This window comes from Erithacus rubecula, assembly GCF_903797595.1.
Source record: "Erithacus rubecula genome assembly, chromosome: 29".
NCBI classification, from domain to species: Eukaryota; Metazoa; Chordata; class Aves; order Passeriformes; family Muscicapidae; genus Erithacus; species Erithacus rubecula.
Window position 1 is genome coordinate 2,836,745 of NC_136681.1, and position 71,185 is coordinate 2,907,929.

General features: G+C 44.8%; 1 protein-coding gene and 1 long non-coding RNA gene across 2 annotated transcripts; both read right to left on the bottom strand.

The window, feature by feature from the left end:
* Nucleotides 1-1,400: 1,400 nt before the first annotated feature.
* Nucleotides 1,401-1,893, bottom strand: LOC306813477. Its single transcript, XR_013776993.1, has 2 exons — nt 1,732-1,893; nt 1,401-1,552 (listed from the first exon to the last, which is right to left on the bottom strand). It is a non-coding gene; the product is annotated as an uncharacterized lncRNA (long non-coding RNA).
* A 22,803-nt stretch (nt 1,894-24,696) lies between these two features.
* LOC306813534 (zinc metalloproteinase-disintegrin-like NaMP) lies at nt 24,697-46,032 on the bottom strand. The gene is made up of 24 exons (XM_079329008.1): nt 45,701-46,032; nt 43,232-43,332; nt 42,577-42,653; nt 40,866-40,944; nt 38,434-38,510; nt 37,396-37,591; nt 36,884-36,946; nt 35,957-36,028; nt 35,215-35,384; nt 34,565-34,649; nt 33,883-34,013; nt 33,410-33,587; nt 32,015-32,104; nt 31,010-31,205; nt 30,125-30,227; nt 29,516-29,672; nt 28,860-28,940; nt 28,306-28,384; nt 27,191-27,281; nt 26,752-26,851; nt 25,839-25,901; nt 25,620-25,697; nt 24,832-24,894; nt 24,697-24,749 (listed from the first exon to the last, which is right to left on the bottom strand). Exons 1-24 carry the CDS (start codon nt 45,747-45,749, stop codon nt 24,717-24,719), a joined length of 2,412 nt encoding a protein of 803 aa, XP_079185134.1. The 5' UTR covers nt 45,750-46,032; the 3' UTR covers nt 24,697-24,716.
* Nucleotides 46,033-71,185: the final 25,153 nt, after the last annotated feature.

A 71,185-nucleotide genomic window follows, 5' to 3' on the forward strand; every position in this document is an offset into this window, starting at 1 on the left:
ATAATCTTGAAGTGTACAATAAATTATTGGATAAAGCCAAACCTTGGAGGAGCTCTGGCTGTTTTCTGGTGCCAGAGGGGGTTTTGTGCTCTGGGGTGATGCAGCAGCTCCAGAACATGGGCAGGACAATCCAGGCTGCAGCTCCTCCTCTGCTTTTTGTGCCCTCAGATCAGACATTAAAAAAAAAAAAAAAATTAATAAAAAAAGGTGATTATTGCAATATGCAACAAAAGGAGTCAGTCCCAGAGGCAGCGACTGGTTTTAGTGGCATTGGTTTTAATTTATTTATAAATTAAATCCCAAGCTCCCCCTGAGCCCCTCATCTCCAGGGAATTCTGCATCCCAAGCAGGGCTGGGGGTCCCAGAGGGATCCCCCAAATCCCAGGGCGGAGCAGTGACTGCAGCACCTGCAGCTGCCTCAGGGTGTGCAAGGACAAAACTCCTGCAGAGCTGCAGGAATTCCAGCCTGGGAGTGGCAAATCTGAGCAGTTTCTCGCTGATTCTGCAATTGTTGCTCCAGGGGTCGGGGTCTGGTGTGGCTGAGGGGGTGCTCAGGGTGAAACCCCAAAATAAAAACAGGTTTCTCTTGCAGGTTTGGGGGTCTTGGGACGTGCTGAGGAGATGGTGAAGGTGAAACCCCCAAATAAAGAGATGTTTCTCATTTGGGTTTGGTGTTCCTGGCTTGTTCTGAGGGGGTGCTCAGGGTGAAACCCCAAAATAAAAGCAGGTTTCTCTTTCAGGTTTGGTGTTCCTGGCTTGTTCTGAGGGGATGCTGAAGGTGAACCCCAAAATTAAAACAGGTTTCTCTTTTGGATTGGGTGTTGCTGGCACATTCTGAGAGGATACTGAAGGTGAACCCCCAAAATAAAAGCAGGTTTCTCTTTTGGTGTTCCTGGCTTGTTCTGGGGTAATATTGAAGGTGAACCCCCAAAATAAAAGCAGGTTTCTCTTTTGGTGTTCCTGGCTTGTTCTGGGGGAATATTGAAGGTGAACCCCCAAAATAAAAGCAGGTTTCTCTTTTGGTGTTCCTGGCTTGTTCTGAGGGGATATTGAAGGTGAACCCCCAAAATAAAAGCAGGTTTCTCTTTTGGTGTTCCTGGCTTGTTCTGAGGGGATCTTGAAGGTGAACCCCAGAATAAAAGCAGGTTTCTCTTGCAGCCCTGGCTCTGGCAGAGCCCCTGAGCAGCACAAATCCTCCCCATGTACATTCAAGTGAAATTTTACCCACGCAGAGCAGTTTTCTTGCTGATCCCTGCTGCTGTTCCTCGTGTTATTTTTAAATCTTGCCGGTGCCGTGGCAGTGAGGGAGAAGCTGCCTTAATTACTGCAGATAAAATAAATCAGGGGAATCTCATTGCAAATGCAGGGAGTTGAGACGAGCCCAGCTCCAGCTCCCTGAGTCATCCTGCCAATAAAATCTTATTAATCTCAGTCCCAGGGAACAGGATGCACATTCAGGCACTTTGGGGAGGCATTGCAGGCTTTGGGATGCTTGTGCATCCTGATGGCTGCAGGATCCAGACAGATGAGCTCATCCTCTGCTGGCTGAGAGCTGCCAATGGAAAAAAAAAAAAAAACCAAAAAACCAACAACTGAAGAGAAAAAAATGAAATAAAAACACTTAGTGACAATTTACACTTATAAACCAGCAGGGGAAAAAAATGTAAGAAATGTAAAATAAATAGGAGCAGGCAGGAAAGACTGCTGAGCAGGTTTTAAGCCTGGCTTTACTTTGTGGTAAGACAGGCTCCCTCCATCCATCACGTGTGTGCATCTTCAGAAATCCAATTTGTGAAATGCAGTTATTGCTGGGAGATCTGCCAGCCCTTGGTTTCAAAGGGGTTTTTTTTTGCTAATTTGGGTGGGCAAAAAAATGAGCCTGAGGTTGGGGAGCTCTGAGTGGAGCAGGGGCTCAGGGATAAGGGAATCTGTGCTCGTTCCAATCCTGGAGTTTGGGGAAGTCACCTTGTTTGTGATTGCCTCATTTTCTGCTCTTTGCCTGTCCCTGATGTCATAAAACCCCCCTGGAGAGCCAGCAGTGATCCTGAGCCTGTCCTTGAGTCCTGGCCCTTGTCCTGGAGACGTTTCTTGGTCATAATTGCAGAATTCAGGTTGTTCTGTGTTCTCAGAGCTTTGGGTGTTTCAGGGGATCACAAACAGCAGGGGTGGTAAATCTGCCACAAGAACCTTGAGTTTGTTTATCCAGCTGAAGTTTAGGACGAGGAAAAGCAAGAGAAGGTGGAAAGCACATCTATATCTATATCTATATCTATATCTATATCTATATCTATATCTATATCTATATCTATATCTATATCTATATCTATATCTATATCTATATCTATCTATATATTTTTAATTTTTTTTATATTTTTTATATTTTCCCCCCACTGTTCTGTAAGTGTAAGTTGTCACTAAGTGTTTTAAATTTTTTTTTTTCCCTCTCCAGTTGTCTTTTTTGGTTTCTTTTTTTTCTCATTTTCTCTCCTCTCTCCCATGGCTTACAGGAAGTTCCCTCCCATCTGTTCCCCTCCATATGTTTTGGATGGCAATTTGCACACTGGCTTAGAATGTGGGGATGGTTGGGAGAAAAAAAATTTCTTGGCCAAGTGGGATTTAGATGCAACAACAACAACAAAAAAACCAACAAAAAAACCAACAAAAAAGCAAGCTTGGTGTTTTTCATGTGTCTGCTCAGTTTTTTCACACACTCATCATGGAATGGTTTGGGCTGGAAGGGATCTGAAATTCCACCCAGTGCCATGGCAGGGACACCTCCCACTGTCCCAGTGCTCCAAACTGGCCTTGGGCACTGCCAGGGATCCAGGGGCAGCCACAGATTCTCTGGGAATCCCATCCCACTCTCAGAGGGGAGAATTCCCTCCCAAAATCCCACCAAAATCCCTCTTCCTTCAGCTCCACAAGGATCTGGGTATCCAGGCCCTGAAATCCCCCATTCCAGCTGCATTAATTGCAATAATCCCCCATTCCATTCCAGCTGCATTAATTGCACTAATGACACATTCCAGTTGCATTAATTGCACAAATCCCCATCCCAGCTGCATTAATTGCACTAATCCCCATTCCATCTGCATTAATTGCACAAATCCCCATTCCAGCTGCATTAATTGCACTAATCCCCCATTCCAGCTGCATTAATTGCACAAATCCCCCCTTGCAGTTGCATTAATTGCAACAATCCTCCATTCCAGCTGCATTAATTGCACTAATCCCCATCCCAGCTGCATTAATTGCACTAATCCCCATTCCAGCTGCATTAATTGCACAAATCCCCCCTTGCAGTTGCATTAATTGCAACAATCCTCCATTCCATCTGCATTAATTGCAATAATCCCCCCTTGCAGCTGCATTAATTGCACTAATCCCCCATTCCAGCTGCATTAATTGCACTAATCCCCCATTCCAGCTGCATTAATTGCCATAATGAGCACGCTGTGATTTTTCACAGCCCTGCTGAGGGCAGGATGGCTGCAGGAGGAGCTGCAGAGGAGGAGCTGCAGCCTGGCCCATCCTGTTCTGCATCACTCCAGCAGCACCAGCAGCGTGTTTTTTTTTCTGCAGTGGAACAAGAAAACCCTCAATCCCCTCCCTGCTCCTGCAGTTTGCAGCTTTTCCTGCCACTCTGAATGAATATTTGCACTCTCTGAGTCCCCTGATCCCAACCAGGGCCTGGTGCTGTGCTCACATTTTGTTTTCTGCAGCCAAACTCCAGCCTGAGCATTTCCATGGGGGTAGGATGGAACAGGAGCACAGGGGCAGTGTGGTGCAAGCTCATTAATTATCCTAATTAGCACTGCAGAGCCCTGCCACTAAATCCTGGTGGGTTGTCAGCAAGAAATTTGGGGGTTTTGGTGAAATAAAGCCCAGTTTGGGGCCAGGTGCTGCTGCTGCAGCAGGGTGGGGATTTCTGCTTTAAATCGGGGTAAATTTTCTCATTTTTGGGGTGTGGTGCCACTTGCAGCACAAAAAGAGACAAAATCCTTCTGGGCACCCCAAACCACAGAATGAGAAATGGGAATTTGCCACTGCCCACCAAGAAGCCTCATTTGTTCTAAGACCAACAAAAATCCTACTAAAAATGCAGGAAAATTGGAAGCAAATTGTGCTGAAAGTGGAAACAAGTTTTTCTTCTGTGGGAAGAACATTTGTGGTTGCTGAGCCCCGTCCTGCTGCTCTTGTTTGCTGAATGCCACCAGTTCATTTGGAGCTCTGTGAAACACAAGCAGAAAACTGGCTCCAGAATGACTTTTAAAATTCATCTGCATAACAGAAATACAAAAATAATCTGCATATTCTCTCACTTAAGCACATTTCCCCAAACCCACAGCCTCTCTCTGGGCTGGGCAGGGTGTGATTATATCTTTAAATCTCTTTCTTCTCCACCAGGAATTTTTTTTTTTTTTTTTCCCCCATCCAGAAACCCCACCCATCTCTCTGCAGTATCTGCAGCGTGAATTAGAGAGTCCATGGGGACATCTAGGTCAGCATGAGCAGATCTGACATCAGCCTGCAGATGATGCCCACGACCAGCAGTGCTGCAGTTGTTTTTCTTTCTTTCCTCCCCCTCTTTGTACCAGGAAAAGAAAAAAAAAAAAAAAAGAAAAAAAAGAAAAAAGAAGAAACCAAGCCCTGATTGTCAAATGGCAATTGAAAAAGTTTTGGAGAGAGCCCAAGGCTGTTCCTGCCTCCTGTAGGGATGGGGCAGAGCTGCAAAGGGGAATTTGGGGAATTCAGCATCCCCTGGGAATGGGGCTGGGGGGGGGAGGATGAGGATGGTGCAGAGAGGAAGGGCAAGGCTGATAAATCAGAGGTGGAAAAGGAAAGAAATGGGAGATGAGGATGATGATGGAGAAGATGCAGAGAGGAAGAACAAAAATGATAAATTAGGGGTGGAGGAGGAGATAAAAGCTGAGGATGAAGATGCAGAGAGGAAGAACAAAGGTGATAATTCAGGGATGGAAGAGAGGGGAGGTGGGAGCTGAGGATGAGGATGGTGCAGAGAGGAAGGACAAGGCTGATAAATCAGGGGTGGAAGAGGAGGGAGATGAGGATGAGGATGAGGATGAGGATGAGGATGAGGATGCAGAGAGGAAGAGCAAAGGTGATGACTCAAGGTGGAAGAAGAAAGAAATGGGAACGGAGGATGAGGATGAAGAGGATGCAGAGAGGAAGAACAAAGTTGGTAACTCAGGGATGGAGGAGGAGATGAGGATGATGATGAGGATGAGGATGATGAGGATGCAGAGAGGAAAAACAAGGATGATAACTCAGGGGTGAAAGAGAAGGGAGATGGAAGCTGAGGATGAGGATGATGCAGAGAGGAAGAACAAAGAGGAAAATCAGAATCTGAGCAGCAGAACAGGGTCAGGCTCAGAGTTTTGTGGCTTTGGCACCTCCTGAGATTCTCCCCCAGCTCCAGCCCTGCTCTGTCTCCTTCCAGCACAGAATTTACCCTGAACCCCAAAATCTGAATCCCTAAACCTGCCCCAGCCCTGCTCCTGCCTCCTCCCTGCCAAGCAGGCCCTGCTTACATTTGCATTTTCATCTCCCCCCAGGCCTGGATATTAAGATATATTCTGAATTCTCCAATTTCATGTGCTCTCCCCACCTCAGGGCTGTCTCCTGCCTCCCTGTGCTATTTTTGCAGCACTCCAATTACTCTGCTCCCAGTGGAATTCCTGCTCTATCCTGGGGTAGAGCTCCCCAATTCCAGCCCCAATTAGACATTGGTGTCATTCCCTGGGATTAACCTGAATTTCCCAGCGTTTATCCCTCAGAATGGTGTCAGAGCAGCAGGGGAAGGTTTTGCAGAGCTTTGGAGTGATGTGGGAACTTCCCAGATTTCTGTGCTGCCTGTGGATGGGAATTGGGCTGTGCCTTCAGGATGGGACTTACCCCAAAAGGGAGTGGGGGAGAAATTTTATTTCATTTCATTGTGGATTATTTTATTTTGCAGCATCCAATTTAGAACTGCAATCACAGCAAAGTGCCTGGATCTACATGAAGCTTTGAGCCATGCTGGGAACTATTTTCTTTTTCCTTTCCTTTCCTTTCCTTTCCTTTCCTTTCCTTTCCTTTCCTTTCCTTTCCTTTCCTTTCCTTTCCTTTCCTTTCCTTTCCTTTCCTTTCCTTTCCTTTCCTTTCCTTTCCTTTCCTTTCCTTTTCCTTTCCTTTCCTTTCCTTTCCTTTCCTTTCCTTTCCTTTCCTTTCCTTTCCTTTCCTTTCCTTTCCTTTCCTTTCCTTTCCTTTCTTTCCTCCTTTCCTTTCCTTTCCTTCCTTTCCTTTCCTTTCCTTTCCTTTCCTTTCCTTTCCTTTCCTTTCCTTTCCTTTCCCTTTCCCTTTCCCTAATCCTCATTAATTAAAACACTTTTATTTTTGCTGTGAATTCAAAGCAGTTTGTGCTATTAAAGGAGTGAACATGAACCAAAGCTGTGCTGAATCAAAGATTCTCTATTGAAAAAGCAAATTTGGGGTAAATTACTTCATTAGCTGGAGCTGAAAATTTGGAGGTTTTGAAGCTGTAATTTTGATATTCCAATTCCCTACCTTGTTCTTGCTCCTGATCCTATCTCACACCAAAAATTAAATATATTAAAATTGGCAAACCTAAGTTAAACCAAGACAAAGATTAACCCCAATATGCAAATGAACCAAATTTATAAAAGTGTAAAAATCCCATTTGAGCCATTGTCCATTTTTTGGGTGCAGCCCCTGGGGGGCTTCATCTGCCCTAAATCTACCTGAAGACCCTTCAATAAATATAAATAATATATAAATAATAAATACAATCATCTTTTTATTCTCTTAATTCTGTCTGTCTCTGTTTTTGGTGGATCCAAAAGGCACCAGCAGAGCCCAGGTGAGGTGCTGGGACAGTGGGGGAAGGACAGGGACAAATCCAACCCTCAGGAAAAAAATCAAACCCATGGAAATAAATCAAACTCACAGGAATAAATTAAATTCATGGGAAAAAAACCAAATTCACAGGAAAAAAATCAAACTCAGAGGAAAAATCAAACCCAGGGAAAAAATCACACCCACAGGAAAAAAATCAAACTCACAGGAAAAAGTTAAACTCACAGGAATAAATAAACCCCGGGGAAAAAAATCAAACTCACAGGAAAAATCAAACCCATGGGAATAAATCAAACCCTATGGGAATAAAATAAACCCACAGGAAAAAAATCAAACCCACAGGAAAAAATCAAATTCACAGGAAAAAAATCAAACTCAGAGGAAAAATCAAACCCAGGGAAAAAATCACACCCACAGGAAAAAAATCAAACTCAGAGGAACAATTCAACCCCAGAGGAAAAATCAAACCCATGGGAAAAAAATCAAATTTGCAGGAAAAAATCAACCCCAGGGGGAAAAAATCAACCCCCAGGGAAAAAATCAAATTCACAGGGAAAAAATCAACCCCACAGGAATAAATCAACCCCAGGAAAAAATCACACCCATAGAAAAAAAATCATACTCAGAGGAACAATTCAACCTCCAGGGAAAAAATCAAATTCACAGGAAAAAATCAACCCAGGGGAAAAAAAATCAAACTTACAGGAAAACAGGAAAAAATCAAACGTGGGAAAAAATCAGCCCCAGGGAAAAAGTCACACCCACAGGAATAAATCAACCCCAGGGAAAAAATCTAATTCACAGGAAAAAATCACACCCACAGGAAAAAAAAAAATCATACTCAGAGGAAAAATTCAACCCCAGGGAATAAATCAAATTCACAGGAATAAATCTGGGTGGCCCCAGAGGCACCTGCAGGGCCCCTTTTGCTCCAGGGCAGGACATTCTGCTCCTGGAGATGCCTCCAAGTGTTTCCTTTATTATTTCCCTTATTTGAACCCCTTCCAGTGCTCCAATGCAGTAAAAATGACATTTAGGAAGCAAATTGGGACATAACTCTGAGGTTCTGAAGTTGCCTGGAATAGAGAAGGAAGGGCAGAGTGAGAAATTATTAAATGTTCTTTTAAAAGCCATAAAATTTTGCTGGATGGGAGAGCACAAGTATTATAAAGTTTCTCTGTGTCTATAAATGCAATAAACTGATTTTTGGTTTTGTTTGGTTTTTATTGTTTTCCTCTTCTGGAAATTACAGCATTGAGAAAGAAGAAAAGTGAAGATCAGTTGGAAATTATTCCAAACCTTCCACCTCCTTTTTTTAATTATAGTTTAAGGGGGGGAAGTAAAAGCTTTGAATATCATTGCAAATGGGTTTGATTTTTTTTTTTATTTAAATAGGAATCCTGGGGCTCTCAGGCCTGGGGTGAGTTTGCCCCACAATAAAAACAGATTATTTAATTTTGCAGCATCAACTTTATGGTTGCAATTAGAATAAAGTGCCTGAGCTCACCTGGAGCTGTGCTAGGAACTCTTTGTGTTTGCTTTCCTCATTTATTTGATTTTATTTTTAATTCTTTTTCCATTCCCACATCCTGAATCCTTATTAAAGCAATTTTTTTGGTATGAATGCAAAGAAATTTGTGCCCTTAAGGGATTGAATCTGCTCAAAGGAGCAGCAATTCCACCCCAGGGGCATCAATTCCCCCCCAGGGTCATCAATTCCCCCCCAGGGGCATCAATTCAGCCCCAGGGGCATCAATTCCACCCCAGGGGCATCAATTGCACTCCAGGGGCATCAATTCAGCCCCAGGGGCATCAATTCCACCCCAGGGGCACCAATTCCACCCCAGGGGCATCAATTCAGCCCCAGGGGCATCAATTCCACCCCAGGGGCACCAATTCCATCCCAGGGGCATCAATTCCACCCCAGGGGCATCAATTCAGCCCCAGGGGCATCAATTCCACCCAGGGGCACCAATGCCACCCCAGGGGCATCAATTCCACCCAGGGGCATCAATTCCACCCCAGGGGCATCAATTCCACCCAGGGGCATCAATTCCACCCCAGGGTCATCAATTCCACCCCAGGGGCATCAATTCCATCCCAGGGGCATCAATTCAGCCCCAGGGGCATCAATTCCACCCCAGGGGCATCAATTCCACCCCAGGGGCATCAATTCAGCCCCAGGGGCACCAATTCCACCCCAGGGGCATCAATTCCACCCCAGGGTCATCAATTCCCCCCCAGGGGCATCAATTCAGCCCCAGGGGCATCAATTCCACCCCAGGGGTATCAATTCCACCCCAGGGGCATCAATTCCACCCCAGGGGCATCAATTCAGCCCCAGGGGCATCAATTCCACCCCAGGGGCATCAATTCCATCCCAGGGGCATCAATTCAGCCCCAGGGGCATCAATTCAGCCCCAGAGAGAAGGAAAAGGAGGAAAAGCCTTGGGAGCTTTTCCTGGATTTCCAGCCCTGCTCCCGGTGTGCAAACACAGATTTGGGACTGGAAATTCCAGCAGAGGAATCCCAGACCCCAGGCAGGTCCAGAGCTGCCCCTCCACCCTCTGCCTCCCCCTTTCCCTTCAAGAACTGTTCAAGATGAGCAGTTTCCCATGAAGGAGATGAGCCTGGGATCCACGGGACTGTTCTTTCTTTGGCTCAGAGGTCACAAAATTCAATTAAAAGCTGCCCAGCCCTGCAGGAGGGAGCTGGGCTGTGCTCAGAGCACTCCAAGGTGCCTCAGACATCCTTGACACAGAACCTGCTCTGTCCCTCCACAGCAGAGTTGAGGTTTTTATGTTTTTATTGCAGCCAAGAAGACTTTGAGTGTGAAGCCCATTTGCATTTTCAAAGCTGAAAATAAAGCAGTTTGGAAGAATTTTTTTTTTCCCCCTTCTCTGGCCTGAGCCCCTGAGCAAAGAGCTGGAAATTTCTGAAATTGCTTTGAAAATGAGGCCAGAATTAACAGAAAGCAGCAAAAACCCCCAGGAGGGAAATGTGACATTAATTTGTGATTGCATCACACTCTGATTTCATCACTGCAGGGTTGGGAGTTAAAATGAAATAATGGATGTAAAACTTGGCCTCTGCAGGGTGGATTCAAGGGCAGGATCAAATCATCTCCCAGCCACTGTCACATGAGAGGCAAATCAACCTGAGCTCCATTCAGCACTAAATAAATTTTCTGTTTGAAAGGCAAAGTCTGGGAGATCTGGAAAAAAAAATAAAATTGGTGCTTTCAGTTTAATGCTTGTCAAATTTTAACATTAATAAAATTACAGGGAAGGATTACGTGGTTCTGACCCTTGAACTCCATCCCTGCTCACAAATATCTGGATTGTTTATTAATTGTTATTTATAGTACTGCACTTACAGCTAACAAGCTAAAAATGGCCAAGTGGAGCTGGATCTTGCTCATTACAAGGGCTTTTAAGGCATAACTGACCAATTAAAAACTAATATTTATATTATTTATATTTTTGACCCCATAACCAAACACCTGAGATGTGCACTGCAGAACTATCCAATTAAAAAAGCATCACCTAAAACTAAGAAGAAGGAACAAGAAGGAAGAAGACAAAAACCCCAAAACCTCCATCTTGTCCCATACCTATTAATAATATCCCAAATTCACACACAATCCAAATTCCTGTGCAATCCCAAATTCACACACAATCCAAATTCCTGTGCAATCCCAAATTCATGCACAGTTCCAATTCATGAGCAATCCCAAATTCACACATAATCCCAAAGTCACACACAGTCCCAAATTCACACAGTCTCAAAAATTCACACAGTCCCAAATTCATGTTCCATCCCAAATTCATGCACAGTCCCAAATTCATGATCAATCCCAAATTGACACAATTCCAAATTCACACAATCCCAAATTCATGCACAGTTCCAATTCATGATCAATCCCAAATTCATGATCAATCCCAAATTGACACAATTCCAAATTTACACACAATCCCAAATTCATGCACAGTTCCAATTCATGATCAATCCCAAATTCATGATCAATCCCAAATTGACACAATTCCAAATTCACACAATCCCAAATTCATGCACAGTTCCAATTCATGATCAATCCCAAATTCATGATCAATCCCAAATTCATGATCAATCCCAAATTGACACAATTCCAAATTTACACACAATCCCAAATTCACACACAATCCCAAATTCACTTTAAACCCCAAATTCCAAATTTCCCCATGTGAAATCACACATTTCTATTCCAACTGCACACCAGTGATCCCAACTCCACCTCTCCAATTTTGGGACCCTTCTCCCAGGCCTCAGGGCACAAGCAGTGCTCTTCTGGGGGGTCAGAAATTTTCTGGATTTTTGTGCCAGAAAGCTCAGAAAATTCAGAATTCCCAGGTTTTATGTTCCAGCATTTGGAATATGGACGAGTGAAGGTTTGTGGTGAGGAATGATTGATCAGAGATTGATCAGAGATTGATCAGAAATTGATCCTGATTAAACAGGAGCAGTCCCAGCTCTCTCCATGCAGAGCAGGAGCGATTCCTCTGCTCATCCCAGGAATTATAAATCCATGGATGCCCTCATTTAGCACTGGCAGCTGCTAATTGGGGGATAAATTGGAATTTGTCACCTTTGAAACTCCTCATTGACCAAAGGAAGAGCCTCCACTGACTGAGGAACAGGATGATGTTAGGTTCGATTATCACAGCAATTTTATGGCCCAGTGGAATGCCAAAAATCCTCATTCCTCATCCCTGCTGCTAAATCAATAAAAAAACTAAAGGCAGGCAATTGAGCTCTGTCCCTATTGGATCGCTGTCCTCTGATTTAATGGGTACAAATTGAAAATCCAGCAGCAGCTGAGGGGGAAAATCATCTTGGCTGAGGCTTGGTGGGTGCAGAACTGGGAAATCTGAGATGTAATTGAGGATTATTGTTTGGTGCAAATGTTTGTGATGTAATTTTTTTTTTTTTTTTTTTTTTTAGTGGATTTGTTTAAGTAGCTTCTGTAAGTGGAACTTAAGGCTCTGGTCTGCTGAAAAAAGTGGGATTTGGGTTTGATCTTGAAGTTTTTTTTCCCAGCCTTCAAGATTCTGTGAAATTCAAGTATCAATGGGAAGAGTTTTAATGCAACAGAAGGATTGCAATTTCATTTCTAATAATGAAAAAATAAAGTTGTGGGAGGAGACAGGAGAAGGAAAGGGAAAGGATTCTTGGGGTGTCCAAGCTGACACCAGGATAAAAACAAAAAGACCAATTTCAGGTCTAAATGCTGAATCCATCAGTGCTGCAATAATTTGGAGAAATACAATCCTGGGAAAAGAAGAAATAATTTACTTGAATTCCTGGCTATAATTTGATTTTCAGCATTTCCATGCAGCAACTTCTGTGTTCAGCATCTCCTGCCAGGGTTTGATTCTCTGTCCTCCCCTTTGCCCTGTAAATGCACAGAAAAACCCGAGCCTTTGTTTGGAGCATGTTGTTTTATAAATATCCCTGCTGATTTCCAGGAGCCTCAAATTAGCAGGGCCTGGATCAATGGATGCTGACATTGAGAGGCAAAATCTGCCAGCCAGGTTTGGGGGATTTCAGCTGCCCAATTTGGGGGATTTGAGCTGCCTCAGGTTCAATATTCTCCATTTTCAATTCGTTCTCTTTTTCAAATTCCTTTTGGAATAAAAAAAAAAATGCTGGGGGAAAATTGTTTAATGTGCCCACCTCTCCAAATCCTTCATGCAAACAAAGCCTGGCTTTGTACTTTTGCCTCTTCCAGAGGAGCTGCTCAATCTGTTAAATGAAAAAATGAGAGGGGAAAAAAAGCCAATAAAGTGACAAAATTCTCAGTGATTTCTGTGGCTCGCTGCCACCAACCCATCCTTGGGGCTCAGCTCATCCTTGAGCTCAGTCTCCAACCCCCTGCCAAGCAGGAATGATTTCCCTGCATTTCTGCAGACAAAGGGGTTCTTGTCTGTGCAGCAGATTTGGGATGGCTGAGCTGGGAAAATGGGAATTTTTGGATGCCAAAAAAAGAGGCACTGCTGTGTCTGGTGACACCCACTTCAATTTCATTAACATTTTTGAGTGTTGTAATGAAAAGGTTCTCAGAGCCTGAACCTCTCCTTTACCTGCTGAAATCCCAAATTTTCACACCATGAGGGGTTTGCAGGTGGATATTTAGCCAACAAATGGATTTACAGAGATGATGGTGTAAAATAACAGAATTTAAAGGGGGGAGTGGGTGTGATTTCACAGGCTGAGCTCTGCCTGGGGATTGTAACAAATCCCAGACTGGCTGTGAAAAGAGGGGAGAACTCTTGGAGAGCAATTCCAAGTGTTGGGCAGCAGCTGTTGGATTCCTCCTGCAGCCCAGAACATCCCTGCCCTCCACATCCCCTCCCCTCTCTCCTCAAACTTCAAAATTAGCACCCAAAATTAGGGCAGAGCTGTGTGCTGCCCTACTAACACCCTGCAACCTTTGGGTTCCCTTCCCTGGCAGCCTAAATCCTGTAAAAACCTCTCTGCAGATGTGGCAGCACCCAAATTCCTGCAAAATGAGGGATTTGGGAGGAAAATCATGGCCTGGTGATGTCCCAGGTTGATTTGGTTAAAACTGGAGGTTCCTGGTTGTGAGAGGCAAAAATCTCTTGCAGTCTTTATGGGTGAAGAGTTGAATAATTGCAGCTCGTTAATAAATGGAGTTTATCACTCCTGACTCCTGATTTGGGAAATCAGGGTTTCCAAATCAGCAGGAGAAATCTGGGGAATGGAGAAGATTTTCTGAGTTTCCTGATGAGAACCACGTAGGAAAAGTGGTGACATCCCTTCCCTTTCCAGGCGTGTCCGGTGCCTTCAGCACAACCCAGACAATTTCCAGAACGAGTTTTCCTCCTCTGTTTTTCCCACTTTTCCTCTCCAGTTCTCCCAAGCCTCCAGTGCTGTCACTTTGAATCCAATCCCCTGGAGCGTTTGTTTTCAGCGTGGTGAATATTGATGTGAAAGTGGCGCACACGTGGAAAGGAGCCTGAGCTGGGGGAAATGTTTGGGTGGGGACTGGATGTGTAAAGATTTAATGAACACACAGAATTTGGAATTATTTTTTCCACAGTGACAGAAACTCAAGTGCACAGCCAGTGCAAAACACTTGACAGGACCCCACCCTGCTCAGAGGGAAAATGTTCAATTCTTCACTTAGAGCATTTTGAAGGTAAATGTTGATTTTTGCCCTGCAGGCCTCGCTGTTATTTCTATTTCTATACTTTGTCATGCAGCTGATTCATGAACTTTAAAATACTTTTGTGTGTGTTTCAGAATTAATATTTGCTGTTGGTGGCTGACTCCTAATTAAAATGTTGTCTCTAAATGCCATTAAGATATTAATAATTAAAGGAACAGCTGGAGTTGTTGTAATGAGCATAGCAAGGATTCAGCTGCAAGGCAGAAGGATGAAAATTCAGTGGAGGGGGATCCCTGATTGGTGTTTTATTCAGAATTCACTTCCATCTCTATCCACAGAGCATTCCCTGGAATCAAGTGCCACCAAGCTTGTGTCAGTCACACCCCAGAAACTGAAATCTGTACCTGGCACCCTGCCCCACCCCTTGACACACCGTGTTGGGTTGATGCGACCAGAAATGTAAATTCTGTCACCATCTGTTGAATCCAGGTGGGGCAGTGACCCTTATCTCCATGGAGATATCTCCTGTTAATGGGCCATCTTTAAACCAGCTGGGCAATCATCTTTATCTTTCACATGACCCACCCTTCATCCAGCAGGTATCACCTGTTAATGGGCCATTGTTAAAAACTGGGTGTGGCAGCAATTCCTATCCCTGTGGGAGATATCTCCTGTTAACGGGACATTGTTAAAAACTGGGTGTGGCAGTGACCCTGATCTCCTGGCACATATTCTCTGCTAATGGGCCATCTTTAAATCAGAACTCCCCCACACCAAGGGTTTGACAGCTGGAGTGGGGACAGGCTGGAGTTAATTCCCAATGAGAGAGGGGAATTCCTCTTCTCCCACAGGTCTGGGACAAACAGGCCAGGTGCTGTCCCCAAAATCCACCCAGGAGGATTTTCCTGCAGCAAGAAAAGCCCTGCCACGCCCGGGGCTGCCTCCCATAAAACATTCCCAGCTTAAATCCAATCCCTCCAACCTCTTTATTTTTCTTTCCTTTATTAATATTATTATTTATCTCTCAAATGAGAGCCCTGACACAGCAGCTGCTTCACCTTAAAGGATGAATCTTTGTGAATTTTTTCATGTTTGGTGTCAGAGCTGGGGGTGTTGGTGCTGCTCAGAGCTGGGTCACCCTCCATTCCTTTTTAAACACAGCTCACCTTTCTAACAGGATTATTTCCACGAGGAAGAGTGATTGAATGTATCCAAATGGGATAAAAACATTACTTCTTCATATAAAATTCAGGATTTAAGGTGAAACCTTTGATTATTCCACAAGACTATTATTATTATCACTATTATTATTAATATTCCCTATTATAACTTAAGAAAGTAAATTAGATTAAAATAACCGAGCAATTCTTTAAGATAATTTTCTTTTCAGGGCACACAGGGAAGGATTCAGGATTTCAAGGCAATCTTGTCCTTCCTGCAGGCAGAGAACAAAAACCCCCTTCCAAAGTGACCTCCAGGCACGCTCCTGTCGTGTCAACCTCGGGATCTGCTTTATTTTCAGAAGGGCTGACTCTGCAGAAAGCTCTGCTGGAACGTTCCCAGAGGGAGCTGGAGATTACACTGGGACAGTGAAATGTCCTGCTGCCAAGACAAGCAATTAAGAAAAACCAACAGAGAAAAAAAAAAAAATGGGAGGGGAGGGGAAGCATCATCAAGAAACTTCATGTCAAGGTTAAAAATCATGGCAGGATTAAATGGAAGCACACTCCAATTACCTCCTTGGAAAATTTATGGCACTTGATTCCAGGGGAGATGGATGGAAAAGCAGCCAGGCAAACCCAGCAGGAATGTTCTGCCCTAATATTTGCTTTGTTTTCTGCATTAATCAAAGGCGTGTGGACACTCAGCCGACAAATGGAAATGTTTCCCAACATCCCCATTTAACAGAGCCGCTAATTGGCAGCGATTTGGCTGCAAACCTCGCCCAGCTCAGGCACAATCACAGAGCCCTGAACTGGTGGAAAGGAGACCTGTGGGGTGGGAAGGGGCTGGAATTGCTTCCCCCAACCCGGAGCTGGATGTTATTATCCGGGGATGATTCCTGGGCCAGAGGGTGACACTCACAGCTTTGCATTCCCAGGATTTCCCTCTCGCTGCAGATCAAAAGGACTCCTCGCTGTGTGCTTTAACTTAAATACAGCAATGCTAAAACTATTATTGATCTCACAATATTTACCAGTGCTGCAGATACCATCTGCTCCCTGATATCCCAATGAAATCCATCCTTGCAGCTCCCTGGGGTCACTGGCTGGAAAATGACACTGGAGCCGGGGCTCTTTTCCTTCTCATTCCTCCAATCAAAAACTCACTGCAGCTTTTGGGTGGATTTTAGGCATTTTTAGAGCAGCTCCAGAACCCTTCCCAGACTTTTATCTCACCAAAGAGCTGCTGGTTCAGGAAATTCCTCCCTTTTCTTTGTTTGGCTGCAAAGGTCACACAGGGCCCTGCTGCAGGTCAGCAATTCCCAGAAAAGCTGAGCTTATGGAAAAACCTCCTGTCCTGGGTTTGCAGGTGAACACAACACCAGGCAAAGCCCAACTCGGCACTTCTGCCTCCCCAAGGGAGGGATTTCACAAGGGTTACTGGGAATAACTGGGAATAACTGGGAATCAAACCTGGAGAGCAGCGAGCGCCTTCCCTGCTCCTGCCAGAGTCACTCACAATCCTGAAATAAATGTGCAGCCCCAAATTCACACAATCCCAAATTCACACACTGTCTCAAATTCACACACAATCCCAAATTCACAAAATCCCAAATTCATATGCAGCCCCAAATTCACCTACAGTCCCAAATTCACAAAAAAACTCCAAATTCACACACAATCCCAAATACTTGACCAACCCCAAACCCACTCATAATCCAAAATTCACACGCATTCCCAAATTCACAATCTCAATTCATGAGCAATCCCAAATTCACACACAACCTCAATTCATGTAAAACCCAAAAGTCATGTGCAATCACAGTTTGTGAGCAATCCCAAATTCACACACAGCCCCAAATTAATGTACAATCCCAAATTCACACAATCCCAAATTCACACAATCCAAATTTCACTCACAACCCCAAATTCACTCATTTCCTATCCTCAGTTTAAACCCTCCAAACACGAGTTTAAAGTAAACAAATCCTTTTAATTTCCATATTTCCATAATTCCCAGAGCTCCCTGGGATGTGCCTGCTGTGGGTGCTGCTTTCCCAACCTGAACCCTCAAGGATTAAACACCACCATAAATATTCTGATTCATCCAAACTCCTTTGATTTGGATTTTGTAAGACTTTAGCATTTTGTTTTTCAGCTAAAATAGGACATTTCTTCTTATTGTTCACAAAATAATCCCCATACACTTTGAATTATTAATTCCTCCTCGTGTCCTTTCAAGTTCCTTTCTTGAGAAGGGTTGAATATATTTATTTTTCAGGAGGTTCTGTCCCCACCTGCTCAGGGGTTTATTACAAATTCCCTGTCTGTCCTTGCAGATTGCATTAAGCAGTCTGGGGCTGATGGACTCTTTAATAAAGTGAGTATCAGAGGCAGATTTGATAAAAGACATGCCACTGCTAACGATGCTTAATGAAAATAAAAGCTTTGGGGTTTGGTGTCCTGCCCATCCAGTTAAGTGGGATTGGATTTATTGGCCATCAGGCAGCTCCACACAAGCTCGGGCAGAAAATGGAATTTTAGTGTTCCAGTAAAAATAGAAAACAGGCTGGGGGACAAACAGGGATTGTGAAGGGCACATAAATCCATGAATTATTGCCTGGCTGCAGCAGGGCTGGGCTGGGGGTGGTGCTGCAGAAATCCCTGGTGCAGGCTGGAGGTTTGGTGTGTTACAAATTCCTGGTGTTTCTCTGGTGCTCCTCACCTGATTCTGGGGAAATGGGGATGCTGGGTGTGGATTTTCCCTCCTCTCCCGAGGTTTTCCTGGCTGGGCAATCCTTGGTTGTGGCACCTTCCTCTCCCTGAACCACAGAATTCCAGAGCACACCACACATCCCTGCTCAAAGAGGAGTAAAATCCACACCCATCCATAAAGCACCTCTGAATCTTTCAAGCACAGACAGAGCAAGGCTTGTGATTTCCCAGAGAAATGTTTTATTCCATGGATTTACTCCCTGAGCAGAGGCAGCAGAATTCCTCCCCAAAATCCCACCCAGCCCTGCCCTTCCCTGTGTCTTTTCCCTCCATCCTTGTCCCTCTCCAGCCCTCCTGGAGCTCCTCTGGACGGGGCTCTGAGCCCTCCCTGGATCCTTCCCTTCTCCAGGTGAACATTCCCAGCTCTCTCAGCCCTTCCCGACAGGAATTTGGGTGGGGGCAGCCTCAGGTGAGAGCTGCTCCAGGTGTGGATGGATTTACAGAGCAGAGCCTGGCTGGAGGTGTGGGAGGTGCTCCCAGTGACAGGAAAATCCCAGGAGAAAACCCAAGGATAAATCCCAGAAGAAAACCCCAGGAGAAAATCCAAGGAGAACATCCAAGGAGAAACCCCAGTTCTGGCTCTGCCCCTTCCCAACCCCAGCACCTCCCACCTCATTTTGGGGCTCAGGTGCTCCAAATTCTCAGCTTTTCTCTGAATTTCCCACTCCCTGCAGGGCTGCAGCTCCTGGGCTGGGATTTGTAGGAATAATTTGCTCAACCTGTCAAAACCCATCCGAGCAAAAAAATTTAAAAATGCAGTGTAAGAGACACCCAAAAATCCCATCCTGCAGCAACTCACCTTCCCTCATCTGGAGCAGCACTTCCTAACTTTATTTAGGGTTTATTTCAGGTGGAGAGAGCCCCATTAAGTTTTTTAATCAATATTGAAGCTTCTCTTCTCCTCTCAGTGCCGTGGGGGGCTCTGCAGAGGGGCAGGAGATGAAAATATGGAACTATTGCTTTTTTTTTTTTATTTTTTTCCTCCCCCTCTTTTCCACTTGGGCATAATTTGGAATGTCTTTCACAAACGTCTTAAATAAGTGATGAGGAGGCCCCACTCTTCTGATTGCAGTTTCTAATGATGGCAGTGATTAAGGAAACTCCAAACCCGGGTCAGGGCGGGTTTTTAAAGCAAGGAAATGGGACATGAATATGGAATAGGTGGGAAATGTGATCATTCCGAGGAAACCAAACCCGTGGTGTTGGTGAGAATTGGAGCTCTGCTCATTTCTGTCCTCTGCTCAGGTTAAATTTAAAGAGTTTTGGATCAGGTTTCATCAGTGAGAGAAGGAAGTCTGGCTGCTGCTTTGTGGTGTCTGGGTGATGCTGAGATTGAGTGATAAAATCACCATTAAATCCCATTCCCTGGGAATTGTCCTGTCCGGACCCACAGCAATGAAATTCAGGAATAAAACTGATTTTGGGTGTTAATCCAAGCTCAGAAGCTCCTGAAGGAGCAGCTCACCCAGGCTCCAACTGCTGGACACCCCAAAATCTGGACTCCAGTGGTTTTCTTTCATTTTAACCCACCTGTATTTTGGCCAAAAAACAAAAAAAAAAAAAAGGGGAGGGGGGAATTACTCAGTCCACCAGGCTGTCTGAGGTTCCCTGTCCTCATTTGCAGCTCTCCTGCTCCTGTGCTCTGCATAACTCATGAATATTTCAGGATTCTCTTCCATCCTGCAGCACACAGCTGATTCCAGCATGAAAAATTCACAGGGAAGTGATGGGAATGAGCCCAGCCCAGGCCCCACCGAGGCTCCTCTTCTCACGAGCAGCAGCACCAGAGGAAACCTCCAACTGTGCCAACTGGGCCAATTTTTAGGGGGAAATTCATCCCTTGTCCAGCCCTAGCAGTGGAGTGATGGATTTAACTCCTGTGGATGTGGCAGATGGGTCAGATGGGTTTTGAGGGATTTTCCAGCCTCGATGATTTCAGAATTCTCTCTTTTTCTCCCTTTTTGGGGGCTCTGCAGAGTCTTTGGAGCTGTGTAGGTTCTTGGTTTTCCTTCACAGGGATCAGGGGTGGCCACAGATCCATCCCAGCAAAGCAGCAAAGTGTGGGCATCAGGGGTTAATAAATGTGTTTTGGTTGGGCATCAGGGGTTAATAAATGTGTTTTGGTGCTGCTCCTGTGGGTCCTTCTTGCTTCAGGCCCATCCATGGAATCACCAAGGCTGGAAAACCTTTCCAGGGTCATCAAATCCACATTTGGCCAAATCCCACCAGCCCATAAACCACATCCCACCCCAGAGATTCTGTCACTGCCCAGGGAAGGCACACAGAGAACAAGGATTGAATAAATCAACCCCCAAAAAAGGGGCTGAGCAGCCCAACAAGAGCTCTGAGATTTGGGACAGGTCTAGAGGAACCTGAGTCCTTGTGGGCACCCAGGGAACTGAGGCTGGGATGGAGTTCCCAAATTCCAGGTGAGCTGAACGTGCTGGGGGGGTGGGAAATGTTGGATTCATGTGCAATTCCAGGGTTTGGGTGGAATGTGGGAGTCGGCTCCCCCCATGGAAAAGGGACTGTGGCCTTGGGATGTGGCTCCATGAGCAATGTCCCTTGGGCAGGGGGGGTTCCTGCTGTTCCCAGTTGTGTTTGGGGAGGGAAAGTGCCTGAAAGGAATTGTGTCCTGGAGGGAATCATGTTCTGAAGGGAATCATGTCCTGGAGGGAATCATATCCTGGAGGGAATCATATCCTGAAGGGAATTGTGTCCTGGAAGGAATCCTTTCTTCAAGGGAATCATGTCCTGAAAAGAATCCTGTCCTCAAGGGAATCATGTCCTGAAAGGAATTGTGTCTTGGAGGGAATCCTTTCCTCAAGGGAATTGTGTCCTGGAGGGAATTCTGTCCTGAAAGGAATCATGTCTTGGAGGGAATCATGTCCTGAAAAAAATCCTGTTCTGGAGGGAATTCTGTCCTGGAGGGAATCATGTTCTCAAGGGAAACATGTTCTGAAGGGAATCATATCCTGAAGGGAGTGTCCTGGAAGGAATCCTGTCCTCAAGGTAATCATGTCCTGAAAAGAATCCTGTCCTCAAGGGAATTGTGTCCTGAAGGGAATCATGTCTTGAAAAAAAATCCTGTTCTGGAGGGAATTCTGTCCTGAAGGGAATTCTGTCCTCAATGGAACAATGTCCTGGAAGGAATCCTGTCCTGGAAGGTATCCTGTCCTGTCCTGTCCCACCACAGGGATTTTGAATTCATAAATCACCTCATCCTTGCAGCCCCATCACACTGTGGGGCTGGGCAGGAGGGATTTTTGGGGTGCTCTGATTTAGCAGCACGTTCAGGAATTCTCAGCAGCACTTTTCCCGTGCCTTTCCCACCTCTGGGATCCTGGGATGTTTTCTCTGTGCTGGCTGCAAAATGGAACATGGAAAACACATTACTGCAGTGCACTCCAGGACAGACAAAAATAGCTCTGGATTGTGGAGCAGCTGATCCCTGTCCCCATGTAGGAACAGCTGTAAAAGAGATGTTTGGTGTGGCTGCAAACCCACCTGAGCTCTGTCCTCACCTGTTCTGCCTGGAAAACTCCTCCAGCATTTCCCAGCATTTTTTTTTTTTTTTCCTGCTGGAGGAGCAGTTTTTGCCTCCATTTCCAAATTTCTGCTGGAGTTGTGTGGGGTTTCTCATTTCTCTGCTGCCTGGGGCTGAGCACTCAGGTTGTTTGGTCAGGGTGTGACCCAGCCCATGGAACCACTTTCCCTTCCCTAATGGCTCCTGCAGACACATCCATCAATATTTCAGCCTCCAACATTCTGCCCTGAGACCTCTTAAAGGCCAGGGCCAGGCTTTTTGTGGAATTATTGATGGATCTCGTGTCAGGAGCAGCCTGTTAATCTCTGCCACTTTCCTGAGGGAGGCTTCAGGGGGAATTTTAGGGATGCAGGGACCTGACAAATTCTGGAGCCCCAGAGGAGGGGCAGCAGCATCCAGCAATGCCACACTTGGGAAATTATCATTAAATTGATGACTAATTGCACTTCTCAGCCATTATTAAAGAAATTGAAGTGGCTGAGGTTCACATTTCAGCACAGGGTGGGATTCTTGGGGTGTCTGTGCTGGGCCAGGAGTTGGTTGATGGTCCTGGTGGGTCCTTTCCAAGCCAGGATATTCCATGATTCCCTGGTCATTGATATTACTGAAAATATTATTACTGATTCTATTATTACTGGTTCTATTATTACTGGTTCTATTATTACTGGTTCTATTATTACTGATTCTATTATTGATATTATTACTGATAATATTACTGACATTATTATTGATATTATTACTGATTTTACCAGTCAGTGGCACAGGCTGCCATGCTAAGAACCAATTTTTTTCCGGAACTGGGGGGACCATTAATCCCAGTTTGGTGGCAGACTGGACCAGCAAGGTGTGAGTTCAGGGGAGCAGCAGCTGGGAATTTCCTTCCCTGTGAATTTTCACATCAGTGGCTTCATCCTGCACCCTTTTCCCTTTTCCCTTCCAACCCAAACCATTCCAGGATTTTATCATTCTGCAGATTCAGAGGTTGAAAAGAGACAGGGGGGAAAAAAAAAAAATGTTTTCCAGTGGAGTGAAGAAGAAGGAGGAGTGGAATATTCACTCACACCAAAAAAAAAGCAGCAATAAATTGGTTTTTTTGGGGGGCTGAGAGCAGGGAAAGGTCCAGCCCACGCTCCTGCACAGCAAATTTCAATCATTTTGGATTTTTCCTGCTGCAGTGGAGGATTCAGAGCAGCAGGTGTCACCTTTGTACAACACAACCAGAGGTTGGAGCTACACACGGAGGAATGGAAATCATAACCTGCTCCGGGTGGGAATAAATCAGATATTAAATTATATATAAATTCATTTTATTTGTATGTGTTTATATATTATATATAAATATAATATATAAAAATATATATAACATAAATATATAGAAATATATAATTATATAATCTCTCTATATAATTTTATATATGATTTATATATTATGTTTTATATATAATTTAAATAATTTGTTTATGGAAAATAATTTGTATATATTACATATAAAATATAATAACATAATATATAATATAGAAAATATAATAGTATAATATGTATAATATATATAATGTAATCTATTTTATAAATATTATATTATATATATTACACTATATTATATTATATTACAATATATATTATATCATATACAATATATAGTATAATATAATATATATTATATATAATTTATATTATTTATATATAGCTTACATTATATATGATGCATATTATTTATTTATATATATTATATATAAGTATAATAATATATATAATATCATATATATTTTATATATTCTACTCTATTCTAATATATAATATTCAATATATAGTTTAACATGATGGAATTTATATATATAATTTATATATAATGTATACGATTTATTTATATATAATTTAAATTATTTATTCATACATTTATTTTCTCTATGAATTATAGAGAAAACAGTGTATTTTTCTGAATTTTCTACTCCTGCTCCCTGTGCAGGAGGATTTTTGATCTCAGTCCAGGGCTCACCCTCTGCTTGGGGCTGGAATTGGAGGAGCTCAGGAATGAACAGGTCAGGACCTGGTTTTCTGCAGGAAAAGGATCCCAGTTTGGAGCTGAGTATCAAAAGATAATTAAAAAAAAAAAAATCTCTAAATTTGCTTCAAGTCTCACTATCCTTGAGAAATTCTGGAGTGTTCCCAAAGCTGGAAATCAGGAATAGATTTGAAGGAATAGAAAATTTTTGGTGGAATATCCTGAGAAGCCTCATTAGAATTCAGCAGCTCTGACAACACCTGGGAAGGTTTTTTATTTGTTTTTTGTTTTTTTTTTTTTTTTTTGCTGTAAATTTGGAGTTTTAGGGCTCTGGCAATGGCAGAATTGACCCCATCTCACCCTGTTTTTTCCTGTGCTTCATGATGGGTTTTAAAAGAACTCAACAATTATTTCCTGTTCAGACAGAACTTTAATACAGAAATCTCTGTAAATACATTAATTACAGCTCATAAAAAAAAAAAAAAAAAAAACAACTTCTGGATTTTTAAAACCCCAGTCAAGCCCAGGTGGAGATTCCAATCTCTCCCTGGCTCAAATAAAGCAGCAATTATCCAAAGAGGAAGGAACTCAGCTCTTCCAGTAACATCCATCCTCATCCAACACAACCTCACTCCTCCAGCTGAGGGCTGAAAATCCATCTCATCCTTGTTTTGGGAATGGAATTTCCATTTGGGAATGGAATCCTCAAGAAGGAATTTAAGGATTGTGGAGAGAATCCAGTCTTGTTATTTATTCCACGTCCAGCTCAGACCCTGAGGACACAACTGCTCTCCCCAGGGTAGGAAGGGTTTGTTTTTCTCCAGGATTTGCACGTGAAGGAGAAATCTTTGTGATGCTGAGAAAAAAAAATCCAGAAATGGAGCCCCCAAAAAAAAAAAAATTAAAAAAAGTTTGCCAAACCTGCAGCAGCCACTGGTCCCAGAGGAGCAGAGGAGGAGCAGCCTCATCCCACAGCAGCTTTTGTAACTTACTCCCAGTTTACACCTCAGTGTAAGTCTGACTCGGTGTCACCACCAGAGCTCCTCTCTGCCTGAAATCCCAAATCTTTCCAAGCAGCTCTCAGCCAGTTCTTAAGGAGAACGGGGAGATGGTCTGGGATGTTTTGCCAAAAAAAAACAGTGGAGGAATCGAGGGAAGAATTGTCCCTGGAAACTTCGGGAATCCTCAGACTCTGGGGTTCATCGGGGGCTTCAAAGCCTGTGTGGGGAAGGAGCAGTGAAATCCCAGCAGCAAAACCCGGGAATTCCATCCCAGGGAATCGTTATCCCAGCGGAATTACCTGGGGGGGAGGCGGGGGTTTGCCTTTGGGAACGGGCACGGGAGGAGCTCTTCTCTCCGGAGCCTGGAATAAAAAATAAAAGGGTTTAAGTGTCACTGGGGTTCCTCCCCAGTCACCCGCATCCTGCAGCGTTTTCCTGCTGGGAATGCTGGAGGTGGAATCACCTGGCCGTGTGCAAGGGGCAACAAAATACAAATACAAAGGGTCTGGGTTTGTTCCAGGAGACGCTGAGCTACTCCCAGTATTTAAATATCAATATTCAAGCTCACAGAGTGGGATTTAAATGTGGTTTATAATCAATACATGGGGATATTTTATACTCTTTATATTTTACATTTCCCATTATTTGTGCAAGCAGCACCCACAGTTGTGTCACCAGGGTGAAATGGATTTTGCAGCCTCATAGGAGGGGAGCTCAAATGTTAAGATGGTGAATATTTGAGGCAGATATTTTCTTTTGATTAGGATGGTTTGGGTTTATTAATGAGGGAAAAAAAACATCCCCTGGGTTCTTACAAATGTAAGACCCACCACATCTCTGCCATGCCTCACAATAGTAAAGTTACTCATTGTTTAAGTGCTGTTTACACCTGAAATCCCTCTTGGTTTAAACTGTGATGCCTTGGAGGACTCCCCAGCTAATGAGGAATATTTGTGCAGTTTAAGCCTCCTACCCTAAAAATCTGAGCTTTGAATGATTTTAAATTTTTACTTTAAATCACAGTCAGAAACTGCAGATTTTAATTGGAATCTGATGGGGCTGTGGGAATCTGTGTTGTTGTACTCACAAACTTCTCCTCGGGGTGGAAGGAGCCAGGTTTGGAGGCAGGAACGGGAGGTGGGAGACCTTTGGGTCTCAGGGCAGGCTGGAAAAAAACCAGAATATAAAACATTTTAACCCTCTGTGTGCAGTGTGTGTGTTCCCAACCGCTGCAAGGGGCCGGGATGTCCCTTTGTGACTGTCCCCAGGGGTTTGTGATGCTCCCCAAATTCCCAGGAATACTCACGCTGTGCCGCTGGGGTTTGTTCTCCTGAGGTGGAGGCACGGGAAGAATTTTCTTATCAATGACCTGTGAACAGAGCGGGAGCGGTGGGGTGGGGCCGTTTCTCACCTGGGATTTATCCCGGATTTATCTCGGATTTATCCCGGGTTTATCCGCGGGTGTCCCTGCCCTGCCCGGGCACCCCGAGCCTCCCCTGCCGGGATTCCCGGCGCTGGAGCTTCGGAAATTTGGGAATATTGTGCTGGGATCCCCAGTGCTGTCCCCTCAAAAATTTTGGGGATATTGTACTGGGTTCTCAGCACTGTGTCTTCAGAATTTTGGGAATTTCATGCTGGGATCCCCAGCGCTGTCCCTTCAGAATTTGGGGAATTTTATACTGGGGTTCTCAGCACTGTCCTTTCAGAATTTTGGGAATCTCGTACTGAGGTTCTGCACACTGTCCCTTCAGAAATTTTGGGAGTCTCATGCTGGGATTCTCAGCACTGCCTCTTCCCCCAGTATTTTGGGAATCTCTTGCTGGGATTCTCAGCACTGTGTCTTCAGAATTATGGGAATTTCGTGCTGGGATTCTCAGCATTGTACCCTCAATATTTTGGAATCTCCTGCTGGGATTCTCAGTGCTGTCCCTTGAGAATTTAGGGAATCTCACGCTGAGATTCTCAGCACTGTCCCTTCAAAATTTTGGGAATTTTGTGCTGGGATTCTCAGCACTGTCCCTTCAAAATTCTGGGAATTTTGTGCTGGGATTCTCAGCACTGTCCCTTCAGTATTTTGGATATCTCTTGCTGGGATCCCCAGCACTGTCCCCTCAGTATTTTGGGAATCTCCTGCTGGGATCCCCAGCACTGTCCCCTCACATTTTGGGAATGGGGTGGCAGTGCAGCCCCTTTGGACAGTCCCCAGCTGTCCCTCTCACCTTCTGGGCAGGTGGCACCAGCACAGGCTGCTTCCTGCAGCTCTGCTCCTGATCCACAAACACCTGGTTGGTGGCTCCGGGTCCCCTCCTGGTCTGGTGGCTGTCAAAGATTTTCATATTTTTAAATTTTAGTTAACTGAAGAAAAAACCTCACAGCTGAAGCCCTGCCTTACTCCTGCTGGTGTTTTGTACCCACATCCTTGATTTCCTTCTTTCTTTCTTTCATTTGGGATTATTAAGGATTTACCAAGAGCTCCACTTCAACTCTTCCCTTCCCTCCCAACCATGGGATTTCTGAAACACCTCCACAAATCTCATGGCCCATCTTCCTTCCTTTCCAGAGTCTAATCCCTCCACCCCCATTGCAAACTCATCTGAAATCCCTGCAGGGATTTCCTGGCTTTGCTCTGTGGGTTCCAGGTGGATTGGGAGGATTTACCTCTTGTGGAAGCCTCGGAAGCGGGTGAGCAGCACGGCTGCAACTGCAGTGACAGCCAGGACAGCCAGCACCCCAGCAGCCACAGCAATGCCTGCAGGGACAGAGAGAGAGCTGAAACACCCCAGAGTCACTGAGGGACAGAGCTGAAACACCCCAGAGTCACTGAGGGACAGAGCTGAAACACCCCAGAGTCACTGAGGGACAGAGCTGAAACACCCCAGAGTCACTGAGAGACAGAGCTGAAACACCCCAGAGTCACTGAGAGACAGAAACAGAGCTGAAACACCCCAGAGTCACTGAGAGAGAGAGCTGAAACACCCCAGAGTCACTGAGAGACAGAACTGAAACACCCCAGAGTCACTGAGAGACAGAGCTGAAACACCCCAGTCACTGAGAGACAGAGCTGAAACACCCCAGAGTCACTGAGAGACAGAGCTGAAACACCCCAGAGTCACTGAGGGACAGAGCTGAAACACCCCAGAGTCACTGAGAGACAGAGCTGAAACACCCCAGAATCACTGAGAGCAGGGACAGAGAGAGAGCTGAAACACCCCAGAATCACTGAGGGACAGAGCTGAAACACCCCAGAGTCACTGAGGGACAGAGCTGAAACACCCCAGAGTCACTGAGGGACAGAACTGAAACACCCCAGAGTCACTGAGGGACAGAAACAGTTCCTAAAGACCAGGAACCACTGAAGGCAGGGACAGAAACATTTCCTAAAATCACTGAGGGCAGGGATAGAAAGAGTTCTTAAATATCAGGAATTACTGAGAGCAGGGAGAGAAACAGTTCCTGAAGAGGAGAATCCCTGGGGCAGGGACAGAAACAGTTCTTAAATATCTGGGAATCACTGAAGGCAGGGACAGGAACATTCCCTAAAATCAATGAGAGCAGGGACAGAAATATTTCCTAAAAATCACTGAGGCAGGGACAGAAACAGTTCTTAAACATCAGGAATCACTGAGAGCAGGGACAGAAGCAGTTCCTGAGCACCAGAATTACTGAGAGCAGGGACAGAAACATTTCCTAAAATCACTGAGAGCAGGGACAGAAGCAGTTCCTGAAGGGCAGGATCTCTGGGGCAGGGACACCTGCCCAGGTGTGGCACTCACTGGTGAGGGCTGAGGAGCTGTCACAGTTTGGGGGTGCCCAGCCCTCCTCACACTGGCACTGCAGCTTGTGGTCACACACCTGGGGGCACAAACAGGGACACTTCAGTTGGGGGGGTCAGAGGTTCTGGGTGAGGATGCTGAGAAGTTTTTTTAATCTCAGTTTATTTGGGCTAAAATTTAGCACACAAAGGAGCAATTTTGGGTCATGCAGCTTTTGATTCTGCAGTGAAAGCTTCACTATGGAGTTAATCTGATTATCTGTAGATCTCTGAAAAGTCAAATAAGAGCAGAATTCTTTTCCCCAAACCAAAATAACCTAAAAAAGAAGAGCCCTGATACCATGGCTCAGGGGCTGTGTCCATCTCCAGGGCACAAATAATGATGTTACATCAGGTGAGATGTGTTTTCATAATTTTTTTTTTCCAATTTCTGACTCCCCAAATTTGACAGATTTGTATCAATGGCTTCAACACTGCCAGCAAGGAGGTCTGAGGCTGATCTGCATCATTTCCTTGGGGTTTGAAAGGGAATAAGATCAAATGCTGGTGTCTTACAGCATGGCCAGAGCACTTGGCAGAGCAGTTGGTGGATCTGAAGATCTCCTCAGCATAGACACACTCCCCGTGGCTGCACACCTGAAATGAGAGCAAACCACAGGGATTTGGAGACTCCAGCACAGGCAGAGTTTCCATTTTATCCTGGGAGGGGATGGAGAGCAGCAGGAGACAGAGGATCAGCTCTGGAAATCCCTCAGACCACATTTAAGAGTGGGAGGTGAGGGGTTAATTTTCCATTTTGGAGAAAGGGGAGTGGCAGAGATGTGCAGACATCACTGCTCCCCACTCCAATCCCTCATCCCTCCCTTCCAGGTGGGAATATCCAGGGAAGTGACTGGAAGCAGCACCCAGTGATATTATGGAAATAATTAAATGCAATAAGACATGAACAATCTCCTAACCCCTCACACAAATCTTTGTGTCACTGAAGGGGATAAAGCAGCAGCCAAGCCTAAGGAAATGGGAATGGTGCCAATCCCATTTTTATTTTGTTTGTTTTGCTGCTGCTTTGGGATAAAAGTTGGGAAAATAGAACAGCAGAAATCTGGGGTCCACTCAACCCTCCTGTTTTAAAATGTAGAATGCAGAATTATATAAACAAGACTGAAAGAGGGGGAATAATAATAAAAAAAAAAAAGTTATTCTCCACTCACCATCCCATTGCCACACTTGGTTCCATCCAGGATCATGCCTGGGTCCTCCTCTCCCCCCCTGGGGAAACTCCCTTTGCAGGAGCTGAAGGACAGCAGGCTCCCATCCCGAGGCATCTCCCTCCCTCCAGAGCAGTACAGCTTCCCACACAGTCTGTCCCTGCAGGAACAGCAGCTGTTACCCCAAGGACACAGCCCAGAAAAGCCCCTGAGCTGCTCTCTGCTCCAGCCTGAATTCCAGGGAAATGGAATTCCTGCAGCAGGGAATGCTGGTGTGGAGCAGGTTATTAAATCTTATAGGGGGAACACAAATCCATCCACAGAAATGAGCGTTTAACTGATATTCCTTCACTTCTGAAATTCCCCATCCCAAAATCTCTGGAGTTTTCCCCACACATTCATCCTCCCCTGATCTCTGTGCCCACCTTTTCTCTCTCACCCCATTATTTAAATCCACTCTTCTTAGAAATTATTTCCTGCAGTTTTCAGACAGAACAAGAAGGAGCACAGCCCTGTGCCACTCAGATGGGGCATTCCTGGCTTCTGCCTCCTGATTTAAGTAGGAATCCCTCTCTTCCCAGCCCCCAGCACATCCCATACCCCAGTGCTTACTTTTTCTTGCATGGGAGGTGAGTGCCCTGGTCCTTCCTGCAGTATCCAAAATAGGTTCCCCTCTGGTTCATGTTGTAGCAGGAGGCTGGGCCCTCTGTGGCCTCTGCAGGGGGAAAAGCAGCAGGATGAGTTTGGGAGAACTGGGAATATTCCATTCCTGACTTTGCTTAGGAAATGGCCTTTCCCAAAAAAGTGCCTGTGGGTGTAAATGAGTGTCTGGGATTTCAGCCTGGAAGGATCCAGGGAGAGCTCAGAGCCTGAAGGGGCTCCAGGAGAGCTGGAGAGGGACAAGGATGGAGGGACAGGACACAGGGAATGGTCCCAGTGCCAGAGGGCAGGGCTGGGTGGGATATTGGGATGGGATTCCCAGAGGGGCTGTGGCTGCCCCTGGAGCCCTGGCAGTGCCCAAGGCCAGGCTGGGATAATCTGGGACAGTGGGAGCTGTCCCTGCCCGTGGCAGTGCGTGACACTGGGTGGGATTTCAGTTCCCTTTCAGCCCAAACCATTGCCTAGTTGTAGAAAACTCTGCTTTCAGAAGCATCAGACGTGCCAGATTTGGCTGTTAATTTGAAGGACAGCTATTTCCTCTTCCTGTCTGGCCAAAACCACTTCTCCAGCTCCATTTCAGCTACCTCTGGTGCATTCTGCAAAAGAGGAATGCACTCCCCACTTCCCATTTCTCAGGAAGGCACAGAGCACCCCACGCTCTGAGTCACAACCACTGGCAGTGAGAAACACAAAAATATAAAAATCATTAATTATGCTACAGACAGGAGTTTATTTTTATGGATGGGCTGCTCCAGCTGATTTGGAGATGCAGAATTCCCTTCTCTGCCTGCCCTGTGACCAGGCCCAGCTGATTTTTGGGGTGCCCGGGGTACTCACGTGGCCCAAAGGCAGCTTTGCACTGGCTGTCCCGGGTGGGACAGGTGCCCATGTAGCAATACCCCTCCCCAAAGCTGCAGGGGTGCCCATTGACCCGGAATCGATCCTCAGGGCAGCTGGGGGAGCTCCCTGTGCACATCTCAGCCAGGTCACAGTCGTGCTGCACCGCCCGGCACACCGAGCCTGACTTCTTGTACTGAGAGACAGAGGGAGAAAAGGCCACACTCAGCACCCAGCTCCTCCACACTGCCCAAAAACACACAGCTGAGGCTGGGAGAAGCCAGATCTGTGCTTCACTTCACCCTGGATGTGTCACTCACGGGGTTTTGGCCTTTCCTGGCATAGATTTTATTGCCAGGAGAAAAAGGCCAAGCAAAGGGCTCGTTTCTGCAGGCTGGGGGGATTGAGGGAGTTGATGGTGCTGGTTTGGGATGGACTGGGGGGCAGTGACAGGATCTAGGGAGCAGCTGGAGCTGTGCAGGGAGGGTTGGGCTGGAGAGCAGGGAAAGGCTGGATTTTGGGAAAGGTTCTTCCCCCGGAGGGTGCTGGGCACTCCCCAAACAATGGGCACAGCCCTGAGGCTGCCAGAGCTCCAGGAGAGTTTGGACACCACTCCAGGGATGCCCAGGGTGGGATTTTGGAGTGTCTCTGCAGGGCCTGGGTTGGATCAGTGATGCCACAAGCCCCTTCCAGCTCAGGACATTCCATGATCCCATAACAGTGGCCTTGGCAGTGCTGTTAAACACAGGGGGCCAGTTCTGGTGGAAGGTGAGCTCCTGCCTTATCCCAGCAGGAATGAGGAGCTGCAGTGGGGAAAGGTCTCACCTGGCAGCTTTTACAAGGAAATTGTCTCACCTGGCAGTTTTTTACAGGGAAGGGTCTCACCTGGCAGTTTTTACAGGGAAAGGGTCTCACTTGGCAGTTCTCACAGGGGAAGGGTCTCACCTGGCAGTGTTTAAAGGGAAATTGTCTCACCTGGCAGTGTTTAAAGGGAAATTGTCTCACCTGGCAGTTCTCACAGCACTCCCCGTGTGCACAGGCAGCTCCTGAGCTCAGCTTGCAGCTCTCAGGGTCACAGCACTCATTTGTGCACTCCTAGGACAGAAGCAGCAGTCAGGGCTGGGGGGAGCGACACCAAACCTCTGTCCCTGGCTGGGATAGAAATCTGGGGCCTGTCTTGGCTTTGTTGGGAAGCAGCTTCCCTAAAATCCCTGTGTCTGGAGGAGGCAGCTGTGCAGGGAGCTCAGGGTTAGAGCTGAGCCCTGTGCATGGCTTTGTCCCACTCTCAGTTCCTGTCACCCTCTCCTGACAAACCAGGGCTTCATCTTTCCCAGCACTCAGCACATCCCCAGCCACCCCAGCTCAGCACTTTGGTCACCACAATTTCTACTTCAGCAAGTTCTGTGCCACCTGACCAACAGAGAGCAGCTGTTGTGCAAACAAACAAACAAAAAAACCAACAAACCCCTTTGCCTTTCCCAGTGTCTTGGGTTGCAATACAGGATGTGACCAAAAGTCTGGATTCTGTCACCAGCTGTTAAACCAGGTGGACCTTATCTCCATGAAGATATGTCCTGTTAATGGGCCAACTGTTAAACCAGCTGTGCAATCATCTCTATCCTTCCCATGACCCACCCTTCATCCAGGAGGTATCACCTGTTAATGGGCCATTGTTAAAAACTGGGTGTGGCAGCGATTTTTATCCCTGTGGGAGATATCTCCTGTTAATGGGCCATTGTTAAAAACTGGGTGTGGCAGTGTCCCTGATCTCCTGGCACACATTATCTGCTAATGGGCCATCTTTAAACCAGCTGGGCAATCATCTTTATCTTCCCACAGCCCATCCTCCCTCCAGGAGATATCTCCTGTTCATGGCCACTGAGTCCCAGTGCATGGCTGATAAAATTACATCATCCCACTGGGAGATGCTCCAGCCAGGGGGAGGAGACAAACATTTCCTACCCAGATAAAAACTGAGATTTGGAACAGCAGAGCAGCCTTTCCCACTGGATTCCAGAGGAAAACCAGACCCTTCCACATCATCCCTGGAGCTTCAGAGGAAACTGCACCTTCTCCAGGAGCACTGCTCCAGCTGAGCCACATCTGCCCCTGCAGGAGGATGCAGCACCATGGAATGGGACTGTGCCACCACCCTGACTGACTGACTGTGTCAGCTTGGATTCTGACTCTGGCAGGGTTTGGGATTGTTCTGTGTAATACTGCATTTCTATTTTAATTTTCCTAGTAAAGAACTGTTATTCCTAATTCCCATATCTTTGCCTGAGAGCCCCTTAATTTCAAAATGATAATAATTTGGATTTAGGGGGTTTCCATTCTTCATTTCAAAGAGAGGCTCCTGCCTGTCCTCAGGACATCAGGGATTCCCCCATTGCCAGGTACCTCAGGAGTGCCACAGTCACATTCCTCTCCCTTCTCCACAAATCCATTCCCACAGGATGCAGGGGCAATGATGCTGCTCAGCTCTGGGATGTTGGTCAGGCACTTGGGCATGTCAGCCAGCATGAAGTTCTCAAAGCTCTGCAGGCTGCAGGAGCTGAATTCTTTGGGAACCATGGAGCTGTGTTGGGAAAACAGGAGGAGTTATGGATTGACACAGGCAAGGATGAGAAACACACTTTAGGAGAGAATTGGAACAGGTGACTGTCACCATAACTCTTGGGTGTAAACGCTTTTATAAACATACAGGACTAAAATAATTTTGGGTTGGTTTTTTTATAAAGTTTCTGTCTGGGAATATCTGACAATGACCTGGAATTTCAAATGGAATAATCTCACTGAACAAAACCCCAGTTTGGAAGCTTTCAGCTTGTCCAAAACCCATTTTCAGCCCAGTTTTTTCCCCCCATTCCCACCTGACAGTGTCTGTCATGATGCAAACATCATCACTGCAGGAGCAGGCCTCGGTGTCGTGGCTCATGCCCAGGTTGTGCCCCATCTCGTGGGCCAGGGTGGCTGCAACTGCAATCTCGTTCCTGTTGTGGTCCTGGGGAGCCAAGAAAAGCTGTTGGTTATTTCCAAGTGTGTTTTAGAACAAGCAAAACAAAAAACACAACAGTTTTTCTTCTAGTGGAGTTATCTTCATGATGTACAATGGGTCATGTGGTGCTCAATCCATCAGTGTATCTATTTGGATTATATTTTATTATTTCATAAAGATATTTATAAAATAGACACCATTGACTTTTTCTTTACCCCCTACTTCATTTAAAATAAAACCCCAGAATCCCAGAAGGGTTTGGGTTGGAGGGGACCTTAAATCCCATCCAGTTCCAGGGCTTGGACATCTCCCCCTTATCCCAGTTTGCTGCAAGCCCTGCCCAGCCTGGCCTTGGACACTTCCAGGGCTTTAATTGGGAATTTTTACAATCCAATAGCGAACCAAAGAACTGAAAGTTCTAAAACTGAAAAACTAAAAAAACTGAAAGTTCTAAAATTTAAAGTGCCCTAAACCCAACAGTGTTGACAAAGGTTCTTCACTGCCAGAGTGAAAAATCATAGGAAAGCCTTTAAAAATGAAATAAAAATGGATCAGACCTGAATAATACCTGCAGAGTATAAATCACTACATATGGATTTGAGGAAGGCCAATCCAATCGTGGTTCCCTCGAAGTCCAGGCCTCTGGAAGGAAGCACAAGGGCACAGTGAGATCAAGGCACTGCCCAGGATGGGTTCTGATTTCAGGGATTTTTTCCAAACCAAACTGTTGGTTTCATCTCCAGCTCCGCATGGAATTTCACATCTTATAAAATATTTAATTTTACAATCCTTGCAAATAAAAAAAAAAAAAAAAAATTGAAGCACTTTTCATTTTAATATTTACTTAAATTCTGTGGTGGTTTATCAGATTTAAAGCATCTGTTGGAGTGTAAAGAGCGGGGAGGGGAGGGAAGGGGAGGGGAGGGGAGGGGAGGGGAGGGAAGGGAAGGGAAGGGAAGGGAAGGGAAGGGAAGGGAAGGGAAGGGAAGGGAAGGGAAGGGAAGGGAAGGGAAGGGAAGGGAAGGGAAGGGAAGGGAAGGGAAGGGAAGGGAAGGGAAGGGAAGGGAAGGGAAGGGAAGGGAAGGGAAGGGAAGGGAAGGGAAGGGAAGGGAAGGGAAGGGAAGGGAAGGGAAGGGAAGGGAAGGGAAGGGAAGGGAAGGGAAGGGAAGGGAAGGGAAGGGGAGGGGAGGGGAGGGGAGGGACCCACGTGATGAGCTGAGCGTTGTCGTTCCTTTTCCGCTTGAGCAGCTCCGCCAGGCGCCACTTGGAGAAGGTGTCCAGGGTGAACCCTGCACTCCTGCTCAGGGGACACTTGTCCCCATCTGTCCACACCTCCAGGCCCACCAGAGCCACGTGGGTGTTGATGGATTTATAAACCTGCAGCAGAGAATTCATTGAACACGAGTCAATTAAAAATTAATGAAAATTAAACAGCGCCGTGGGCGCTTGGGTTGTTTTCTCACTCCAATTATCAGAGCTTTCCCAAGCTCTGAATTCCAAAAAAAATCTCACCAAATAAACCAGGAAATCTGATTTCCCACCACATTTCAAACATTTTAAATGGGTTTAAAATACTTGAAAATCCCAGCAACTTTGGGAGAAATTTGACTTGGCAAAGAAATCAAGAATCAATTTATTCTTTTTGGAACAATCATTCACTTGACAAGTGATCAGAAAATATCTTAAAGTACTGGTAGAAATAATTAAAGTATGAGCATAAACAATTAAACAAGGAGTAAAAATAATTCTTATTCAAAATCTCATATCTGAAGGCAAAAACCAGGAAAATAAATTACCATGAAGTTGAATTTTCATTCATTCCTACATGTAAAAATGAGAATTTATGATGTTTACAATAGAAATAATTTATAAATCATTTGGATTTCAATCATTTTCAATAGAAAAAATGACAAACCACTTGAATGTCATTGATACTTGTTTGCTCTCACCGTGTTGATGTAGTTGACTATTCTAAATATCCTTTGTCTTATTTTTTTAACATCTTCATCATATTTCTTGTACTGAAAAGGAAAATACAGCATGTCAGGAAAAGGAGAGGGAAAAGGGAATTTATCAGGAAATAAAGATTGGTTTGCAAACCACACCATGTATAAAAAATCACACTTTACATAAAAAAAATATGTCTGATGTAAGATTTTATCAGATGTTGGGTTTCAGTATCAGCCCCTACCAAAATGTGAATTTCTGTGTTGGGTGCAGAGAAGGAGTTGGGCTCAATGATCCTTGTGGGTCCTGTCCAGATCAGGATTATCCCTTCAAATCAGGAAATTCCAAATTGGGATATTCCAAATCAGGATTTTCCTTTCAAATCAGGATATTCCAAATTGGGATATTCCAAATCAGGATATTCCAAATCAGGATTTTCCTTTCAAATCAGGATATTCCAAATTGGGATATTCCAGATCAGGATTATCCCTTCAAATCAGGATATTCCAAATCAGGATTGTCCCTTCAAATCAGGATATTCCAAATCAGGATAATCCAAATTGGGATATTCCAAATCAGGATTATCCCTTCAAATCAGGATATTCCTTCCAAATCAGGATTTTCCCTCCAGCTCAGACTATTCCCTTCCAATTCAGGATTTTCCCTTCCAAATCAGGATATTCCAATTCAGGATATTGCAAATCAGGACATTCCCTTCAAACCAGGATATTCCAACAGGACAAGCACTGCAAGGTCTTTTCTGAATTCTTGTCATCTCCAAGTAGGAATTTGAAATAAAATCCCTTTTAGAAATCACATTTCCCAGCCAGGCTCAGACTAAACTTGTAGCTCTTGTAGGAGCCCAGGAACACAAGCTGGGATTGCCTGGAGCTGATAAAAAAAAAAATAATAATAATTTCAAAACTCACCAAAGCATTATCTGCAACGATGTACAGCTCCAGGTATTTCTTTGCTTTCAGGTAGGCTTTCATCTAAAGGAATAATTTATTTAAAATTACTTTTGAGAACTTTTCCAATCCCAACCTCTGCAGTTTCAAAGCTGTTTATTAATCATTGAGGGGATTTCTTTGGCCAAGTCATTCAGAAGGGACTGGTTTGAGTTGAAATTATAAGAAATAGGCTGGATATTTAAATTTTTATTCAGAGATGGAAGGTAAAATAGACATTAATGAATATTTAGGTGTTAAAGGTGCACTGGGCACTCATTAACCTGTTAAAGGCAGGAGGGTTTAACTCAGCTGGTGACTCTGAAATCTCAGATCTGGAAGATTTTGTTCAGTTTTTTAAGATCTGACCCCACTTCCCTGTGTTTAAACAGCTTTGTGGAGGTGCCAGCACACCAAGTGGGATTTGTGCTATTTAGAGTTTCCCCAAACCCACAAATTCCCTTTTTTTTTTGGATGGGGCAGCCATGCCTTACCTCTGGGCTGTTGCTGGATTTGAAGATGTCGTTGGTGGGGTTGCTGGAGTCCTGGTCCCAGGAGTTGTTGACCAGCCCACAGGTTTTGATGGGCTCTTCTTTCAGGGCTTCATATTTATAAACCACGTGCTCAGCCCTGTCCGAGGCTCCCAGGGGTTCAATGAGGAACTTCTGCCCACGGGTCTCAAAGTAGCCACTGAAAAAATGGGTTGGAATGGGAGATTTTGGGTCATTTATCCCAAACGTAAAGATCTTTGGGATATCCCAGCAGCCTGAGGCAGCATGCAACACTCTAGAAGAGAAATTGGTTAATTAGTGAATAAATTGGATGATTTGGGTGCTCTCAGTCAAAGTGAAGCTGGGTTAGGAATTCATTTGGTCGAAATTCTGAGGGGTTTGTGCTGACAGAAGTGGTTGAAAAGTGGGAAACTCAAAGATGTTTTCATCCTGATTTGAGGTGAAAAGCTGAAATATTGTAAGAGTAACTCTCCCTTCTCCCTATGTTTTTCTTTGGGAAACAAGTTCCAAATCCTGAATAAAAGATCCCATGATTTCTTTCCATCCTGATTCTTTCCTATTGGTGCTGCCTGGAAAGGCTGAGCTGCAACAGAGACTGGGCAGAGCAAAAGGGATAAAATTGGAATTTATTCACCTTGGGCAGTGCCAGAGCCTGGCTGGGGCCACAACAAATCAAATCCCAGATGGATCCTGGTCATGAGTTTTACACTTTTATAAATTTGGGTTCATTTTGGGGTCAATTATCCAACCACAGCCCAGGTTATGAAGTCTCAACCCCTTTCCTTGGCCATTGTTTCTGATTTTTGGGTACCAGTTGTCCTTGATTCTCTGGCTGGGAAGGATTGTTTTGTTCAACTCCCTGGAGAAGAGAATTTACTAACACATTACTAACACCTAATAAGAAGTTTCAGAGTTACTCACTAAGCAGCAGAGATTCTGGAAAGTAAAAAAGCAGAAACCCAAGGTGTGACTGGAACATTTGTCCCAGGATTCTGCTCTTGGCACCCAAGCCTGTCTCACCTGAGCCCTGAGCAGGTGCTGATGCTCGCCACAGACTCAGCATCACCCTCCACGTGGCCTCCATAGTAACAGTGATCCTGGGGGAAAAAAAAAAAAAAAAATCCAGTTTCAGGTCAGGGTGACTCCATTGGAACCAGGAATTTCAAAAAAAACAAATTAAGCTTTCTACAAATTACATTAAAATGCACTACTCGAGGTAGTCTTAATTAGTCTCAATTAGGAGATGCTTAAAAGGGATTTTAAAAGTTCAGGAGCATTTCCATGTTTGCTGTGGATCCATTAGTTTTATCTTTCAACACATAAATTGTGACAAAAGCCAACAATTCTGAGTTCTGGTCAATGCACAGCAGAGAAAAATAAGAATATTCCCATTCCTTGCTCCAAATTAAGCACACACTGCTGGGTTCTGCTAATTAAAGTCCACACCAAATGGTTTCCTTGAGCCCAAATTCCAAGCAAAGGCTCTTTAATTACCCAACAATTAAAAGCATTAATTTCAGTGAGATTAAAATACAGGTATTATATTAAACATGGGTAGGGGAAATTGTTTTGGGATTTAATTGGCTTAAGGATTTAAGAGACTTCAAAGCCACTGAGGGGTTGTGGAAAATTTTACCCACAGGGTTTTCCTGAATGGAATTATTAAGAATCTGTACCCAAACCTTCATTTTCTGTGCCTTTTGTTTTCTTGTGGATTTTTATTTAGCTTTATCATTTTTTTGTTTTCTATCATGAAATGCCAACTTTGTTACAGGGAAAAAGACATCCACAAAGGAAAAGTAACTGGGGAAAATTGGAGGATTTATCTCCATCCTTTGGGAATACAAGAGGAAAAACTCCTGATCTCAATCCAGTATCCTCAGGGTAAGAATTCCCTGCTCAGCACAGGCAGGGCTGTTTGAGTTTGTCTTTATTCAAGTTTTTGACAGGATTCATTCAGGGAGTGGAAATAATTGGAGCAATCAGAAAAAAAAAAAAACAAAAAACAAAAAACAAAACCAACAAAAATAACCAACCCTGAGTTATTTATACACATTTGTTTCATTCAGAATCCTCTTAATTGCTCCTAACCAAGAAATTTGCCCGTAATTATGAAAGTTTGGCTTCAAATTCCAGATTGTGTTGTTGAAACACATCTCATGAGCTTGGAGGAGAACTTCAGGTGGGAACTCTGGGGAAGATCAGTGCCCAGTGAATTTAAATAAAATCCCTGTGCAGAGCTGATCTGTCAGGGCTCAGCTGCACAGAGCGTGGCTGGAAATGTGATCTGGGAGGAAATGGGGATTTATCAGGCTCAGATCTCCCTGGGATCAGGGCCCAAACCCAGTCACGGGGCTGGGCACGAGGAGCAAAGTCTGCACAGCACAGTGGGGAGGGTGAAAGCTTTGGGATGGCCCTGGCTCCAGACAAAAGGATGGAATTCGACCCACAAACGCTTCAGGGGTGGTGCCTTCCTGGAAGACACTGAGGTGATTCCCAACAGGCACAAGTGACAATCCCAATTTCCCCATCCCTCCAGGGCCACCCTGGATGGCTTCAAACCTGCATTCAAACCTGGATGCAAACCTGGATTCAAACCTGGAATGAAACCTGGATTCAAACTGGACTTCAAACCTGGATTGAAACCTGGATTCAAATTGGACTTCAAATCTGCATTCAAACCTGTATACAAACCTGCATTCAAACCTGCATTCAAACATGGATTCAAACCTGGATTCAAACCTGGAATGAAACCTGGATTCAAACTGGACTTCAAACCTGGATTGAAACCTGGATTCAAATTGGACTTCAAACCTGCATTCAAACCTGGATTCAAACTGGACTTCAAACCTGCATTCAAACCTGCATTCAAACCTGCATTCAAACATGGATTTCAAACCTGGATTCAAACCTGGAATCAAACCTGCATTCAAACCTGGAATCAAACCTGCATTCAAACCTGCATTCAAACCTGCATTCAAACCTGGATTCAAACCTGCATTCAAACCTGAACTTTAAACCTGCATTCAAACCTGGATTCAAACATGGATTTCAAACCTGGATTCAAACCTGCATTTCAAACTGGACTTCAAACCTGCATTTCAAAACGTGCATTTCAAACCTAGATCCAAACCTGGATTTCAAATCTAGATTCAAACCTGGACTTCAAATCTAGATTCAAACCTGTATTTCACACCTGCATTTCACACCTGCATTTCAAACCTGCATTTCAAACATTATTTTCAAACATAGATTCAAACCTGGATTCAAACCTGGACTTCAAACATGCATCCCAAACACAGATTTCAAACCTGCATTTCAAACCAGGATTTCAAACCTGTCTCATATTTCACAATTATTATGTCCCATTATGTCCCATCATTTCACAAATCCATGAATCCCATGTGAACCTCAAGGCTGGAAGCAAAAGGGAAAATCATTTCCTCTCTTACCTTGATGTGAGGAGTTGTTGTTATTCGCCGGCCGTCAGCAGAATAAAGAGTTTCAGAATAATCCCCAGCCAGGAGATCCCTGCAAGGAGCCAAGCACAGTCATTATTCCAAGGAAGTTGTTGCCATGTAGAAATGAGGTGATGACACAGCACCCTGAGTATGTGGGGAATTCAAACAATTACTCAGGTTATTCTTAGTGTGGGAAGCAAAAGCTGCAGGGAGGGGAATTCTGCTTGTTCATAATCCCTGCTCAAACAAAAAGACTTTCCTAAAAGAAAGCAATTAAAACCTGCTGATTTCATTGGGATGAACTCATCTCCTGGCAGATCTGGGTGCAAATGTATAATTATATAATGATTTGTAATTTTTTTTTTTTTTGGGTGCTTTTTAAATCTTCCCAAAAGCAGCACACCTGCAGCAACTCCTGTTTGGGCAACTCTCTTCCACTGCCACAAATCCCATTTCTCTTCAAAGAACAGGATTTAGCACAGCACCATTTCCCTGCCCCCATTCCAAATATTTGGATCAGATTAAAACAGGGCCAAGCAGTTAATTAAAGTCTATATTTAACATGAATTGATTATGGCACTACTGTATTTGCACAGCCTCTGGAAAAGCACCCATTAACCCAGACCTGCTGGAGTGTGTGCTCATGATCTGCTGGAGCCAGAATTTCCATTTCCAGGGAGATTTTGTCAATGCCAGGTTATATTTGGTCACTCCAGGTTAAAGTAGTGCTAAACATCTGTTATCAGTTTACTTATTTCCCTATTTCTCTCTTTCTCTATTTATCTATTGCTCTATTTCTCTATTTCTCTATTGCTCTATTTCTCTATTGCTCTATTTCTCTATTTACCTATTGCTCCATTTCTCTATTTCTCTATTTTTCTATTTCTCTATTTCTCAATTTACCTATTGCTCTATTTATCTATTTCTCTATTTTTCTATTTCTCTATTTCTCTATTTCTCTATTTCTCTATTTCTCTATTGCTCTATGTCTCTATCTATTTCTCCATTTATCTATTTTTCTGTTTCTCTATCTATCTATTTGTCATTTATCTCTATCTGCCTATAAATTAGGGATATATAAGTACAGAACCACAGAATGATGAAAGTTGGAAAACACCTCCAAGATCATCATGTCTGCCCTAGAATCATGGAATGGTTTGGGTGGGAAAGGACCTAAAAACTCTTCCATGGGCAGGGAGACCTTTCACTGTCCCAGGTTGTCCCAACCTGGCCTTGGACACTGCCAGGGATCCAGGAGCTCCTTTGGGAATCCCATCCCAGCTTCTCTCCACCCTCACAGAGAGGAATTTCTTCCTAATCTCTAATTTCAACCCTCTTTCAAAGGCTCAGTTTAAAACCATCTCCCTTGTCCTGTCACTCCAGGCTACAATTCTGGAACTCACAGACTCTTCATGTCAAAGAAAACTTGTGAAATAACAGAAAAAAAATGAAATATGCATTGAATTTAACAATTTAGAGGTAGCAGGAGGGGCAGTCCCTCCATCATGGCAACACCCCATCCCAAACCTTTATTCCACATCCCCAAAACACTGACAGGATTTTTTCTCTCCCCTTTTCTCCCCTTGCCACTGAAATTCTGCATTTACCAAAACACTTCTGCTCTAATTCCTGGATTTTGGCATCCTGAACCCCCTGCAGTGGCTCCCAGTGAGGAATAAAGGAGGAGCTGAGCTGAACCCACCGATTTTTTTGGAGCTGCAGCACCACTTCCTCTCCATTGGCTTTGATCCCAAACTTCACTGTGTCTTCATATTTTCTCTGCAAACAGATTTAAGTGTCAGAAAATTCCCTGCTGCAGCTTCTGGCCTCACCAATGGTGTTTTTTGGAACACCAGCCATGTTTTTTTTCCTCCTCTTCTCACCAAAAATAAGGATTCTGGCAGGAGCACGGTAAGCAGGAGGTTGCTGTGTTTGAGGGATTTTAATTAAAGGAGCAAATTGGACTTTGCAAATTTATTTCTGCCTCCACAAACACAAATCCTGCATGCTTGGGGAAGGGCTGAGGGGATGTTTGGGTTCAGAACACCCTCTGGAATTGCACAGACCATGGCTGCTTTTAATTATTCGTTTAATTTAATCCAAATTAAAGTGTCCAGAGGTTTTTAAAATTCTGAGGGGTATCAAACTCCACGTCTGTGCAGAGACACAAGTTGAGAAGAACCTGAGGGATCCTCTCACCGAGCTCAGCCACATCACTTCTCCACACTTTTAATTTTGGATGAGCAAATATTTGTCCAAATTGGTGGACAAAGGGTGGTTTAGCCCCAGAAATCCTTCCCCATGTCCCAGAATCACCCCAAAAAATGACACCAAGGAGTGATGATCTCCTTTCCTACCTCTGAGTTTGCTCCCACACTTCTCCTGTGCAGCCCGTGTAGTTTTTGGGGATAAACAATTTCGTATTGCTCAGCTCCAGAGAACTTCCCTCTGCTGCTCCCTGGGGAGAAACAGATGGGGATTGGTGAAAACACAATTGTCATTTATGAAATATTTAATTTCATGGCTGGTTCTTTGAGGTTCTTGCAGCTTTGCCTCCATTGTATGACCCAACACCAAAGGTTTTCACATCCAGGATTTTGGAGGAGTTTTACTTCCAGGTGTCCAAACATTTCCTGCAATTCCCTTTTTATGTTTTTTTTTTTCCCCCAGATCTGAGCAGTTCAAGCCCCAACAGGCCAGCCCAGCCATTCCAGCACTGCCTTTCCCTCTGCATTTTGAATTAATGGCCTGAATTAGTGACAGGAATTAATTTGGGTTTGTGGAATGAGTGATCTCCCAACCTTATCACGTGTCAGACAGGTCCAGACTGCCCCTGCACCAGCAGCAATCACACAATGCCAGCTCTGCAACAACACTCCTGCTCTGGAAGGCTCTGGCACATAAATAATTGTGGCAGAACCTCAAGAGAGGGTGGTAATAAAGAAATAAAAGGGACAGCAGAAAGGTGGGGGAGGCATTTGGACATGGCCTGGTAAAATAATGGGAGATAGGCAGAAAATTAGAAAAATTTTAAATGTAAAAGGAATCAGGAGGTTCCTTAACTCCCAGAGCCCTTTTGAGTGACTGTAAAGAGCTGGGTGAGGAAATACAAGGCTGATAAAGAGAATTTCTTTGTGTTTTCTGCTCTGAAGAAAACAAAAGTGGAGCAGAGTGAATTTGGGGTTTGCCCTGCAAGGGTGGGCACACCCTGGAGCTCATCAGGTTTTAGCTACCCCTGAACTCTTTAATCTCCTACAAAATGGAATTTCAGCTGAATTGGTGAATTCTTAAGGCTCTGTATTTGAAAAATTAACCAACACAACAACAAAAAAAACCCTTAAACTGCCCAGAAACCCCACAAAAACACAGGAACAGATCACCTCCCATGGAAATCCCTGCCCCAGGGCCAGGTTTTTCCAGGAGAGAGCCTCCAATTACTGTAATTTTCTCTCTGGAACAGGAGAGCCCATCCTCATGCAAATTGTCCCAGTAAAACAAAACAGATCCATTCTTTTATCACTGATTTATTTGATTCAACCCTTTCCAAAAGTAATTGCAGAGCAAAGCTGGTTGTATCTTGATAAAGAAATTGATTTAATGGTGCAGAAGGATCCTGTGTCAGCTCAGCTGTTGCACCAAACACGTGCTGGGAGCAGCTACCAGGTGTAATTTACTACTGCCACTCACCATGGTGGTTTAGGGGTTTTTTTAACTAATTAATTATGTTTATTTTTTAAAAAAAAATCTGCTATTTTTTCAGATTTCTCTCCACAGGCCTCAGGTGGAGCAATCCCAGGAATATTTCAGGCCTGTTGGAACACAGATCTCCAATTTTATCTCTCCACACCCTTTGTGTAATTCCAGCCTAGAGTTCAAGTTTAGGCATGGCTTAAAGATAGGCTCAGGACTAAACTCATCCCTTCCCTGCAATGTGAACTAAACAGAATTTCGAGGAAAACTGGTTGGTTTTGTTTGGAATGAATTCTTTCTTTGAGGGAGTATTTTTATCCATTGTCTTTTCTACCTTCAGGCTTTGTCTAGAGCTTGAAGGAGGAAAGAAATTCCTTGGGCCTCGTGCAGCAATTTGTAATAAGGAACAAATAATTGTGTGTTTTTTCAAGAGTCTCAACCAGCAAAAAATCATTAGGGAGGATTTTATTGACAGTGAAGTTGTTTTGTTGAGGTAACAAAGATAACATTTCAATGGTGTGCACATTTTTAGATATTCTGTGCAAAAAAATTAAATAAAAATTATAGATTTGTGCCTGAATGCTAATTTTATGTTTAATTTTGTGTATAAATCCTGTGCATGTTTGTGCAGGCCAAGCCCTGAAAAATTCCATTCCCTGTTGACAGAAATTGAAAGAAATTGTGGGGGAAAAAAAAAAAAAAAAAAAAGTGGGGTCTGCTCAGGTGGAGTCACCTGATTATAACCTGAATTATCATGCAGATAAATAGTGTTCAATACTTTAAATCAGATAATGTAATTGAATTGATACAGAAATCTGTTGTTTTATTTCTAAATGCTGATAAATTGCTGTGATTGGGTCGATTGGCCTCTCACTTGCAGGGCAAGTGTTGCTTTATTGGCTCACAAACCCAGCCAGTGGTGGGTCTTTAGGCAATTTATGGCCACTTTTCAAACAAGTCAATTCTCCTCTAACTAAAGAATTGCAGAGAATTGCTTTGCACAGAAAATCCCAAATCTCCCCAACTCCATTTCCCAATTTTTAACTCGCCGTCCCTCCCTATTATCCACCAGTTAATTAAAAACTCATTACCCACAGCAAAACTGAGAGAGAGGACTGAAACAAAAAGTGCAGTACCTTGTTGGAGGAAATGCAGCAGCAGAGCAGGAATGAGGAGGATTTTCATGTTTGGGGTGGCTGAGGGTCTGTGGGGTGGGAATGTGGCACTCCCAGTTGTTCCCAGCTGTTCCCAGTTGTTCCCAGTTGCTCCCAGTTCGCAGGTCCCAGCGTGGCTCAGCCCAGGAGCTGCTCTGGGCTGTGACTGAAAGGCAGGGACGGGTTCAGCTTTATTCCTGCTCCTGCAGGAGGAAGTGTTTGCTCAAGGTGTTGCACAACACCAAGGCACAGAGTGTTTCAGACAGGGGAGTTCCTGCTGCTCCGTGCCCCAAAACATCGGGGTTGGGATGGATCGATGCTTGGGATTCCCTAAAAATGGGGGGAAGGAAAATTAATGGCGTCAATAAATTAATGATTATGGAGATTGGAGATGTTGTTGAATTATAATTGGGTTGGTGCTAATTCCATCTATTCGTGTTTTGGTTGATAAAAGCTGAAATAAAACCAGTGGGATGTCAAGGAATGGGAGAATTCCCAGGAAGTTTGGGGTAAAATAGGTCAGCGGGGCTGGGGGTGAAGCTGAGCTTAAATTCTGGATATTTACCCCTGAATCTCCTCAGTGAATCACTGGCAGAACAAACACTGAGCAGAGTTTTGCTGCCCTGTCATCCCTGTTAGTAATGTTTGTTCCAGGCTCAGGTGATTAAATAAAGGAGGCAGAGCAATGAATGATCCAGGTGAGTTCTGTCCAATAATATTACAAAAATCTCTGCCAAAAAAGGAGCCCGTTGAGTCAGTCAGCTGTAATAAAAGTGTAATATCTTTATTACTGCAGGCCACAGGTGTCAGTGCAGAAGGGCTTTAGAGAAAGTGAATTTTTCCTGGGTTAAAATAGTGGTTATGGATCATCTGGATATGAATTTATATTCATATATGGCAGTGTCAGCAATACACATGACACAGTGTATATATATATGTATATATATAATTTTTATATTCATAATTTATGTTAATTTATAAATTACTAAATATATATATTTTTAATATAAATTTATATTCATATAGGGCAGTGTAAGCAATACACACTGCACAGTAACTTATATATTCATAATTTATGTTAATTTATAAATTACTAAATATATCTATATAAATCTACAGGGGGAATTTTAGTGCCATTACCCTCCTCATATAAGCATTGGTAAATAACTATTTCTCTGTTGAAAAGTTCTGATTTTTTGGAACATTTTAAAGCCAAATTTTCCCCTCATATCTTTGCTGGATCTCCAGACGTTCTGGGACAGATTGGGAGCTGCAAACAGATGGGTTTGGCCTTTTATTAAGTGTAGGATGGTGTTAATTGATAACAATTTTTGGCAATCAAATATTTCAACTCGTGTTGCCATCCCAGGTTAGGAAAGAGACCTGCAGGGAAAGAATTCAGGAAGGATTTGGATGTGTCCCTGCCCAGGTGCTCATCAAGAGTTGCTGAAAATCAGACAGGAGCTGTGTTATTAAATTTGGGTTGGTGCCTTTTGAAAGCTGGACAATTCAGTGTTTCAAACATTCCATGAATAAAAAGAAGCTGGGCATTCTTAGACTACATCCTTACCTCGCAAGAAAAAAAAAATTAATTAATTAATGAAGAGAAATAACTGTGAACAACTGGTTTAAAAAACAAGTGGCTGCTGGCCAAGCATTGATCTCATCTCATTCTCTCTGCATGACGCAGGTGAAAATGATGTGTGACCCCTCCATCTCCAGAGTTAACGCTCTTAATAATGGATGGAAGGCAGAGTTCCATCCCAACAAAGGGCTGGCAGGAAGGAGGGAATGTGAAGCGATGAAGCTTTTGGGGAGACTTGAAAGGGAATGGAATGTAATTTCCTTTAGTGACTGGGAAAGCTTTTGATGTTCCTGCCCTCGGTTCAGCGGCTCCGGAATAATCTGAGCGTGGCTTCTTCCCCCTGGAGGTGCTCAGAGGTGTCCCTGAGCTCTCCGCTGATTTGGGATTTTTTTACATTCGTCGAAACAATTGGACAAAGTCCAAATGAGCAATTTTCGTGTTCTTAGGAGGGTAAAATTTGTCTCAATGTTTAGTAACTGAATGTTGGTGGGTTTAACCTAAGTGCTCCCTGAGCAATTAAAAGAAGCATAATGTGAATTTCACCCTTACACTGAGGATCTGAACAATTGCCTGGATTGGAAGTTAAAGGAGAGTTGCATGGGAAGCACTTGGCAAAGTTCAGGGAAAATCCAGGTGTGAATCACTTCTCTGCTTCTGCCTTGTCCCAAAGTTCATGTTCAAGGAGGATTGGAAAGGTACTGAAGCACCAAACAGGGATCTCCAGGAGCAAACAAATCCTCCAGCAGACCCACATTCTGCCACTCCTGAACCCCTGAGACAGAGCTGAGCAGGTGAGGGCAGGATTGTGCCTGGTTCTGTTCTGGTTCTGTTCTGGTTCTGGTTCTGTTCTGTCTCTATTCCTGGTTCTGTCCTGGTTCTGTTCCTGATTCTGTTCTGGTTCTGTTCTGGTTCTGCTCCTGGCTCTATTCCTGGTTTTGTTCTGGTTCTGCTCCTGGCTCTATTCTGATTCTGTTCTGGTTCTGTTCTGGCTCTATTCCTGGTTTTGTTCTGTTTCTGCTCCTGGCTCTATTCTGATTCTGTTCTGGTTCTGTTCTGGCTCTATTCCTGGTTCTGTTCTGGTTCTGCTCCTGGCTCTATTCCTGGTTCTGTTCTGGTTCAGTACTGGCTCTTTTCTGATTCTGTCCTGGTTCTGTTCCTGGTTCTGTCCTGGTTCTGTCCTGGCTCCATTCCTGGTTCTGCTCTGTTCTATTTCTGGTTCTGTTCTGGTTCTGCTCTGTTCTGTTCCTGGTTCTGCTCTGGTTCTGCTCCTGTCCCTGGTTCTGTCCCTGGTTCTGCTGCCCCATCCACCCTGGCACAGCCGAGCTGCTCTGCCCCGACACCACATCCTGCTGCCCGGGGATCGAGGGAAGGGATGTGGGATTGCTCAGCCAGCCACAGCTCCGTTGCATCACTGCCCAGTCACCTGCCTTCCCCTCCCTGTCCCAGCTCCATCCCAAGCCCTCCTGCGGGTTATTTTTCTCAGGAACACAAATAAAATCACACTGCTTCACCTCTGTGTTTGCTCCCCTTGGCTTCCTCCACCTATTCCCAGCTGCATCCCATCCTGCCTCTCCCTGGAGCCCCATCCCTTCCTCTCCACTTCCAGAGTCATCCAAAACCCACTGGAGTCAACAGAACCTTCCAGGACCTCGGATCCGCTCTTGGACAAGCTCTGTTCCTCTTTAAAATCTCTTCTTCACATAAAGCTTTTCATTGTGCTCACCTCTGTTGTCTCACACATTCCCAAAGTGAATAATCCTCCTTTTCCTCCACCACCTGCCCTCAATGTTTTACTTTCTGGGGTTTTGTTGAAGGAAATGGTCCAATGGTTGCTTTAAACCAGAGTGTTTGGAAAAGTTCTTTCCCTTCCAGTTGTTCATTACCTGCTCCTCAGCTTAAGTGCAGCACTGGCTCTGTTTGTACTACCACGCTTTAATATAAAGTAAATATAATTTTTTTTTCTCACTGAAATGATGATTGAAACTACCTTAGTAAGCACCAGCTGAGTTATTTTTGTTGTGTATTTAATCAGTCTGTCATCTGAGCCTGACTAATGAAACCTCATCACAAATATTTTACATCTCAGCAGCACTTTTTGCCCTGAAGAAGATCATAGACATATTTGGTGTTACAAGTGTGTGGCTTCCTTCCTTCCTTCCCTTTTCTTTGAAATGTAAGGGTCAAAAACCAGTTACTTCATCTTCCCCCTTGGTTAGTTTTGTTTAATTACCCTGCCCCAGGGTGATGGAGCTGTGCAGGCTGCAGGGAGTTAACTGAAGGCACAGCACCTTGCCATGGATTTCTCAAGAGCTGTGAACTTCTCCTAAGCTCTCAACTCAATTAAAGTGATTTTTTTGGAAGGTTAATTCCCCTCAGAACACACCTGCAGCCCATTTCTGGCCGTTGCCCTGTTGTGTAATTGTGTGCACACGTCCCAGCTGTTTAATGTTCTCCACAGCACGAGTGACAAAGCAGATCATTGTGAATTAAGGAGCTTTTTTCTTTTTTTTTTTTTCTTTTTTTTTCAGGTGTTGTTTTTGGTATTGTTTGTGCTGGTCCTACGTGAGGGCTGGCTCCCTTTTCCCAAGGGACAGGGAATTCTGCCTGCTGCTACGTGGGGTTGAGCACAATTCTGTGCTGGCTGGAATCCACCAGGGCTCTGTTCTCTGGGTTCAGAGAATGGTTTAATGAATAAAAACTCGGAATAAAATCTTGGAATGGGATTGGATTTAAACATGATCTTACTCCAAACCCTGCCATGTGGCCATGGAATGGTGAGAAAAGGAGGATTTTCCTTGGAGAAATGGGGATGTGGCTGAAAGTTTAACGAGAGGCAGGGAAGGGAGTTGGACAGCAGGAGAGGTGGGGAAGGAGCTGCTGGTAAAAATGGGATGGTTTAGGATGGAAGGAGCTGAAATTACATCAAGTGTCACCCCTGACATGGCAGGGACACCTTTCACTGCCCCAACCTGGCCTGGGACACCCCCAGCTCCTCTGGGAATTCCATCCCAGCCCCTCCCCACCCTCACAGCGAGGAATTTATCCCAAATATCCCATCTAAACCTACTTTCTATCAGTTTGAAGTCATTTCCCCTTCTCCTGCCCTCCTGTCAAGGCCTCTCCTGCCCCTGTAGGCCTCAATGGTTAATGGTGGAAACCACTGAGGTGATCCCAAAGCTTCTCCTCTCCGGGCTGGACAATCCCAGCTGTGCCATCCTCTCCTCCCAGCAGAGCTGCTCCATCCCTCTGCTTATCCTGGAGCCTCTTGCTCACCTGCTGGAGCAGCTCTGCAGGTGAGGCCTCACCTGGGCAGATCCAGCCCTCGGCCTCCATGACTGAACCTGGGTCTGGAGCCCCCGAGACATTTCCCTGCAGGGAATGGCACTGGTTGGGATTTAATCCCAAATTATCCCATAATTCTGCCCATCCTTCAGCACCACATTGCCCATGGAGGGTTTTGTTCCTGATTTTTCGCCCAGCCAGGCCCTGAGCTCCTCTCTGATCCCTCACAGCAGCCGAGGGCTCGCCGTGTTTTTTGTGTTGGTAAAGAAGAAAAGGGAAGCAGAACCCTCTCACCTGGATAATCCCAGTCCCCAGCCTGATGGACTCTGCTCTCCCCACATGAGAACAAACAGAGATCATCCCATTGAGTCACCCCAGCAAGGGATGAACAAAGGAGCAACTGTCCAGCCTCAGCTTCCTCTGCAGGCTCATCCTGGAACAGAAATCACTGACCACAATCTTCTCTGCAGCACCAGCCTTTTCCTAGAACTGGAATCACCCACCAAAAATCTCCTCTGCAGCACCAGGCTGGTCCTGGAACTGGAATCAGCCACCAAAATCTCCTCTGCAGCACCAGGCTTGTCCTAGAACTGGAATCAGCCACCAAAAATCTCCTCTGCAGCACCAGCCTTTTCCTAGAACTGGAATCAGCCACCAAAATTTCCTCTGTAGCACCAGGATTGTTCTAGAACTGGAATCACTGACCAAAATCTCCTCTGCAGCACCAGGCTTTTCCTAGAACTGGAATCACTGACCAAAATCTCCTCTGCAGCACCAGGCTTTTTCCTAGAACTGGAATCACTGACCAAAATCTCCTCTGCAGCACCAGGCTGGTCCTGGAACTGGAATCAGCCACCAAAATCTCCCTGTGTGGACACAGAGCCACCAGCCAGGCTCTGTTTGGGACCAGCTGAGAGAAGGTGCTTGAGGGAAACACCTTCCTCAAGCTGCACATCTGGGTCTGCACATCTGGATCTGTACATCTGGGTCTGAAACTTTGTCGAGGTGTCCATGGAGGGGTGGGACAGCACCTGAGTGGCCCTGGGGAAGAGAAGAGAAAGAGAAGAGAAGAGAAGAGAAGAGAAGAGAAGAGAAGAGAAGAGAAGAGAAGAGAAGAGAAGAGAAGAGAAGAGAAGAGAAGAGAAGAGAAGAGAAGAGAAGAGAAGAGAAGAGAAGAGAAGAGAAGAGAAGAGAAGAGAAGAGAAGAGAAGAATCCTTGAAATAGAATAGATTTTTGGAATAGATGAGAAATGGAGATAAATGAGTAGAGTCCAGTGATTTGGCCGTGGACAGGGACAGCTCCTGCCCTCCAAACAGCACCAGAAATGATCCCTCTCTGTGTGATCAGAACTGGTTTGGTGTGGCTCAGGTTCCTGGAAGAAGGACAGGCCCTGGGCACTGCAGCAGGAACAAAGGCCAAGCTCAGCCCTGTTTGCTCACTCCACGCACGGTTGTCTTCCATCAGATAAGCCCCTGGCCAGAGGATGGAATATTTCCAGATTCAAATCAGCCAGAAAAGAAGCCAGACTTGGAGACAAACAGCAGAGCTCTCGAGTTTCATCTGTCTGAGGAATGTTCCTGTCATATGATGGGGACCAGGCTGCCAATCCCAGGCACTGGGAGCCTTCTGGTTCCATCCTGCTCCGGGCTGTGCCTCTTGCTGATTTTCCTGTATCAGGATTTTACCTGTGAAACACCACAAGCAAGGGAAATCTAGGCTGGATGTTAGGAAAAAGTTTTTTGCTGAAAGAGTGATAAAGGACTGGAATTGTCTGCCCAGGGAAGTGGTAGAGTCACCATTCCTGGATGGGTTTAAAAAACATTGAATAATTTCAATCCATGGCACTGGTTTGTGCCATGGGTTAGTTGAGTGTTAGGGCTGGGTTGGACTCAATGATCTTAAAGGTCTTTTCCAATCTGGTGATTTTGATTCTGTGATTCTGAGCTCTGTGATTCTGTGATTGTGATTCTGTGATTCTGTTCTGTCATTCTGTTCTGTGATTCTGTGATTGTAATTCTGTAATTCTGTGACTGATTCTGTGATTCTGTGACTGATTCTGTGACTCTGTGAAACTGGCCAAGGGGGTTGAAGGAATCAAGTGCTGGGAGGAAAATCTGTCCCTGCCCCATTTTGGCTGGGTTGTGACTCTGGAACTGCTGTGAGGGGAAACATGAAAGGGCTGCAGGTGACAGGAGCCAGCCCTGGGGGGACACTGAGGGGGCTGGGGACTGGCAGGTGACAAAATCCAGAGAGGAGCAGGAGGTTGTTCCACTGGCCTGCCCTGTCAGAGAATAAAAAACTTCCCAGCTTGCCTTTATTTTGCTTTCTAAGCTGGAACAAAGCCAGGATTTAATGGATGTCATTTAGCCAAAATATATTTACCAGCTTTTCCTGCTTTCCCTGTGACTTTTGGCCTGTTGGAGTATTTTAACTGGAGGCAAAGCAAAGAGTGCTTTAAAGTGCTGTGGGTGCAGGAGCAGTTTTTAACAGCCTGTCCAAAGTGCCTGTGCTGAGAGCCAGCCCAAGTGTGCACAGGGACATTCCAAAGAAAATCTCCTCCCCAGTTATTACCTCCAGAAGGCAAAATTCTGTAAATTAAATGGACTAAAACAAACTTCCAGAAGCATTTAATTGAATTTGGTCAGGTGTACAAAACACCACATTTATGATCTGGCTGCTCTTGAGCTGCAAACCTTTTTTTTTTTCCCTGTTATTTTTGCTGTTTAATTGGAGAAAACAACGAACATTATTTTTAGAGGGCAGAGTTAATGAAGGATTTCATAGACAGAGCAGGAATTCCACTCCAGCACTGCAGGAGATGTTCCCTGAGCAGCAATTCCAAGGTCAGTGGCTCGTGCTGTCGTGGCCTTTCCTTTTTTTTATTCCAGCTCATGGTTATGGATTCATAAAGCCACCACTGTCCCTCAGCTGATTTTTTGAGGTTCTGACAGCAGCAGGGAAGATTCCCAAATCCCTGCTCTGGCTGAAGGTGCTGTCAGCAATCACTGGGCTTGGCAAACAGTGGCAGAGCTCTTGGGATGTTTGTTCAAACACAGCCATAAAAACATTAATAAAAACCAAAGAGAAAACCTCAGGAATTCCTTTCCTGCTGCTTCCAGCCCGAAGCAGGGATGGTTTTAAATTTGGAGGAGGAACAGCAGTAGCTCTCCTGGATTTGGAACTTTGAATCAAATAAAAAAAGTTGGAAAACACCTCTGAGATCTTCAAATCCAACCTTCAACCAAATCCCACCATTCCTGCCAAATTTCCTTGAATTCTGGACACTTTTTGGATGGTTTTTTTGGACACTTGTCCCCTTGGTGCCACCAACTCCTGGCACCACCATCCCTAAACTGAGGTTTGAAGGGTTTCCTGCTGCCAAGGATGGATTTCTTACACCCACAAAGAACATTTTTCACATCCCATGAACTGGTCCTGTTGGCACTGCCACCCTCAGGGCAAGGGATGATGGAGAACATTCCAGAAAAAGGGAGGGGCCAGGGGGGATCAGGTTCTTTTCCAGGGAAACAGTGTCAGGATGAGAGGAAATGGCCTCAAGAGAGGCTTAGATTGGAATATTGGGGGAAATTTCTTCATGGAAAGGGTTGGAAAGCCCTGGAATGGGTGGTATAGTCCCCATCCTTGGGAAAATTCCCAAAATTTGTGGATGTGGTGCTGGACTTGATGGTCTCAAAGCTCTTTCCCAGCCTCAACAATTCCAGATTCAATGGGCTTTGACTTGTATAGAAAGACAGAATGAAATATCAAAAGAAACCACAGAAATACTAATTAAAAAAACCCCACAAAAATATCAAAACCAACTAAAAAAATTAAAATAAAGCCCCAAGAAAACTCTGAAATTCTGCTGTGAGCTTGAACTTGAGTTCTTCATTTCATTGGAATCCAGAGCCAACATTTGGAGCCTTCCTGGTGTGTCTGTGTTGATAAGAGAGGAGGAGAATGGCCCAGAGAGGATTAAACCCCTGAGCAAATACCCCAGGCAATCTCTGCCTTTGTGCCTGTGGCCATCCTGGGTTAAACATTTCCAAGTTCTTTTCTTAAAATAAATCAGGAAGAGATTTCTGAGCTCGGATCTGATTCCAAAATTAATGTGGTTTTTATTTTTTTTTACCCACTTGTTTTCAATCATAAAAATGTGAGAAGGGCACAGTGACCTTGGAAGCTTTTAAAGTTATAAATCTGAAGTCAGATTTTTAATTTTTTTTTAAATTTCATATAACTTCAGGTAATTTTTTTTTTTTTTAATAATTTGGTTTTCTTCTGAGCATCTTTGCCTTGGGTAGTCTTGGGCTAAAAGGTGCCAGGATGCTCCAAGAAAAGCTGATTTTTGCTGGTGCTGTGAAGTGGTAAAACAGAATTAATGAGAAAGAAATATTAAGGAATAAAATATTTGGAAATGCAGTTGCCCAAGTATTTACTAAATGTAACTTTTAAGGACCCTTGTCAGCTATACAAGACACACACAAAAAAAAAGAAATAAAATTTTTATATTGTTTATTCATGTTACAGGCACTCAATTGCATGAAAGATTCCAGGGTGAGGATGTGAATAAAAGTGGAAAAATATCAGAGGAAATTCTGTTTTCTTGAATTGCAATGGGTTCTTACTCTCTAATACATAAATAACTTCTAGGACTTTATTCCTCAGTATAGGCTTTGATTTATTTTGCACTTAAATTTTTATATTTTTATTACATTTTAAAAGTAAAAAAAAAATATCCCCACTTTTAAAATTTCCTGAGTTTGAAATTCTACTGCTATGTGATGAAACAGTGTCAGCAAAAATTCTTCCCTGTGTTTAACCATCGTGGCTGAGAACATTCAGGACAATTTGCAATCAGGGCTTGGGATTTGTTGTGGCAATTCCTTGGAAACTGGGATGTGGCACTGGGATCCTTCAAGGGAATTGTTGTGGCTGAGCTCAGAGTGGACCCAAGCACCAAGAACTGTATTTGGGTCATGTTGGGAAAGGGGCTGGACCTGGGTCAGGGTGGAATTGAAGTGGGAAAAGCCAAAGGATGGTGGAGAAAAGGAGATTGATGGGGAAAGTGATGGGATTTCTAATCCCCAGCTGCCACTCCTTCCTGTGACAGCCAGATGTGTCATTCCCAAACACAGAGCTCTCTGACATCTCTGATTTCTGCTCTTTGGAGGTGTTTTAGTCACTGCTGGAGAAGCAGTTTGGTGGCCAAGCTGTCCCCAAATCCTAGCTCAGTCAGTAGAACATGAAACTCTTAATCTCAGGGTCGTGGGCTCGTGCCCCACGTTGGGCGCCAACTGCTAAATACTGGAACTTCTTCCTATGTGTCCATAAGAAGGAGCTAGGCTTAGCATGGAGATAAACACAAGGTTCAAAAGAGGCTCCTTGCCTTTCTTTATTTCATGCTGGTCCCAGGCAAAAGAAGAAGAGGATCTCAGGTCTTGGCTTTTTCTAGGAAAGGGTCAGAGAGGGGATATTTGGCTCTCTGCCAATAGGATAGGGACAGGAGAGAAGAGGTAAGACTTCCCTTATACCTCTGGTATCGGATTACAACAAAATCCCTGGTCCAAAGCTCCACATCTGCTCATTCTGGTGACTCCAGCACCACCCTGGACCAGGCTTAACCCCTCCTCAGTGGGGATATTTTTCCTATTATCCAACCTGAACTCCTCTGGCACAGCTGGAGGCTTTAAAGAGCCTGATCCCCCCTCAGCACAAAATCTTCTTGCAGAGAGGATCCAGGATCAAAGCAGAGCTCTCAGGACATTCCTGCCTCCAGGGAATGCTGAATAAACCTGAATTATGAGTTGATGGGACACAGAGGAGGAAGAGCCCAGGGTTAAACACTTCCCTCGAACCTCGCATAATGAACTTTTTGTTGGTGTCATGTCCTGAGTAATCTCCTGCCCTGGCACCCCACCTTTATCCTGAGGAAAGGAAAAGAAGGAAAAGCCTTTTCTTGGAAGAGAGTGAACAATGCTGAGCGCTGTCTGTGCTCAGCATCTCCCTAAGAGGTGGGAAATCCCAACAAAAGCTTTTGTGTGAGGGGTGTGAGAAAACTCCATGCTCTCGGTGAAGCCGGGGCGGTTTGTCCTATAAACAAAGCAGGAACATCCCTGCAGTGACATCAGCTGCTCCTTTTTGTGTTCATTAGGAGTTTCCATGGAATTCTGGAATGGTTTGGGACTTTAAATCCCACCCCTGAATGGGCAGGGACACCTCCCACTGGTTCAGGGTGCTGCAAGCTCCAGAACATCTCAGATTTGGGGCAAGTTGGGCATTATTGATCATTTCCCCCCATTTTTGACTTTGTGCAGCTGCATCTGGAATTCCAGGGGATTCTGCAGCTCTCAGTGACCTGCAGGGTCATCTCTGTGCATGAACAAGCCCTGCCCCAGCAGGCACCAGTCACACCAGTGCCTGTCCTGGGCCCTGGACTGGCTCACCAGACCAGGAGTTATCCCAGAAACCTCATCCCACCTGTTGGAGTCAGTGAGCCAGGAGTGTCCCTGAATCCTTCAGGGAGAAATCAGAGTGCAGGGGTTGAATTAAAGCTTTGCATGGATTGAAGTGTGTTAAGCCACTCACCCATAAAGCAGAGGTGGGAGTTTAAGTTTTAGAATAAGTGAGTCAGTAAGTTTGGTTTAGAATGAGCTTAAATGATCTTAGTGAGTGGAAGGTTCAGATGCCAGAACAGACGTGCAAGTTCTGGTGAAGGTTAAAAAACATGTGAATATTTTCAGTGGAGGCTCCAGGAGAGTTTTAGACATAATAGAGCTATAGCAGAATATTGCTGACATTTTTCAGATAGAACAAGATAGGTTGTATGTGTGGTTTATACATTGCTTTTTTCATTCCTCTTTGCCATTGCTTTTTTCATTCCTTTTTACCATTGCTTTTTTCATTCCTTTTTGCCACTGCTTTTTTCATTCCTTTTTTCCATTCCTTTTTGCCATTGCTTTTTGCATTGTTTTTTCATTCCTTTTTTCATTCCTTTTGCCATTGCTTTTCTATTCCTTTTTGCCACTCCTTTTACCATTGTTTTTTACCATTGCTTTTTTCATTCCTTTTTACCATTTCTTTTTTCATTCCTTTTTTTCATTCCTTTTTACCATTACTTTTTTCATCCCTTTTTGCCATCACTTTTTGCCATTCCTTTTTCCATTTCTTTTGCTTTGCTTGGCTCACTGCCATCTCCAACACCCAAGAAGAAGACAGGAACTTCTGCAGCAACCTCAGCCCCACCAGCACCTCTGGGAGCAGCTTCTGCTCCTACCTGGGACTTTATCCCAAAAGTTAACATGAATTTTAATGTCTGACTCTGCTTTTGAGACTGATGTGCTTCTGCAATAACTTGTTAGCAGCTCTCAGCTGTTTTGCTTTTTTAAGAAAAGTTGGTGCCCAGAGCACCGGAGGTTTAACCTCATTCCCACTGTCAGCTTTCCCTGACAAAACACCCTTGGAAGGGCAGCCAGCCTCTGATGGGAGGGCAATCAGCAGCCAGCTCACTCAGAGAGCTGCCAAGATAACAGCTTCTCCAAACAGCTCTGTTTGTCCTGCAGTTTATCTGCTGAATTTCCCTGTCTGATGGGAAATGCTCCATGTGGATCGCAGCTTGCAGCCTGTGCCCCTGCTTGAACCAGAGCAAACCTCAGCCTCGGGAGGTGTCATTTGAAAAATCTGAAATTTGTTCAGCACAGCTCAGAAAAATCAGTGCTGAGAGCTAATTGCCACCACAGCAGAGCTGGCCAAAAATTCTCTGCCACCTCGTTGTTATTGGCACTCTTTGGAGTTTCTTTGGGTTCATAATTCCCCTGGAAAAGTTTTGTCAGGAAACAGTGAGGTCGTGGAGGTCGATATCTGTCATTCTTTTTTGTTAAAATCTTAACTTTAACTCTCAATTCTGTGCCCTTTTCAAACAGAACCTCAGGATTTTATCCTTCCAAAACTTGTTATTGCAGGGGATGAAGCACTAAAGGACTTTTTGTTCAGTCTGGTGTCCTGTGCTCCTGCCTTGTCCTCCCAACCATGGGCACATCCCCCCAGATAACAACAGCAGGTCCCTAAAAATCCATTTTTTGGGGGGGCTGGGATGCATTTCCTGAATGTTTCCTTTCCACTCCTTGCTCCCACACATGGCAGGGACACAAAGGCACCTTCCCTCCCTTCCTCACTCACCCCCTGCTCTGTTTCTCACACAAACTGAGCTTTTTTTCATCACTCTGTGACAGGAAATATCTGAATTACAACATTTTTTTCCCCATTTCTGTGCATTGGTGCCTTGGCGACACACAGAGAGACAGACAGAGGGACACACCTGTGCTTGGAGTTGCACTCAGAAAAAGGATTCATCATTTTCCATCAGAAACCTCTCACTTCTAGGGCAAAAATCAAATAAACAGCATTTTCCTACAGATCAGGAATGTGGATTTAATCCTTTCTGTGATCATTCCTGAACTTCTTTTTTCATCAAGAACAACCAGCTGAGGATGAAACTCCACGTTTTACCCAGGAGACTCCAAATGTGAGGTTATTTGCTACCAGGCTGCAGCTTTTAAAGACATTTAAAGCACTTTTGGAGACATTGAAATTTTCCCTGTGACACCAGAACGCTCAGGCTGAGCTGCCTCAATTAGCAATTTAGTAAATGATTAATTGCAAGGGGCTGGCCAAGCCTTTTTAAACGATGCATGAATATTAATAAATGTGTTTTACAAGGTGGGAAGCAGAAGAGCCAAGCACTGACAGAGCTGCAGGGATAATGTTGGGATTGGTGCTGAATTCCAGGATCAGCAGGGATCACTCACCAAATTCCCTGGAATACCAAGCCAGGGAGAAAAAGCCAAGTTTTATTGAGTATTAATTAAGAGAATTAGGAGTGATTAAAAAGCCACATCACCGTTTTCCTGCCCCTTTCAGCCTTCTCAACACATCATGCTGTTAAAAATTCAGAAATTCATGTAATTTGGAGGTTTCAGTGTGCCCAAAGCACATCAGAGAAGTTTTCCAAAACAAAAAAAAATACCCTTGGAAATATTCTGAACTTCCCTTTCAGACCTTTGCTCACCAGGCACCAGGACAAGGGAAAACAGAGGAAAAAGCAGAGGGTGAGAATTGATCCCAAACACTTTGAAAAAGTCTTTAAGATAAGGATTTCTGGCTGTGCCAGGTTTCACATTGCTGACTAACACCCCTCGGCGGTTCCGAGCCGCTGCCTCCAGATTTGCGTCACCCGAGTCCAAAGGGAAACATTCCCTGGAAAAGCCTCGTGCTTAAGCCAGGCTTAGCTGCTCCCGGGTTTATCTGCTCCCATTCCCACACCCACGGATCATCCCAGCTCAGAGGAGCCCGTGGAACTGGGCTGGAATAACTCCTCTAATTCCCTTGGAAATCAGCAAGAATTTTGTTTTCTTTGCCCTTTTGGGTTCTGATTTTCTGGTTTTGGGGTGTCTGACAATGCTGGGGGAACAGGAAAGAGGTGCAGGACAATTAATTCTCTTTTTTGTTATCCTCCTGTCCTCCAGTGGGAAATTCTCCTGCTGACAACTCACCTGTGCTGTTATTTATGCAGGAGATCCCACTGCTGTTGTTTGCTCAATTTTATCCTTAATTTTCAACAGGTGCCAAATTTTTAACCCTTGATTCACTTTTTCTTTCAGATTTCATGCACATCTCACTCTCAAATATTGAAGATTTTTAGCAAACCCTAAAATTGTCACCTATTTCAAGGAAGAGAGAACAAAATTGTGCTCCTCTGTAGCCACAATTCTCAAGGGATGCCAGGGTTTTAACCCTTGATTCATATTTTTCCTTCCAGATTTCATGAGCATCTCACTCTCAAATATTGCAGATTTTTAGCAAACCCTAAAATTGTCACCTATTTCAAGGATGAGAGAATAAAATTCTTCTTCTCTGTATCCACAATTCTCAATAGATGTCATATTTTTGACCCTTGATTCTTATTTTTCCTTCCTGAAAAGCAGATTTCATGCACATCCCACCCTCAAATATTGCAAATTTTCTGACACCAAACGCATTGCAAGGCTGAGAGAACAAACCAGGAACACTGAGAAATGACTGCTAAAAACAGAAAGGTCGGGAGAGAGGAAGGATGTGGGAGGAAAGGAGATGAAAGAGAGATTATTTTTCTTTTTAGCTTTTTTTTTTTTTTTTTTAGCTTTTCTTTTGAGAAGGAGCTGTCAAAGTCCTGCCCAAGAGAAGGTGACAGCATCTCCTGGGGATGAGTCAGCCCAAGGGAGATTTGTGCCCTCAGGTCTGGAGAGAGGTGAATCAGTTCCCTGAGTAAAAAAAAAAACAAAAAACCAACAAAAAAAAAAAAAAACCCAAAAAACAAAAAACAAACAAAAAAAAAAACAACTGAATGATTCTTTAGGATTTCAGATTTCATTCTTTTTTTTTTTTTTTTTTAAATCTGTTTGAAATCCTGCAATTCTTCACAAACTCCACACCCAGTGGGAGCTGCTGCTCTCCCAGTTTGGGCAGACACAACAATTCCTCTCCAGGCTGGGAGTCAAGGACACCTCACTGCCCCAGGCCCAGAGAAAAGGGAATAAAAGTGAGTTGGGGCAGCAAATTTGGGGTAAATGACTTCATTACCTGGAGCTGTAATTGGGAAATTAACCCCAATATGCAAAATGGACCAAACTTATAAAAATGTGAAACCCCCATGACCATTTGTCCATTTTTGGATGTAGCCCCTGGGAGGCTTCATCTACCTGAAATGTACCTTCAATAAATATAAATAATAAGTAAAACTGCTTTTTATTCCCTCAATTCTGTCTGGCTCTGTTTTTAGGCAGCCCCCAAAGCCATCACCAAGCTCAGATCCCCTGTGGCAGGTTTGGGAGCTGAGCAGGGACAGAAGTCACTTCCCAATTTCCCAGCTGCTCCTGATTTCAGGATTTTGGGGGGATTAAAAGCCCTCTGGAATATCCTCACTGGGATATTTCAGGGAGGGATTCATTGGCTGAGGGCAAAGTTTGGGTTATTTCATAACAGCATCAAACTTAAGAAGAGAAAGTTGAATTTCCAAACTGCAGTGGTTTTGTGGAAGGTGGGTTTATCTTAAAGTATAAAATCTTGAATTCCTGGAATGGTTTGAGTTGGAAGGTGCTGGATCACAGAAAGTTGGTTTTTTGAGCTTTCTGACACTGACCCCCCAGGGGATCACTGCTTTTGACCTGAGGCCTTGGAGAAAGCTTCCAAAAATTGAGTGATGGAGTTAAACTCATGGGTGTGTGGTTAAATAAAAATGTGTGATTTCACATGGTGAAGGGTTTTAAATTGGACATTTTTACAATATAGAAATAGGTGTGGGACAAGATGGAGATTTGGGGTGTTGTCTCTTTCTGTCTTCTTCCTTCTTCCTGCTTTCAGGTTGTAGTTTCTCGTTGGACAGTCAGTGTCACACTGAGGGTCACAGGAGTTTGGTTATTGGGTCAAAAGTATAAATAATAGAGGTGTTAATTCTTAGAGGTGTTAATTAGACCTTGTAGCAGCTGGATATTCCTCCATTCTGCTCACTTTTAGCTGGAAGTGCTGCAGAACTGCCTGTACTTTAGATAAATTTAATAAACAACCAAGCCCAAACAGGAGAAAATCCATTTCCTTCGTGTTTTTAATCTGAGTGAAGGCAGAATAAAACGAAGACAAGGCAGGGATTAATCACCACCCTGTGACAGAGGGACCTTAAATCTCATCCCAGCCACCCCTGCAGACACCTCCCAGTGTCCCAGCCCGGCCTTGGGATCCTCTGGGAAGCTGTGCCATAAATCAGAGATACAGGAGGCTGCAGGGCAGAGATCAGGACCCCACCCCTGCTCAGGTGTGACAGTGTCCTGTGTCACTGTCACTGCTGGGTTTTTATTGCCTGCTGATTAGGGCTCGACAGGAACTGCTGGTTCCTGCTGTTCCCACGTTCCCAGATCCCTCCCTGGAGCAGCAGTTGGGCTGCCCTTGGGAAAGGTGTGGGAATAACGTTTGGAATTGTGGCATTCCTTATTCAGGTTTGGTTCTGCTGCCTCAAGGAATGGGATATTGGAGCAGAGAAAATCCCCTTTGAGCAATTAGTGTGTGGTTACCCTCAAAGGTCTTTTCCAATTGAAATAATTCCGTTTTTCCATGTTATTGCTCAGGTTTTTGGGTAGGTTGGGGCAGGTGATGTGCTCAGGAGGGGAGGATTGGAGCTGGTGCTTTTGGAGGTGGCTCAAAAATGCCATTAAGGTCTGGTTTTGATATTGTGTGGATTAATTGATGAGGGTGTGGATTAATAAATGAGTATATGGATTAACTAGTGAGGGGATGGATTAATTAATGAGGGGATGGATTAATTAATGAGGGGTGGTGTCTTTCAGCAGCTCTGGAAAAACAGGAAAAATAACGAAGTGAAACCTGCTCTGTCCATTGTCCTTTGGGGTCAGCGAGGTGGCTCAGGGTGTGTGCAGGGCAGGGCACAGCAGTGTCCCCTCGCTGTCCCCATGCCAGTCCCTGTCCCAGTATTGTCCCCTTACTGTCCCCTCGCTGTCCCCATGCCAGTCCCTGTCCCAGCATTGTCCCCTTACTGTCCCCTCGCTGTCCCCATGCCAGTCCCTGTCCCAGCATTGTCCCCTTACTGTCCCCTCGCTGCCCCCATGCCAGTCCCTGTCCCAGTATTGTCCCCTTATTGTCCCCTCGCTGTCCCCATGCCCAGTCCCTGTCCCAGCATTGTCCCCTTACTGTCCCCTCATTGTCCCCATGCCCAGTCCCTGTCCCAGCATTGTCCCCAGGTTGTCCCCTCGCTGTCCCCATGCCAGATATTTGTCCCAGCACTGTCCCCTTGCTGTCTCCTCCTTGTCCCCATGCCAGGTACCTGTCCCAGCATTGTCCCAGCACTGTCCCCTCATTGTCCCCGTGCCCAGCACTGTCCCCAGCACTGTCCCCTCCCTGTCCCCGGTCCCAGCGCTGTCCCCTCATTGTCCCCGTGCCCGGTCCCTGTCCCCTCATTGTCCCCTCCCTGTCCCCGGTCCCGGCACTGTCCCCAGCTTTGTCCCCTCGCTGTCCCCGCTCTGTCCCCTTTGTCCCCGCTGTCCCCTGTCCCCGCTGTCCCCTGTCCTCTGTCCCCTGTCCCCCCTGTCCCCGCTGTCCCCTGTCCCCGCTGTCCCCGCTGTCCCCGCTGTCCCCTGTCCCCTGTCCCCTGTCCCCGCTGTCCCCTGTCCCCGCTGTCCCCTGTCCCCGCTGTCCCCGCTGTCCCCTGTCCCCGCTGTCCCCTGTCCCCGCTGTCCCCGCTGTCCCCTGTCCCCTGTCCCCTGTCCCCTGTCCCCGCTGTCCCCTGTCCCCGCTGTCCCTGCTGTCCCCTGTCCCCTGTCCCCTGTCCCCTGTCCCTGCTGTCCCCTGTCCTCTGTCCCCTGTCCCCTGTCCCCTGTCCCCTGTCCCCTGTCCCCTGTCCCCGCTGTCCCCGCTGTCCCCTGTCCCCTGTCCCCTGTCCCCTGTCCCCTGTCCCTGCTGTCCCCTGTCCCCTGTCCCCTGTCCCCTGTCCCCTGTCCCCTCTCTCTGCCCTGGCCGCTGCTGCCATCCAGAGCCCTCTGGGTCGAGCTGCACTCGGGGCTGTTCCTCTGCCGGCCGAATTCTGGAGTGACAAATTCCCTAAATTCCCTAAATTCCCTGAATACGGGATGAGGGCCCGAAGCAGCTCCAGCTCCAGCCACGCCTGGGGCAGCAATAGTTTCATTTTGTATTTTTTTTTTCTCTTCTCTCCTCCCCAGTGTTTGGTTTCACCAATTTGAAATTTCCCCACTGAGATAGGATTGGGAGGAAGGCAAAGCAGGATCAACCTTAAATGGTGCAAAAGATAAACTTTATAATTAGAAACTATAAGAAAAAAGAATAAAAACTCAGAATAAAACTTTTAGAACACTCCTCCTCCCCAGATATTGGCAGGTAAAATTTCAGGAAATCTTTACAAACCACCAGACCCAGTTTAGTTTCAATCAAAGGAACATGATCTCATCAAATAGAAGATCCCTGCTCATTGATTTGCATTTTTATTGTCTCATTATCAAATTATTATTAAATATCCCCCCTTAATATTTAATAAAACATCCCCATTTAATATTTAAATAAATATTAAATGTCCCCACGGTGCCTTGTGCACGTTCCTGTGGCTTTCCTGCTAATCCTGGAGATCAGGGAATCTCTGTGAGCATCCAGGGATGCTGGAGTCAGGATTAACTGATGCTCCTGCTGTGTCTAATATTTTTTTTTTTTTAATTTTTTTTTGTGGAATTCACAACTCCAGAGGCCACAGGAGGGAGCCAAATGCTTTGTTCTCAAGGAAGAAGAAAATCACTTTTGTGTTCAGTGTCTTCATGGGATGCCCAGAGGTGAAAAGGAGGAAAAAACACAATGGCAACATTTAAATACATCAGTGGAGCTTTAAACAGATTCAGATTTATCCAAGAGATTACCTGAAAGAATTCAGGGACCAAAGATCACCCCGAGTTATTTTATACAATCACATCATGGAATTGTGGAATCCCAGAAGGGTTTGGGTGGGAAGGGACCTTAAACCACCCAGTGGCACCCCGGGCATGGCAGGGCCACCTCCTGCATCCCAGCTGGGCTGTGCCAGAGGCAGGGAAAGAAAAGGAACCTCCTCCTGTGCCTGGTTTTTAATTTTTTTTCCCCCTCTGAACAAAGCTTCAGTTTGGTTTGTGGCTGTTGCTGGATGAGGAAAGTACAAAGCAAGGAAAGCTTTCAACAGGCTAAAAATAAACTCTGTTATTGTCATTTTTTATTAATATTTCACAGAAGGATGGGATTTCTTCAGCTTCACTGGAAACACCGGGCACAACTTTTCCATATTAAAATAAATCCATCTTTTTCTTTTTCTTTCTTTTCTTTTTTTTTTTTTTTTAATTTGCTGAATTCCGTGAGTTTTTGACATCTGCCTTGTACAAGAGCTTGGGCACACATTTGCTTTTGCTTTGGGATGGAGGAACCTTTCCCTTTTATCTGCATCCCAAAATGATAACACCAAGGCACAACCCACCCACCAGGATAACCAGGGAATGACCTGTTCTGGTTTGTTGTCACCATTAAAGAGGTGGATAGAGATGGAATTTGGCAAATCTCACCCTTCTCTTCCTCAGGGAATATTTATAACCTCCCACCTCCCTGAGTAATGCCAGTGGGATTTAATTCCTAATCCATATTTCCTGAAGTGGATGGAAAATGGGATTGTGCCTCATCTCATGGATGATGCTGGAGAACAGCAAAAGCATCCCAGCTCCTCCAGGAACACAGCACAGCCCCAGGATGCTGGGGAGACAAAACAAAGGGTGTTTCATCCATTTGATCAGTGATAATGAACTCATTTGGGACAGCCAAAGTACCCACACACACAAAAATGCACCAGAACAAACAGCAAGGGAATATTCTGTACATAATTCAGAACAGCCAGGGGATGGAAAAGAAAATAGACATGTCCTGGGCAATGTTTTTTCATAAGTACAAGGAATACATTCCTTTCCCCTGTGCTGGAGTTATGAATTTGTCAGGGTTCACGTTTTTCCTCTTGTTATTTCTCATCCTTAAAGGTCATTGGGCTCTAAAAGCTCCTGGCTGTGTCTGTGCTCTAATCCAGCAAACCCACGTGGCCAAGGATTCCATCCCAGAGGGATCCCTCTGCTCTGCCCCAGCTTCTGGGGGAGGATTTAATCCCCAAAATTGGACCTGATGGATCCCTTTGCTCTTCTCTCAGGTTCTGGGTAAAGATTCAATCCCCCCAAAATTGGACCTGATGGATCCCTCTGCTCTGCTTCCAGATTTTGGGTGAGGATTCAATCCCAGAAGGATCCTTCTGCTCTTCCCCAGGTTCTGGGTGAGGATTTAATCCTCAAAATTGGACCTGATGGATCCTTCTGCTCTGCTTCCAGATTTTGGGTGAGGATTCAATCCCAGGTGAATCTCTCTGCTCTTCCCCAGGTTCTGGGGTGAGGATTCAATCCCCCTGAATGGGACCAGATGAGAAATGCCACAAATAAGGGATGAGGTCCCAAACCAGCCTCAGTTCCAAGCCACAGCTGGGGCAGCAATGGTTTCATTTTGTATTTTTTCTCTTCTCTCCTTCCCCCTGCTCTCAGGTCAGGGAAGGGAATTCTGCATCTCCAAATCCTCCATAAATATAAACTCCAGTTTATTTTTATTATTAATGAGGATTTTTGTGAAAAGGCAGCTGTATAAAAGCCAGGTCCAGGAAAAGCCCTAAATTAACCAGATTTTACCAATTCAGTGGTGGCTGATTTGCTGTGCTTGAGGTTCCTTTGCTGACACTAAAAAAAGGTCCAGGCTGCAAAGCCCCATCCTGCCCCAAAAGCCTCAATCCTACTGATTCAACCAGGGCAGCTCCTTTGCCTTGGAGCTCCATCCCCACTCTTTATATTCCACTCTGACACCACTGATTTATATTTTTTTAACATTCCCAATGGGCATTAAGACAATTTTTTGGAAGATGAGGGTTCTTTGGGGATCTCCATGAAGGCCAGACCTCCCAGCTTGCTCAGCCCCCTGTGCTCCCTGTTTGAATTAACCTGAATTAAACCCTCTTCACCAAACCCTTGTGAGCCCAAATTTCTTTCCCTCTGACTGGCAGGGAGGAAAAAGGTTGTTAAAACCCCTGCATGGTTTAGTTGCACTTTTTTTCCTGATCATAACTCACTTATTTTGCTGCCAAAAAGAAATAAATATTTTGCTTCCTGGTGCTGAGGGTGGCACCAGGTGAGGTTGAGCTGCAGGTGCTTCCAGCCATCCCCAACCTTGTGCTGCTGGAGGGGGAAATTCACATTTTCCAGCAAGGTCTGGGGGCTTGGCTTTGCTAAAACCCTCTCTGGAGAGAAATCTGTGCTGTGCTGCCCTTCTCTTGTTATTAATCATCTGCCTGAGGCAGAATTTATAACCCTGAGCCTGTGCTCTGACAGCAGATAAAGCCTCACAAGGAAGAGCTTGTGTGAGGAATTTGGGAACTTTTTGGCTGGGTTGGTTTGTCCAAACAATGCTCTGGAGCAGAAAGGTTCAGGGAAATGGCACCTTCTGGCCCAAAACCAGCTCAAATCCCTCAACTGGGAATTAAACCAGTGATGAAACCCCATCCCAAGCTCTGGGATAGCTGAGCACAGGTTTATAGTGAATCCCAGGTCCAGGAATCTGAGACACACAAATTGCTGAGGGAATCCTATCCCTGTCAGCAGGGTCATGTTTGTTATTTAAGCCAGCTAGAATGTGCTGTAATTCATTTGTTTCATTGTTCTGGGGTTTGTTTGCCCTCTTTTATTTTTTTATAAATTTTAATCTCTCCCCCCCAAAGCAAAAGCAAACACTTGCACTGCTTAGTGAGGGACTGGGAACATCCTGTCCCCTGGAGGCACCAATAAGACCAAGATTAATTTTTATCCCGATTCTACAGAGCCAGAATCCCAAAAGGCATCAGCTGGGGAGCCACACTGGGCTTTTTTCCCAGTTTAAGGAATAACAAGGTGTGTCCAGACCTAAAATAACTCTTTTATTGCAGTTCTAGAGCACAAAACCAGGTTCAATCCTTCTTTCTTTGGGTTTGAGGCTCTCCCAGTAGAACCATGGCTGGCCCAGGTTTGGATATTTTGGATATTGGACAGTGCAGAATCCAAATTTTTTATGGAACATCCCCATGGAAGAAGTGGGGATGATAAAGGACGTTAAAACCAACTTTTGGCTGATGGCAAAATGCCCCAAGAGCTCAAGAATTGGCCCTAAAGTGGTCACAGCTGAAGAAGAGATCTGAGCTGTAGCTAGAGAGGGAAAGGAGTTGGCTGGAAATGGGGTTTGTGCTTCCAAAGTGGGGGATCCTGGGAATCTCAGATGTTCCAGGGATGAGGGGGAGGCAGAAAAGCTTCTGGTCCCCCCCATCATCTGTTGGGAATAAAACACAGCCAAAGTCACTCAGAAAATTGCTGACAGCAATTAAATTCGGGTGGATTTTCTCCCTTTTTTGGTTTCAAAGTGGTGGAGCTCTTCAGAAGTTTCTCCTCTGATTTAGAATTTGGGGTTGGGAGGAGGTGGAAAAATGGGAAATCAGCAAGGAGAGGAAAGAGTTCTGCCTAAATCCCCTGGATTGATTGTTGGGTTTCTCAGTGGGGTTTAAATTCATGGTTACAACTAAAAGCTTTTCTACTGGAGGCCGAGATGGGAGATAGAAAAATGATCCAAAGCATCAAAAGAGAGGATGGATTAAATGGAGAATGAAAAGGGGAAGAAATGAGGGACTTTTGTGGTTACGTGCTAGGAGCTTTGGAAAATCATGCTCAAATTGGAAGCATGTGCTCCAGAAAGTTACAACATAGGTATTGCAAAAAATGCATTTTTCCCAGAGGAAGGGGAGGAATTGGGATTTGGAATTATGAAATGATCTGGGGCAGAGCTCTGGCAGAGTGGGGATGGAGATCAAACTCAGCTCGTGGAGGGGATGGTCCAGCACAAAAAATAACCTGGGCAGCTCAGAAGGGAGAGCTGGGGTGGAGAAGGACTTGAGTCCAGGGCTCAGGGGGGAAATTCCTGGTGGATTGAAGAGTTTAGAGACATCCCCAGTGTCTGTCTGAGTCCCTGCTGAGGCTGGGAGTGGCTCCCACACAAATAATTGGGATTATTCCTTTGGTTCCTTGTGTGCAGGGAACTCCTGCCTGTGGCTGGGGGATGTAAAAATGAGGAGAGAGAACATTGGGGGTTGGCTGGGAAGGACCCTCCCCTCCTTCTTGCAAAGAAATGACCAAACTCTGCATTTCCAGACCCAGAACCAATCCTCTGCTAAATTTGGAGGGAATTGTAGCAAGTTCTGAGCAGGAGGATTGAGGGAGGAGGAGAGAATCCAGAGCTGGACCTGGAGATTAAAATTAAAATTAAAACCATTGATTGGGAACATCTGGAAGGGGCTCTGCCATTCCCTTCCCCATAAGCAGAGCTGGAACAGGAGCTCCTGGCTGTGCCTCTGTCCAGCACTTCCCTCCCAGCACAGAAATTCCTGATGTGCTTTAACACCAGGAAATTTCTGGTGCTAAAAACACAACAGAAGGTTGGGTCCATGCTATTCCCAACCTGGAAGAGGCAGCTGAGGTGGGAGGAATAAGGAATGGGAAGTTGAAAGCAGAATGAAGAGATTTCCTGGATAAATGAAAATTCAGGTTGTGCAGTGAGGTTGTGGAATCCCAGGTTTGGGTGGGAAGGGACCTTAAACTCCTCCAGTTCCACCTCCCACCATCCCAGGCTGCTCCAACCTGGCCTTGAACAGTCCCAGGGATCCAGGGGCAGCCACAGCTCCTCTGGGAATTCCATCCCAGCCCCTCAAACCCTCACAGGGAGGAATTTCTTTCCCATGTCCCATGATCAGCTCAGTAAATCTGCATTTCTTTGGAATCACCAAACCCAAAGGGACCTCAGCTCAATTCCAGGGCACTTGGGCTCTTCCAAGTCAAAAAATGAAGCTGGTGGAAGTGACAGAAAGGAAAATGGGGAGGGAAATACAATCCTGGAGACGCAGTAGGGAAAGGAGGGAAGAGCCAAGGATCAGGCAGAGAGCAAAGGAAAAGGATGGAAAAGTGGGAGATGCTCAGAGCTCAGGTACAGCAGCAGGAGAACTTTGCCACGTGTTCAGTGGAGCTGCTGCCACGAAAAAGCAAAATGTTTTTAATTAAGAGTCCAAATTAGAGCAATTAATAAGGAGGGAGTTCATTTAATTGTAATGTTCAAAGTTCTTAGAGTGAATTGTGGGCACAGAGGCTGAAGCATCCTGTTGGTGGTTCAGGTATTGCTGTAAAATCATTTAAATTCTATTTAATTCTTCCCTGGGAGTAAATCCACCTCGGGTGGGACCTCCAGAGCTTGGGATCCTTGAGGAATCCAGGAATTTGCTGTGATTCCCATCCCAGGCTGGTTGTTCCCAACATTCCCTGTAGGATTTTCCCCCTGAGGTTGGTTCCAGGTCTTTCTAATTTTATCCCTGTGGAATTCCTAGAAGCCAGAGAGAATTGACTTTCACACAAGAATCTCCTTTGTTTACACACCCGGCTTCTCTGTTCAGTCAACAAAACCTGGTTTTTATTAAGTTCCCTTTGGAAAAATAAAAAAAAAAAACAACAAAGAGAGACATTTAAAATTAAGGGAAAAAATGCTTGGTTTGGGTGAAATCTGGGGGTGGGATGTTGGTGAGCTCAGAACGTTAATGAGAGATCAAAGCTTTTTTTTTTTATAATTTAAAGGTTATCAAATTCCTTAGAGTTTTCTAGGCTGAGGCTACCAGAGGAATCCAGGTGGGAAGGGACATGTGCAGGGCTCTAATCTCACATTACAAAAAAAAAAACAAAACTGAAGAGTTGGTCAGGTGGAATTCCAAGTTCAAGTAAAAATTTTATTTTTTTCCTTGTTTTCTGTGATCCATGTGCTCTCTGCTCTGACTTTAACTTATAGTGGAGTCAGTATATTCACATTAATGTGATTTATCTGCCTCAATCCCTATTAAACAGAGGGTTTCTCATTCTAGATTAATAAAAAGGAAGGACAGAGGAGAATTCCCAAGGAT

Coding starts and splice junctions, on each gene's coding strand:
- LOC306813534 (XM_079329008.1), bottom strand. CDS start 45,749: ATGAAAATCCTCCTCATTCCTGCTCTGCTGCTGCATTTCCTCCAACAA. Junction 34,650..35,214: donor GACAACGCTCAGCTCATCAC/GTGGGTCCCTCC, acceptor GCTTCCTTCCAG/AGGCCTGGACTTCGAGGGAA. Junction 28,941..29,515: donor CCAAGTGTGGCAATGGGATG/GTGAGTGGAGAA, acceptor CTCTCATTTCAG/GTGTGCAGCCACGGGGAGTG.